The sequence below is a fragment of the Schistosoma mansoni genome (assembly GCF_000237925.1).
Source record: "Schistosoma mansoni, WGS project CABG00000000 data, chromosome 3 unplaced supercontig 0141, strain Puerto Rico, whole genome shotgun sequence".
NCBI lineage: Eukaryota > Metazoa > Platyhelminthes > Trematoda > Strigeidida > Schistosomatidae > Schistosoma > Schistosoma mansoni.
In genome coordinates this window covers 450,305-522,393 of record NW_017386011.1, presented here as the reverse complement: position 1 = coordinate 522,393, position 72,089 = coordinate 450,305, and the positions used below count along the sequence as shown (strand labels likewise).

The window sequence follows — 72,089 nt, the reverse complement described above, 5'->3', positions numbered from 1 at the left end:
AAGCCGCTCGGCCACTCATCCTCAACAGATCACAAGTGGGTACGCCATGCTACACATCTACAACCGCTAGTCAGCTTAGATTCATCACTTCCCTATCAAATATATCTTTGAACTCCTTCAATTCTAACTTCTGATCTGACTGAGTTGGCACGATTCGATTTTAAAGGTGTTGCTGGTTAACGCGTTGTCAAACTCCGAATACACGTGGCATCTCTAAGGCCTTCTAGAAGCCGTCGGGTGTCATCATTGTACGTGATCCTGAAAGAAACCAGGACTTGGGAGGATTATCGAGCTTTTAACAACAAAACGATAACTGATGGATATTCGATACCATACATCCACGACTTTACTAATGGTATGGAAGGTGCCTCTACTTTTTCGGAGACTGACCTGGTTAGAGCTTATTATCATATTTTCATCGCCTCAGAAGACAAACCCAAAACAGCATTAACGACTCCATTAGGTTTGCATAAATTTCTACCCTTCGGATTGGCTAATGCAGCACAAAATTTTCGGTAATTCATGGGCCATATCATCAAAGGTATGCCAGGGGTATATGCGTATATCGGCGATTTTCCAGTATCTAGAGCCACAGGGGTTAACCTCTACAACAACTGAGAGAGTTATTCAGAAAAATTCAAAAACGTAATTTAGCTGTAAATAATTCCCCAAAATCAATAGCTTTTTAAGTGTTCGACATTGGATGCTGACCACGTTGTTTAAGTGGACTTGTTTAACTGAAGGCTTTCGGTCATGCATCCGTACCAGATCACGTTGCAACTCGGCGTGGGACACAGCTCCTACGTTTCAATAGTCAGTTAAGAACGAACGCCTCTCGATATATTGGCAACGTATCAAATACATCTTTCCTACCTCTTCTCGTCTGACTTCTGATTTCCTTTGGCCGGGAACGATCGAATATAGAAGGTGCTACTGGTAGCTAATTGTAAAGTTAGAATACTAGTCGTATCCTCAGTAACATCTCTATCAACATTTAGAAATATGAATTCGGAAGAGAATCCCTCCAATTCCTAGATCAAAAGGTAACTGCTCGAGGTATCGCACCAGTTACGGCAGAATTTACTGCTATCCGCAACTATCTGTTACCCAAATCACGAAAGAAATTATAACGATTGTGGACTACTTAGTGCGAACTGTGCGAAAATGTCGCAACCACCGACGAACGCCTTGCGAAGACATGTACCGGCATTTTATCTGTCAGTGGTGGTTACACCGGCGTTTGAGAATCCCAAGTGAGCTCAAGGCGAGATGATGCTAGTTCAATGAAAGAGAAAAACGCCATTAGTCTGTAGTGACCGACTGGTCTCGATAAGAACACGGTTGGAACGAAAGAAACAATTATTTTTATTGTAACCAATTGTACCAGTGAATGTTTTACTGTATTTGTTTAACTGTATCAGACTCACTTCTTGTTCCGCTATCCGTCTGGTTCGGTTCGAACTTTCTTACGCTCTGCCCATTTTGCCTGTACCCGTTGGCACGTCTCGGTATTCTTTCGATACCACGAGATCGCCAATAAATATACTTGATCTGGACTAATTAAAGCCTTCTGATTTACGAGTTATCAAAGGAACCAAGTCGTTTTTGGGCGCGTAATCGAATAGTAGTGGTGATCATAGTCCGTCCTCGACTCGACACCTACTACAAGCCATCATGGCTGATGCGTCGAACATGGCAGTGCGAGCCGTATTTCAGCTCTTAGTATAAAGCACACCGGAACCACTTTCATTTTCCTCAGAGAATGAATCATACTAGGACAAGGAATAATACATTCGAAGGAGAGTTGCCAGCAATTCACTTGTTAACTAAACATTTCTGACAGGCGGTAGACGGTACGCCAAACAAGATAATTACTCCCCTAGGGAAATTTCATACAGAATTTTCCAATCAGTCTAGTGTACAGTATATTAAAGACAGTGATAATGAAATATAGGATACGTTATCTAGAACAATGATGAACACACTCACCCCATACTTAATCGACTGTCACACGCTGGCGGCACTGCAAAAAGGTGGATGTGGGATTACGAAAGCTAAGAGCCAATAACAAAACTTCTTTGACTTTTGAAGAAGTTCGGTTAGGCAGTGTAAAGGTAATGACATGTGACATGTATGTAGATCAACAACGAAAGATAATCTCGTGGTCATTAAGACAAAAAAATCCCCCAAGTTATGAATAATATATTGCACCCTGAAACAAAATCCACAACCAAACGTTCCAGCAAACATTTCGCATGATTAAACATGAACCAGGACTTTTTTAATCGGACACAGTCATGCATGCAATGTTAAAATGTCAAAGCCGATCGTCCTGCAATAAGTTTTTTTGTCACCTCGACACTAGATTTGAACGTACATACACCGATATCATGGGACGAACGCCCGATTTCGAATGGCTAAAACTATATTTTTGCCTTCATCGATTGATCCAGGAGGTGGCTGTGGCTGTGCCAATAAGGGACACCTAAGCCGAGACTGTAGCTAAAATCTCAGTTGGGAGTCGGGTTTTTCGTTATGTACTGCCGGGGAATACTAAAACAGATAGAGGAGCTGGAATCGAAAGTCTCCTCTTCTATCAGCTCACAGAATTTATCGTAATTAAATGTATTTGCACGATATCTTACCATCCTATGGCGAATGGAATGGTTGAGCGATTGTATCGGTAATTAAAAGCTTCTCTCACGACTGTCTGTGTCAACAATGACTGGGCCAATGAGCTTCCTCTGGTCATATTAGGTTTGAGAACATCAATTAAGCAGGATGTCGGATGCTGTCCCGAAGAGTTGACCTGTGGAACTACTCTTTGTTTACCCATAGAATTTTTCTCCCCAAGCGAAAGTATTTCTACTGATGTGGCTAACTAAGCACAACGTATAAAGGGGCACGTGAACAATTAAAAAATAACACTGCCTAGACTACTGTGACGACGAGTATATGTACGGTAGGATCTGCAAATGGCATTCATGTACAACCTTCTTTCCAGACGAATTATGACGGTCTATTCAAAGTGGTTGGGAACGATGATAAAGTGGTTAGTATAGAAAAAGCTGGAAAAACGGACCCAATTATTGTCGACAGAGTTCAACTAGCCCTCATTGAAAGCGGTGATCAATCAACAAACACAAATCCTTCAAAAACCGTCAAATCACCGAAACATAAGCAGCAGTCGTCAACGACGGAGATTGAGAAGAACGAAGGGACTCCAGTAACGATGAAATGTGGTCGAAGAGTTAAATGGTTACAACGGTGCATAACCACGATTTTGAATCAAAATTTTCACCATATTTTTTTAATAAAAATGACTTTTTTCCCCTCAGTTTTTCACGCGCACATCGTAAAGCTTACATCGTTTGTCATGTAATTGGTCATATTTTGCACACTTCTACGCTTATATGCATCATCTTCTAGAAACTCTACCATATGTTTTTGATACTTTATCAGTATTTAATCAGTCTGATGAACGCACGAGAACTCAGACATACAAGAACAAATATTAGCGTACACGATAATTTTATCCTATACTTTAATTTAAACAAACCAAAATGCTCTGTATGTCAAGATAATTTTGTCCAGTTTAACATTATTTGTAAATACAGACATTTTTAGATCGTGATTTACAGGAAATAGATATTACAGCGTCACACCTACGCTTAGGTCTGTTCACGTTTGATTTTTTCAAGTCCTTAAGGTAACTTGTTCAACAGTGTTGTTCGAACAGTAACGATTAACCTATTTTCATTATGCCTTTATGAACATGCATACCTTATCACGTGTTACAGTATACACACGTATTACTCTTTTTAGCTTAGATGTCACTCGCTTAAATCGTTTGATGGCCCAGTCGCCTTACCATATATTTGCTTGAATGTTATCAATTCATTCCACCCTTAAGTCGCCTTTGTATTCTCTCGCTTTCATTTACTTGCATTTCAATTGTTACTCGTATTCACTTTATGTGCTTGAAGTCCAATGATCTGTGTTGCACAATAACAAAATATTGTCAACGCTTCGAATTGTTCTGTGAAATTCATATGACGTTGAGTTTTACCTAATAACGGTTACCAGGACGAATAATATACGAAGTCTTAGGTATTAAATTGAGGATATTCTGCTACGCATTGATTGTTGGACCGTCTGACACACATCGTCTAAGTTAAGAATAACTAACACGGACAAAACATTCGTATACTATTGACTGGCAGATGTTGTAGGAGCTCCACTCTAATACTTTCTTACCAGTGAACTTCTTCAGCAATATTATGTTTGTTCCATACGATCATCAAAGTGGCCAAAGCACCTGGATATCATGAGAGGTTGATCCTCATTAAATACCAATCACAAGGTGTGACTTTGTGACAACATATTTTGATTGGTTAAGAGTTGACCGCAAATATCCAGGCAAATGTCAGAACATCAAAGCTCAAGTGCTCGTTCACCCCCTTATTTTGCATAGGGACTATATTACCTGTTATTTTATACTGAATGTTGAAAAGCTTTATGTATTTGAATAGGTAATCTCGCGCTCCATCACATCTTCTAGGAACTCAAAATAGAGGCCTATTCACAACTGGTTTGGTTTCTTTCATCGGCAGAACTAGAGGTACTCACTGGTATGAAATTTTTAACTTAAGCTACAAAGACACACTGATCTCGCCCAACTCAAACAGATCCCTGTCATCCACACAGATCATCTACATTGTGAATTTACTAGTGTTAGGCGCCTCCCTACATATCAGCTGTCCGTTACTAGTTGTATGCTTTCGGGTGTGCAGAAATCTCAATGTTCTGCAATATATTGGATTTGAAGGCTCTGCATTTTCAGTAACTTTACAAATACAAAACTATTTCAGAAGGAATGGGTTGATATTCCTTTTGCATACGAATATTGTAACCTGCTACAGAGAGGCTGGAAGCATTTAACTGAATAATTTTTTATGCTGGATTAACTATTCTACTAAGACAACCTATAACATGCTAACTCGGACTTTTACATGAAAACTGTGTGGCAGGCATCGGATGATGAAAAACAAAACGGACTGTAAAGGATATGGTTGTTATTTTACTTAGCACTCTACTCTCTATATGCACTCTCTGTTCTTCCTCATTCCAACCTTGATTTCCCTCCTTCATTCGAACCTACTCCACCTTGGTAAATATCACGACTCATTGTTCTTTATTACTGCATTCTCTCCTCTGGAGCCCCTGATCACATTTCACACTAGCAATATGAGCTAGTATCAATTTAATCCAATAATTTATTTTACCTCTGTTATATCCCCTGGTGAATTATGAATGGTAACTCTAAGACTATTTATCGACCAATGTATTATGCCTATTTCCTATTGTACAATTGTTACGTAACTAAACTATTCATATTCATGTTCTCTTATCATAAGCTTTATTTTGATCTTTGATTTATTATCATACGATTCTTGAGTTATAATCAGTTTATGGATTACTTTGGTTTGTATAAAAACTCAGTATGTTTGTAAATAATGATTCATATTGACGAGGCTGTTATTTGTGTTCTCGACTTAACGGGCTGGGCTAGGCAGATAGGAAGGACCGAATAGCACTCAAGACTGCTCGTACGGTTTCAAGTATCATTTGCGTCCGATCAATAAATTCGCTCCTTCTGTAATTGCACGTTCATATATATTACGAATTCACACGATATAACAACCTCCAACTGTTCCATTAATAAATGTTAAGCATTGGTTATCGTTCATATCCAAATGCCTTGCTGTTCCTCGGTTTCTCTTTTTTTCTCTTCAGAATCTTGCTCTGAGGGTGAATCTATGTAACTTCTGACATCTAGAACAAGCTCGACGAACGCGCTTTCCCAAGGTCATAGTTCGAACCAGGAGCTCCACAAGTCTACATTATAACAACCATAAACTCAAAAAGCTGCATTACATAAATACATAGCACGACCGAAACCCTAATACACTTTTGTCGAGATTGGATCTGGTATATAACGTGGACGCGATGCCCCTTTGGAAACTATTCTGATGAAAACACATTATATCTGAACGAATGAACTGCTATCAACTTTTATAGATTGTAATTACTAAACAACCCTGCTTGGGATGCATATTGTGAACCAGTATACGTTGTAAATTATAGATCATGCCTGTAAAAATGGCGTGTACCTGCTCTTGCAGAAATATATTATTAATAATAATATATTATTAATAACTGCAACATTGAAAATGACCAATTTCACTGTGTTTTGCATGTACTCCTTTGCTCAAGATTTGGGAGCGTTTGTTGCTGCCTTTAATCTTCTGTTAAAAACACTAATGATACTGAATTCACTGACTATGTAGAGACTTCTTTCCTTTCCCTGTAAATATGTCTTCCAAATAGCACGGAATCCCATTTTCTTGGTACATTAGAACAACCTTCATTTCTTATCTGGACTGGACAAGTCATGTGGCGCTACTACTCAGCGTAAGCATGTCTCGGCTCAACGCGTTTCCTGTTCACCGAGCATATACCTAAATAACTGATGACATCGCTTTATATTTTTCTTATTTTTGGAAAACTGATGCAAAATCTAGCTTCAGATTTCTTACAAACAATGCGATATACGTATTGCTTCACCCATGGCTCTTTTGTTTTTCTATATATCACCCTGAAAACATGAAAATCACATTACATGAACCTTGCCCCTTGGTATTTCGATGGAGTTTTGTTCTCTGAGCTGTATGGTTTGATCGTGGAGCTTTCATCGTCCTTCTGAACGACATCACCAGGACAAATTTCTACCCTGAGCTACAAATCTTCTCCACTTTGATATTTGGCCTCGATGGGGGATTTTAAAGATATAACACAATTTATCTAAGAAGGTTTCAGTTCCAATCGCAGATTTCTTCAAATTATCCTAGAATCCAATTATAACCAGTGATCCTCACGACGTATACTACGTACGTTTCCCTCAATTTGTATGAAGATTTCAAGGTCTGTTTTGCATATTCTCGTTGTGTCTGTTGGTACACAATGGATCAATGCTGTATTTAAATCTTATCGTCTGAGATATTTTAACAAGTTCTACCGTTCCTATAGTGGTACATTTAGTTGCGCGCATTGAGCGATTCATAAAGTTTTTTTCAATTTTCCCTCCTATTATTGCTACATTTTATTGTAAATTTTGTCTAACTTTCGTTCAAACATTGTATTGACAACAGCTATCATTTGTGCTATTTCACAAACGTCTATGGGTTTATATCATATCTTGTAACGTTATGGACTCAGTTCTTATTTGTCTATATAGTAATCTGCTTGTGATTCATGTCCCTAGTTCCAAAACCTTCAAATGGATTGAAAGTTAGATGGTTAGTTTTCATTTAGGAATATGAGCGAATAATGGTTTCTGGTCTAAAAATTTCCGTGTTGGAGGTTTGTAGGTAAACCTTTGTGTTGTATTTTTTCCTCAGGCTTCTACACCCAGTTATTCTGAAAAGATTAAGAGATGTGTCACTGTAACTTCTATTTACGATTTAAATGCATTCTCGTATTATGTGCCATATAATTATTTGCATCTTCAGCCATAAATTATTGGAGTCAAACTATCCAGCAAATAAGAGACAAGCTTGCTAAATGCCTCTAACTATCGACCAAACAGACCCGTTCAGCCAATCACACTAACAGTGCTTCTGTAGGTGTAGAGCCAAACACCTATAGGTTAAAATTCCTGTTGTGTCAAAATATCAACCGTTTAGCTTCTCATTGGAGTCAGTCTTTTCAAATAATTCTTCAATATATGACTTCTCGTAAGTTGGCTCCAAAATCGTTATGTATAATATGCAGTGTCAATAGAAACTCACTCTACAGACAAGTGAATTATGCTTATTCGAGAGGCATGACATTTATATCACTTTTTAAAGCACGATGCTTTCGTAGTGTCTATACTACATCTGGAAACAGATTACGACACAAAAACAAACTCTTCAGAATGAATTATATGAGGGGTTTTGTGGAGATTTAGTATTTATCATAGTTGAAAGCGTGAGCCAACTGAAGCTAGACCACCATGGAAAACCTGGAAACACTGGACGGCCGTTTCGTCCTATTATGGGAATCCTCGAATCTTCAGAATGAAGTTTAAATTCTTCGTGGATAATCAGAAAACTAGATAGCCATTGTCGTTGGGATAACTAAAGTAGAAGATCAACACATTTAACTATCTAATATCACCATATTCTCAGTAAATATCTGTGGAACTATGGTTTACTTTGTCATTAGTACTACTGTAATAATAGACCTAATCCTGAAATTGTAGATTTGTCAGGGTGAAACTGCCTGATTTATAAGACATTATGTGGAAGTCACATCCTTGTCTACATTGATTCATCATATCTTAATCATCACCAATATATGATAGAGAACACATTTAGTCTGGAGATAGAACAATGTATTTATTATGAATAGAAAATTACACAAGAATGACCACGCCTGGAAGGCTGATCCGTGCTATCTAATTAAATCCAATCAATTCCTCCCGCCTTCTCCATTGTTGAGTTTTACTCCACGTTAAATGTTGAATATCTAATTTCCCAGTCGTCTCGTGTTCAGCTCTGAGGAGTGTGTAGTTAGGGCCCAGTACCAATACATACCTGCTAATCTTATTTCTTATCTAATCAACATATTTCAGGCCTGGAACTACTTTCCAAACTTCTGGACAAATTCCCAGACGTCTGTCAAACTTGAAACATATTTCTAGACCATTATGGGCTTTGGGTTAAGTTTCAAACATATGTATGTTAACACATACATTTATGCACAAACTAGCCTGGGTATCAATGTGGCTGTCCTGTAGACTTGTCGCAGTAAGTAAATCACCAAAGTAGATACTTCTGTAAGCCTATGACACTGATACTGATATCACTGGTTTTACTGAACACACTATGACTGGCGGTGTGTATGGTTAGCATCTACCATTTGTTTTTCAACCCTTTAGGTACATGTTCAGACAATATGTTAATTAGAAGTGTTCTAAATAATGTGTCAAGAATCCTGAAACGGAGCAATACGGGACAGATAGAACTAGATAAGCACAAACGAACGTATTATATTTGGAACTCGTGATCAGCGAGCAATCGAGTACACAGGAATAATTAGTTCGTACAAATACTACAACTGCAACAATTAGGGTGAACATCCAAATTTCTGTAATCGATTGTACATCTTATGTTCATCATGTGTGTACTGCTGTGTATTGGATATGGAATCTGTATGATTCTGTATGTGCTAACTAGTGTTAGAATTGAAAGCCCAAATTAGCACAGACTCATCGTGTTTCTGGAATTGTATGTAGCCAACATGTCGTTTGTTTGTCCTTAGAACACCGACATTTAAAATTCAAATAATGGAATTTGCAACATTCTTCACCGCAACCTTCGTATCTAGTTGAAAATCATTTCCACTATAATATGTAACTTCTTCAGACTTTATTTAACCTCATATTCGAAAGAAATCCTCTCCTCTCTCTCGTTACACAGCGTTTAGCACATCTATATTGTGGTAGAAATGTATTGACTCCTCTCTCCAGTTCATCAAATGTTGAGATAGAAATGTAATTAATAGCAGTTTTGTGGTGTTTGTATGAACCAATGATTCTTTTGTACCGGTGACTGTTTTGATTTCGAATCCTAACTACAATACATTCATTAGTGTTCACCTAATACTTCTTGAATAAATTGTGCTGTTTCTGGGATCACTAGTTTATACTATAGTTGTAGTGCTCTTAAATATCACAATTTTTCAGCGTTCTAAAGAAATTTACTTCCTGACCACTAGATCAAAAGTGCCAGGAAGCAGTGAACCGATGTCTGCACTCTATACCAATCGACCAGGTAATAACTATGTTCCCAACAAACGATAGCAAATTATCAGTAACTGTGGCATGCTCAGCCTTGCAGGAGCAGACATTCGTGTGTAAATTATCTCTTTTATTCATACCAAATATATTGTTCCATCTCCAGACTAAATATGCTCTTCAGAGACACTAAACATTATATTTCTGATTGTCATGATACGATGAGTCAGAATAGACAATGATATGACTTCGGTGGTAGGTTAGATAGTCACATCACGACAAATCTACAGTTTCATGATTAGGTCTATTATTATAGTAGTAGTAACGAAGTAGACCATAATTTTACAAGAGTACCCTATGCTGAAGAGTGAATTTGCTCAATCATACGTTTCGCACACAAACTATTCAATGTTTCACGTGCTGCATCTCGAGGACTATAGGTAATTATTCGTCTTTTAAGAAGGACTGGGTCATTATGTACGTAACGTTTTATGGGCTGAGTTCTCATCTCTCCACTGCACTTAGCACATGCAACGAACGAAGCGAAGCATCAGAATTGTCTTTAGGAACAAATGACGACAATTACACATATAGCCTTTTTAAATTCTCAAAGCCCAAGATTGACGATACTGTTTTATTAACTTAAAGCTGACAAGGCATGTATGAAGAATTTTAATCTTTAATTAGCAATCCACAGCATCCTCGTATGGGTGGTTTGTGTTCAGTAATCTACAATACTGAAACTTCAGTGGGTCGTAATTCAGCGTTAGGATCTAAAGATTTTAGGTTGTTGGATGAAATAATGGATTACACACCACCTGTTACAGCATTAAGGTTGTGGGATGAACCGAGGTAGGTATGTAATCTCTTCTGAATATGAAGATCAACTTTATAAATTGCGAACAAAGATAAATGATCGTCAGCCACACCCAACCTAATCAGATTCTAACTACGGGGTTTATCATCACTATTAGCTATATGAACGAGCAAGCAAACTCTGATATTAGGGAATGGAAATTCACCAAGCAATCTCTGATGCTCAAAAATATACTGACTCAACACGTGATGAGACTAGCCAACAAGGACGGGGATTTTAGACCTAGGCTGATAAAGATAACTTTCCCATCCTCCTATATGGTGGCTGCAACTCTGGAAGCATTTCGTGCCAACAGACGTCGGTTGCCAACTGGAGTTCATAGGCATCCGGATAGGCCACATGACACTAGGATCAAACATAAAGGCAAGTTGTAGATGAAAATTCCACTTGTGGACTGTCTTGATCATAAAAAAACGTGTAAAGGACAGGGACTACAAACTTGGAAAACCTTGTATGGACAGCCTACCTGTCCATTCACGTAAGGCTCATACAGGCAAACAAAAAGAAGCTCACGCGTTTCAAATTGAAGGCATGAAATGCTTATACATGAACGTCGAGATTTTACCAAATGAAATGGATAAGCTACGTGAACTTAGCAACGCTAACAATGCTCATCTGATAGGAACATCTGAAACTTGGATATCTTCTCAGTTTACGGACCAGGAGCTAGTAATATCTGGAATGTCTTTGTTTCGCGACGACAGAAAGACAGGAATGGGGGGGGTGGAGTAGCCTTATACATACGATGGTGGTACACCAACTTCACAACCAAGGGTTTCTCAATCTTGATGAATCAGTATGTTGCTCAGTAGAATTTTCTACCACCTCAAGGTGTCTAGTTGGGGTCATCTACAGGAAGCTCACTGCTGAAATTGAGTACGACAATTGTACGCTAGAAGGATTATCCCGCTCCACGCGCCTCGGGTTTTCTCATATCCTGATTCTAGGGAACTTCAATCTTCCTAGAGTCAAGTTAACGGAATATACGCATATTGGAGGTGAAAACTCAGCTGAAGCTCGATTCTCCAACCTCATTGAGGATCTGGGATTATTCGAAAATGTGAAGTCGGCAACTCGGAGAAACAGTCAGACACCGTCGCGCTTAGACTGGGTATTTACAAACAAAGAATTCCTGGCCGACAACCTCTCAGTTCTGGCTCCCCTGGGGAAAAGTGATCACGCCGTCCTATCATTCAGTTTAGTCAGCAAAACGGAGCTAAGATATCCCACTAACAACAGGCCCTGGAATTTCAAACGGTTGAATGTGATAGCCTTACACGACTATCTACAACGGGTGGATTGGGATGTTCAGCCTCAACTTGAAGTGGATGCTCATTGGAATTTCTTACTGCACACGCTCTAATGTGCTACTAAGCATTCAGTTCCTCAAACGGTCCCAAAAAGCTACTAACAACCTACAATCATCAAGAACCGCACTCTTCGTTTGCTAAGCCGCAAAAGGTACTGTTAGGTTAAATACAAACGAACTGATAACAACGGCGCGTACAGACAATACAAACATATAAGAAACATATGCATAAAGGCAATAGGAGGAGAAAGGCTTCAGTACCAGACTAAGCCTATCAATAAATTTGTCTCCGATCCGAAAAGCTTATTCCGTTAAGCAGCTTCTCTTCGACAAGGCAAAACTGGAGTTTCCCAACTGCTAGGTCCTAATGGTCCGACTAATAACGACGGTGATACCGCCAAACTTTTGATGAACAATACTCTCAGACATTCCGGCCGACCCATATCAACTATACTGACGAAAGCTTCACCTGCACCTGTACAGGACTTTCCGAAGTGGACCTGAGTGCTGACCTGGTGCTCCGTAAACTGCAGCACCTAAGAAAAGACACTTCTCCTGGTCCGGATATGGTTCATTCCGCTGTATTGAGGGAAGCAGCTTCAATCCTGGCGACACCACTTAGCGTGATGTTTACACACTCGCTAAGCAGAGGCAAACTACCGGAAATATGGAAGCTGGCCCACATCACACCAATTTTCAAAGGAGGTCGACGCAGTGAACCTTCAATCTACCGACAAGTGGCACTTCTCTCCATACATTAAAAATTACAGAATCTCTAATATACGACGGTATACAAGAATACTTATTATCCTTAAAGTTCTCTTCCCGACAGCACGGTTTCAGAAAGGGTCATTCTTGTATGACCAACCTGCTGACTGCGGTGGATAGATGGACAACCATCCTTGATCGCAAGAGGAAGGTTGACGTTATTTACTTGAGTTCTCAAAAACTTTTGATAGGATCAACCACATATGTGTTATCAATAAGCTTAAATGATTGAATATCAAACCACCTCTAATTGACTGGTTCACTTCGTATATCAAAAATCGATATTTTAAGGTTCGGGTTAACTTCACCTCCTCTCAGTTTATGAAATGTCCTAGTGGGGTCCCCCAAGGCTCAATACTAGAACCTCTTCTCTTCTTGATTTATGTAAACGATCTTCCACAACAGTAATCATCAGACTTATTGCTTTTTGCTTGATGATGCAACGGATATTCTAGTTTTACAACTGGATACCAGTAGCACCTTCTATGTTCGATCGTTCCCAGTCAGATAGAAATCAGAAGTCAGACGAGAAGAGGCAAGAAAGATATATTTGATTCGTTACCAATATATCGAGGACCTTTTCTATAAGCTGGCTAATGAAACGTAGGAGCAGTGTCCCACGCTGTGTTGAAACGTGATCTGGTGCGGATGCATGACCGAAAGCCTTCAGCTAAACAAGTCCACTTAAACAACGTGGTCAGCATCCAATGTCGAACACTTAATGAGCTATTGATTTTGGGGAATTATTTACAGCTACATGCTGATGATGTGAAACTTTGGGTAGAGATGAGCAATCAAGAAGATATACTGGCAATTCAGGAAGATCTGACTCGACTTCAAAGTTGGGCAGAGGACAACGAACTTACCTACAACACTTCAAAGTGTAAAGTAGTCCATCTGCAACATGCTGCAGACTACAGTTACAACTTAGGAAACTCCTCTCTAGAAGTATCTCAAGTCGAAAAAGATTTAGAAGTGTTGGTACCCCACGACTTGAAGTCGTACGCTAACTGTGACAAAAAAGCTTTTCAAGCAAACCTTGCACAGGTAACATTGAAGCGCATTTTTGGTCAGTTTGACAATAGAACTTTCCACATAATCTTCGACAGTTTTATTCGTCCCCATTTACAGTACAGTAATATAGTATTTCCTCCCTCTCTCCAAAAGGATAAGGACACTCTGGAGTTTATCCAACGGCGAGCCACGAAATCAGTTTGGGGACTCAAATTCAAACCTTAAGAAAAGCGCCCCCAATCACTTAACCTTTACCTGTTACAGTATGGGCGTCGTAGAGATGACCTTCTTGTGGCTTACAGTATCCTTAACACTTCTGGTCATCCCCTTAAACATCTACTTAAGCTTAGTCGTAAACTAACCTAAGGGGCAACGCCCAGAAACTGAGGACTCAAAATAGCAGAACGGACTGTAGACACAACTTCTACTCCTCAAGAGTTGTCAAATGCTGGAATTCGCCGCCGACTGAGCTAGTCCAAGCGACTTCCCAGGAGTCCTTTAAGAGGAATAAGGATAACATCTTATTATGATTTACAAATTTCTTTTTTTCCTATCATCGTTAATATACCTATGTTTCTGCCTAGAGGTGGTCCACTGCTATTATACACAGAAGCTCATTAAGCGAAAGCTTTTTCTATTCCGTCCACAACCATTTGATTTATGATTGCGCTCAAGGAGTTTGCACATAAGTTGCGTTTTGTGCTTCTATTTCATCTGATCATAACTATTTCACTTTAATTCCTGCCTGAATATTCATCGATTAACCCTTCACACTGTTATGGAGTCAGCAGTTTGTATATTGCTGAAGTCGTTAGAAATCTTAGTACTTTGTTTGTCTGAGTACGCGGCGTACGTAGGCGCATTTAATGTATTTCTATTTTTGGAGTTTCAAAATATCGGACTTTCTGTAACGATTACAGATCAGAGAAACATATAGATTTTCACCATTTCTCATAGTAAATTTTTGGCTCATGTAACTTTTGCTACGGAAGTGATTGCTTTATTACTTCATTGGCAGTCACCTAACAGTAAGGTAATGTGTTTATAGTATCCTTTACTTTTATGTTTTTACTAAGTTAGTTTCGGTCACTGTCTTTCAGATGCAACACATATTTGAGTAAATACTTATGGTTAGTTCATTTATTCACACTACTGTTTCTTAGCGTTTATTATTTAAATGACGATCTATTGCTAAGCTTTATCGATATTGTAGTGATCGTGTTGTAAAAATGAGATCAATTATTTCATTTCAGAAGGTTGTAACCTTAGTCTCTGGGACTGTAAACACATGGCTTGCATGTCGTGTGATGACCAAAGCATAGTGTTTTAAGCAGGCCATTAGTACTTCTCACTAAAGTAATAGTTGGTATTCTTTCCGGATGTTCGTTGTATAAGATAGCGGAGGTTGTGTACAATGACACTTTTCAGCGGGTTTATAGAATTCCACCCCTGACTTGATTTTCGGGGCGAAATAAGCTCAAAGTTACCTAATGCAGATATGGCGTTGCAATAGCTTATTCATTTTCCCAAGTTTGAACACGCCTTTTAAATGCTTCAGACTAGGGGTATTGAGTTTAATTTTGAAAGTTATGTATTCATTATGAGTAAACTTCCGGGGCTTTCACTAATACTTCAAGTTAAACACCGGATAACCGTTAATAATAGTGTACCAGATGTTTAATCATTAATAACTCCAGCAAATTCTCTACTGTATGTACTCTAGTTAGACGACAATCGCACGTTTAAGTATATAGTGACTTAGGCGGTGTAATGTTATGGCTTCACAAAACTTTCGATGATTGAGTTCAGTCGTTCAGCACTATGAATCCAACCTTCCAGTCTACTCTACGGTTTCGATGAAAAGTAGACGTTGATTACGAAATACAAGTCTGATTAGGGCAGCTTAGAATGTCTCTGGAAGACATCCGAGACTAAGTAACCACACACATATATTTTTGCATTGACGAGTTTCGGTCGCTTGAATTTTAAAAAACGTATTAAAATTTATTTATTTAAACACATGAACGTTGGTACAAAGAGGTACCAAATATAAGCTCCGCAAGTCAAATGACTTGTGTGACGGTTGAGATACTGCCCGGGCGCTTAAACCAAGGCAGTTGGTTTTCTTACGGGGTCACTCCACGACCCTTTAACCTAAAGGTCTGATCTACAGGGCAGTGGAGAAACGTCAGGAGATGCATGGTAACCGGTGACCAGCAGTAGGTTCATGCGCCATTCGTTCCCTCAGGATCGTTCAGTCCATGTGCATCACTGGTTTGCAGTCAGGGTTTTCCAACTCTAGGTGAGTCCTACGTATCCACCATCCCAGTTAAAGCACTGGACATTCGCTTTTCGTCCTCTCGATTTCGTAAACAACACTGCCACGAGAAGGCAGTAAGTAGGACTTCCCTGTCAGTGACTGTATACGCGTTGCCATGTGAGAGCATTTGGAGGGGGAGGGCTAGCTCTCCACCCTCGGTCGTACCATGGTATTTGGGGGCACATAGGGACAATAAAGGGGCGGATTTGCATGCATGCAGCATGCAATTTTCTTTGAACCTAGCACACAACAATACTGTCATGCACTGTCCCACCGTCCTTGGCATATCAGGCTACCCGAAAGTCACGAAAACACCATCAGGGCATACGGCAGGCTAGTTACTATAATATAAACTTTGGAAGTCTTCACTGTCGAATAACTAACCACTGTATCTTCGCTTTGAACTTAAGGTTGAGACTTTGCAATTAACCTCAGGACAATTACACCACTAGCTTACACTCAGTTTGATCTCTACTAGCTTTCACTGCAAATTAAACTTGAAAAGTCACCAGGTGTTATAATTGTATTTTGCTACTAATAAACGACCCAGCTACTCCTATTGCTTAGTATTCTTATACGATGACACTCAACAAGACCCCAAAATCAGTACACGTTGAACAGGAATGAAATTGTATTCAAAATAACAATTGTAAGTGAACAGCAATCACTAGTTTGAATAACGTTCATATATTTATAGTATATACACAAGAAGCTTCTAGATTTTTCTCCAGTAATTTACCTGGGCTGATTGGTTTGGAATTAGCCAATCAGCGCGCAGCAACACTATCGTGAATGAAACATGCTTTAATCCAATCTATGTCCCGCTAACACCAGGCTGCATCGTTATTCTATTATTAGACCTAAAACCGCCTGAGTTTGTTCGCATTTATCAGTGCGGAATGTGTGTTAATAGTGCGGTCTAATTTCAGTGGTCGAGAGTTGTACTCCATATAATGTTTTACGTTGCTGGAATAAAAGTGAAATAAGTAGATACATGCAATAATTGAGTTTCCCTGTTTTGTGTAAGCAAACAGGTAAGCTATCTACAGTGGCTACTATCTTAAAAGATGTGACTGATCTCTGAGTAAGTGCTGTCCTTGGATCTTCCTATATTGTAGTCTGCTGTTTTCTAACACAAGGGTGTTTAGTTTACTTGTGTTTTGCATCTTAGCCCCCGTTGTGCATATAAAAATGAGTAAAATTAGTTTCAACGCAACAATGAGGTGGCACTGACATTGCGTAACTAATGTTTACTTGTACCTCAAGTGATTAGGTCATATCACTGCAAACATGTTTTCCTAACAACTGAGTCGCGCTTGATAAAAAAATCACCTAGAGTTCCATTTATGCTATATTGCCAGTAAATTCCTTTTTTATTGTCCTTGTAAACGCACTCAATAGAAGTTATTCGAAATGTTAGGGATCATTTAACAAATATAAAGTCAACTTATCGACATTTGTTTTCAATAGATTGACGTCGAGGGATCTGTCTCTCTTGAGTCTTCAAAAAAGTAAGATAAACTCTCAGACACCACTTATTCTGTTCCGTTCTTTATAACATGATGTTTGGTACCTAGTTTCGTCCTTCGGCACTAAGTTTCGCTTCAGGACTGATCTATATCGTTGCTTCATTGTACAATGGGGATCACAGCAGTTGTGTGGTTGGCTTCAGGAGTTTTTTCAGGTGCCCCACTAATCCAAGTGAGTGGATGGCTATTTAAATGTCTACAAGAGTCCAAAAATCTTATTTGTGTTTTGGAATTTTCTTTACCTATGGCTCAGATGGGACATGCATCTAGTTTTCAAAAAGCAGGTAGATTAGAACAGTTAGTTGTTTGTTGTACACGGCTGAAAATAAGGAAAGTGCATAAATTCCGAGTACATAATCACAATTGTTTGTCAGGCATTTCCGAGATATGGTAAGACCAATAGACTCTGTACTGGCTGGTATATTATTAAGATGAGAAAGAATCAATGTTCAAACTAAAACTTGAAGTTACTGGTTATTAGCTCGCGGCATGTATTAGGGTGGAAGTTTGTTTCTTGTGGTTCTCGAAAAGTTCGTGATCTAACTTCGGCGATCTTAGATGGTGTGTTTCAAAGTTTGCGGCGGACTTATGTACTCTTATTTTTTTGTTTTCTAGCCCCTGAGATTTTCAGTTATCTACCCCTCCAGATGTCAACTACTGTTGATATAACTTTGGACTATTTTTCTGCTTTGTAATTGACATTGTGATTCGAGGCTTAGTAACTTAAATATGAACACGTTTATATCAGCTGCCACGTTCCTGATTGTTTACATTCCATTACATGAAGATTTTAAAGATCAAATCGGTCGATTAGTTGACCGTGTGGGGATACAGGAGTTTTCATAGTCGTCAGGCTAACACATGCTAGTTGGTATTTTTTTGAGAGGTAACATGCATGTAACTCTGTTGTGTCTCATATATTTCCCATCTTTTGATACCCTTCGTAAATTCTTTAGTACTCCTTTGCCTGTAACCTTATTCTACTCAGTCTTAGGTGGTATTTTGTTACAGTTTTGGTTTTTCTTCACCATAAGTGTTTTGATTTTGTGTGTATTTAAGTGTTTATTATTTATTTATTTTGCAGGCGTCAAATTTTTCATGAAACCGCTACAACTGTCCAATGAAAATTTATCTGAATTTGTGCAGTCAAATACGTTGGAGTCTGATTCAGGAGATTGTTTTGGTGTAAATGTTTACGAGTTCCAAGAAGGAGAAGATCTTTATGGTCCCCGTGCACGTGGTTATCAGAAACCTAAACATATGTGGATGGCCAAAGATCAAGCCCTAACGAATATTAAGTCAAACAGTCCAACTCCAGCGACAACAACTCTAGATTTTGGTGGTGATTGTTGCACCACTCAGAATGGTCTCACTTCTGTTCCTCCTGGTAATTTGAGATGTCCATCACCAAATAATATGACGTACAATATGGGTTCCCCATCGACATCTGGTAGTATCCAGGGTCTCTCAACAGCCCTATCGTCTTGTACCACAAGCAATAGTTTATGTAGCCATACCTCTCCAGCTATTGGTTTAAATATGGCTGAAGTCACTAGCACATTTGAAAGCCCTACTTTCACTGAAGTAAAAAATGAAAAAGGCACACTGCTCACTTGTGAGATAAACTCTGTGGTTAAAAAATCTAAATCCAGTGTCAAACTGACTACCAAAAAGCGAACTACGGGAAAATATTCCCTAAAAAAATTTGAATCTAGCAGTGATACTAATTCATCTGTACCTGATACCAGTAAAGTTCAATCGTCAAATAATAAACAGTCTTATTCTCGCAAGCATCGACAACCTCGTTCCCGCACCAATCGGAAGTCTAAACGAAGTCCTGTAAGTGAATCATCGTTGACTTCGTTTTATCCAGCCCAAACTCCTAATTTGTCAACAGGTAACCATCTGTCTTTATCACCCAGTTTGACTATGACGGAACAGATAAGCCAAGAGTCTCCTGTCCAAACACCTATGTATTCCAAAGGTTTGACTTCATCGGCTTTCGTTTCTGGCGGACTAAAAATTCGGCTTCGCCGGGACGCAGCTATGGATTTCAATATTGGGAAAGGTAAACGAGCTAAAAGTAAAACGGCTCCTGCAACATTTCGTATTGTAGAGTCATGGTGTGATGCAGATGCTCCAGGAGGAGATTTTACCAGAAGGGCCAGAGCAGCTACTAGTAATTCTACTTCCCCTACATTTAGTCTGGTCTCGGGGGGATTACGTGTTGGTGATATAGTCTGGGCTAAACTTGCTGGCTATCCGTATTGGCCATCCCAGGTTAACGCTATCTGGGCTCGCACTGCCCATCAGCTTTCTCAAGCCACTCTACTTCCAACTTCACAGTCATTGGACAGCAATGCGTCATCTTTGGCTGTTCTTGCGACTCCTTCAGATCCAAGTTTAGCGGCTGGATATACTGCTCGCGTTGACTGGCTTGCTTGGGATCAGTGTTCTTATTTAAGCTGTGCTAAGTTGTACCCCTTTAAAGAGTCTTTTGATAAACTTTATAATCCACGTACCCGGGTAAAAGGATACGCAGAAGCTGTGCGCCTTGCGAAGCAAATTGTGAATGGGACCTATATTCCCAATGAAAATTTGGATTCTCAGTTGTGTATGTCTCCACAAAATAAATCTCACTCATCATTGTCTGGTCAGATTTCGGCGCCACCTAGTACTGATAGCCAGTGGTCATCTATGACAACCCTTTCATCCTCCCTAGAAATTCCGACTACAGGTACTAGTAATCAAACTTCTCGTGAATTAATGGACAAACACACCATACTATTGCCATCTGAACTACCACCAGATCCCTATGTATCATCACAATTAAGTCCGTCTCCCCATTCAGTCACGAACCTCTATTCTGGTGAAGGATTAGTGAGAACTTCAGACGCATTTTCATCTACATCTAATAACTCATGCCTTCTAATTGGTGATAAAAGCCTGGAATTGCCTGAATTAGACAATATGGCAATGTGGGCTCCTCTTCCCCAATTAGATGTTTCAGGTCTTGGTGTTTTCCATGTTCCGACCTTTTCAGAAGATGAAGAAGAATTGGATCAGTCTATTGTGAATCAGCTGCACTTAGATTTCGGTTCATGTCTGCAATAATGATACAATAGCTATAATCGTGATATTAACAAAAAAGGTAATGCTTTCTTTTTATCTCCAATCTTTCAAAACAAAGTGTATCATTTTTTTGTTTATTCTTGTTTTGTTTTTTTTCTTTCAATATCTCTCCTTAATTGTGATAGATGTACACTCTAATCTATGAACATGTTCTGGTGCCTATTTTATGATATTACCCCCACTCCTTGAGTTTGTTTTTGTCATCCTCCATTACATTTACTAAACTCCTATTGACCAAATATCATTGTTGATTTTACAAATTGTTGACTTGTAGTTCATGCCCAGTTTGCAGCAGTCAAATTTTGGATATGTGTATATTAAATAAGAACCATTGATGTTTTACTGTTGTTATTGTCACTTTCTATGTAAGCTGCAAATCATGTATCTCACAGATCATCTTTATAAAACTCATATATATATATATTCAGGTATTTATATGATGTAGTAATTATGTATGAAGAAATTCAATTTTTAACTTCTAATCGCAAACCCTTTTATGCATATAAACAAAATATATTTGCATGTGTTGTTTCTATTTTTTTCGTTACATTTTTGTACACATGCTCCAGCTTGTTGTTACTACTTCTTTTCTTTCTTTCTTTTTAAATACCTATTCGTATCCATCCATATATAAGAGTAACCTTTATGATCTGAATTGTTTGTTCAGTAAAGTGTATTTGTTGTTACTATGCCCAGTCATCATCTTTTTTATGGGATTGGAAAAGTAATCTCAAGCTTTGTCTTCTTTTTTTATTTATGGGATTTTGCTATTTAGACATAACTGGTGTTGCCCCCCCCCTTATCTTTTTAAAGAAAACAACAACAACAAAAAAAGACAAACAAACGATGCTCATTTCTTGTATAAATATATTATTATTTTCAAAGTTTACAAAAAAAGAAAAAAACTTTCCTTTCTCTTTATCCTTATACAGTGATCCTACTTTTTTTCATGTTTGAGATCATGAATGAAAAATAATTCGTCTTTGTAACAGTTTTTTTTCTTCTTTTTCTTTTCTTTTTCTTTTTAAAAATGCTCACTTGTTTACTGGTCTCAAATGATAGTAATTCACAAAGTATAAATCAGCTTAGTGAATTTTCATGTTAGTTATTTGATTAATTTATCCCATAATGTATATTTGCTCATCATTTCTGAAGTAACCTATTTTTTTTTCTTTTAGATATAAGGAATCTTACATAAAATTGTGTTTCATTTTAGTCAGTCAGTCAGTCAGATACAATGTAGAACCAGGCACATATATGCATCGGTCCAAGTTGCCATACCTCGTTAGCACAACAAGATCAACACCGGATTCATAGAAGTAGTTAATTCAGTGGTGGTAGTATATAAAAGATAGGTTGTATATAAGGATCATAAGTGTCTCGATCATAAGTGTCTTCGACTCATTGCTCGTATATCCTGGGACCACCGGGTAAGTAATGCAGATGTTAGGAAACGGGTACTAGGTAAGGATGGCAAATCGATTGATGAAGTGGTGAAACTTCATCAGTTGAGATGGCTGGGACATGTGTTACGTATGCCCAACCACCGACTGCCCCGACGTGCAATGCTTTATGGTGTAGGAGCAGGTTGGAAGAAAGCTAGGGGCGGCCAGACCAAAACATGGCATAAATCCATGAAGTCGCTGACAAGTGGACTGGGCCGTGTTGGTAGGTGTAGACTACCTGGTTGGGATTCGCGAGATGATAGCAACCGATGGTTAGAGACCTTGAATGACATGGCTCAAAATCGTTTGCAATGGCGCAGGTGCATTCACTCTTTGTGTTCTACCAAATTCTAATCTTCTGAATCCTTCATGTCTCTATCTTTTTCTCTTTCCAAATTTATTTCACCGTATTATACTCCTTCAATAACATCTTCAAACCCTTATCTTTCACATAATACTTATACTCTTACTACTTCTACCACTATGGGATTTGAATCGACAACTTCATCTCTGTGCCAATGTGGTATGGCAACTCGAACTGATGTACGTACGTACGAAGTTCTACGTTGTAACTGACTGACTGACTGATATAAGGATATAGTATAGGAAGAAAGAAATTTATGCAGCAATTTTAATCTCGAGGTTTAAGGGAAGATAAAGAGTGTATACACGTACGCCATTGTGATCAATTCTGAGCCATATCACCTAGAGTCTCCAACCATTGATTACGATAGTCACGCGGACACCAACCTAATAGTCTGCATCTACTAACATGGCTCAGACTAGAAGTTAGTGACTTCAAGCTCTGATGCTACGTTTTGGTTTGTCCGCCCCTAACTCTCTTCCAATCACCCCCAATACAAGTCGGCATTGCGCGTCGTGGTAATCGGTGATTAGGCATACGTAACACGTGGCCCAACCATCTCAGTCGATGAAGATTTACAACCTCATCAACTGATATACCATCATTCCCTGATACCTTGCGTCTAACCTCACTATTACTTACCCGGTGATCCCTGCAGGTGTGAGCAATATTTCTAAGACATCTGTGGTCAACTACTAGTAACTTACGAGTATCTTCTACTCTTAATGGCCATGTTTCACAGCCGTAAAGTAAAACAGAGCGAACTGCTGTGCAGTATACTCGTCCCTTAATTGATAGACGGATATCTCGTCTTCGCCATAGGTGACGTAAGTTGGCAAAAGCCAAACGAGCTTTTTGAATCCGTGCTGAGTTTTCGTCAGACACTGACCTATTAGGGTTGATCAGACTTCCAAGATAAGTGAAGTTGTCGAGGCGTTCGACTACTTCACTCCCTATCCTTAGTTCAGGTGTTGACGCAGGCCAGTCCCGGAGTAACAATTTACATTTAGATGAGGAGAAACGCGTCCCAAACATCCTGGCATTATTACTCAGTTCTAACAGAAGACTGCATTTTGTCAGCGTCTTCACCAAAGAGGACTATGTCATCTGCGTATTCTAGGTCGATAAGTGGACCTCCTGGTAGGAGATCAATTCCTGAAAATTCAGTTGAAGAGAGTGTTATTTCCAACAGTAGGTCTGTAATGAAGTTAAACAAACTTGGGGATAGTGGACAACCTTGTCGGAGCACGATTTAGCCGTTTATATAAATTTACCTGATTTCGTTAGTTATGGATGCTTTTTGACTTCAGTTGAACTAGATGTCATTGAAATTATCAGGAGGATCACTATTGACTTGTGAAATAAATAGTATGTTTGATCGGTCTATCTTCAATGGTGAAAGCTTATGTTTTATACTAACTATCGATAACGTTTTGTAGACAATGCTTACCAGTAATGTAATGGAATAACTAGTAAGGATTTTGTAAGTACTGCTTTTTTTGATTAATACATACATGTATGCGATAACATAAATTGTCTTTCCAGCACAAATATGCTGGGAATGTTGTGTAACAGTTATTTTTCAGAAATCCAGGCCAGGGTCTTAAAGTTTGTTGAAGAAGCAGGAGAACTTAGTATGATATTTCCTCACGGTGACAAAGTGGGAAACTGATCAGATAAATTTGTCAACTAATAAATTGACGATAGACCTATATGACGCGCTTGCACAAAATTGTTCTGTCTGACAATGCATAACGCACCGAACAGACTAATCCTGATAATTCATCTAGAAAACAGCATAAAATGAAGTCAGTCAGGATCACCAAATGTATTCTAATATGTAATTAGATACTTGTATGTCCTAAGCCCTATCGAATGTCACGTGACAAGATCGCCAACCAGTACACCGACTCATACGACCTTGGCACTGTGCCAAACCAATGACACTAAGCAGTACGAGCAGCCTAGAATCAACTCTGAGTCCTTAATGGTTCTTCTTGCCCGTCTAGTTCAGAATACAATCTCAGCTTCCACTGCATGAATCATGCATTTCAGACATACGCAGTTTATATACAAGCAAATCATACCATAAAATAGAGAATAACAGTTCTACATGATCAAGCCAAAAGTGGCTGAGAGACTGTAACTAATAAGTTGGTAATAATATTGAGTCGTAGAATAGTAGTCAGTAGTCAAATGGAAGCTTATAACAAAAGAAACATGAATGTACATATAACATAGTTTCTTAATAGTTATCCAATAAGAATAATAGTACACTCATTTATTCATCATTAGGAGATAACAGATACAATCCAACTACGAGTGTTTCGTTATAATTGTCCGGAAACTATGATATTCAAAAACGTAATGTTGTCCACCGGTAATATATGTGTTAAGTATGTGTTTGGGGCTACTGCATGAAATATCAATCAATCTTTAAGGACGACTCATCTTCTAGTTGTTTATCTGTAGTAAATCAAACGGAAATTAGACCTACGCAGTTTTACTTGATCCATTACTTTGAACACTTAACATTGAATATTAATGAATTACCTACGCAACTTCAGCGTTGGTGGTTGAATATCCCGTTAATTTTTCAAATACATGAGGTTGCTGATAGTTTTAAACATGTATACCACAATCGACAACGTTAAAAGCTGGGAATTTATGAGTAGTTATCTCGTGACGGGCGGTGTCTAAAATCTGATACTGACATATGATGTGTTACGCACTAACCTAACAACTAACTATATGAGCGAGAAAGTGTATCGGGCTACTGAAAAAATACGCATATATATATATATATATATATATATATATATACCAGCCTATCCTTAGGAAATTGACCCATTTCTTAGCCATGAAGTGCACTTGTCCTTTAGGTCACTTCTGATTGCCATCGGTTGACCTCATTACGCTACTTCTGACTGGCTCACCATATCGTCTTTCCCTCTTGAGAAATAAGTCTCGCACCTTGGGTCTAACTGAAGTCGTTGAGCGAAATATCATGATTATTTCTTCGCGGTCTGGCAACCATTTCTTCCGCGCTAATCCTGATGCTCCAAACTGACTGTATCAACTAAATAATCTAGTTGCAAGTTCGGGCTAGGACGTTCCTTATCTGAATTTAATCGTCTGTTACGGATAAGGTCCACATATCGCGTCAGCTGTTTACCTCGTACACCAATTTTGTACATCATGTCACTGAATCTTCTTACGATGACACCTGTCACCCAATGTCGGTAGTTTCTTACGTACACTGGCAGCCCATTGGGGAACTCATGACCAGTTCTCTTCGCCTTGAGTTTATAATCTCAAATGAAGTTCAAACCTTGCTTCCGAACATTGACGGAGCATGGCGGACACCATTGGGTGAAGCTAGATTCGGGATTATTCTGTATGCTCACGAAGTTCTGGATGACCTCCGTTGTGACTTGATGAGAGCTCGATTGAAGTTATCGACACCATATAAGTTCTAACAAAATTGACACTAGTTTTGGATATCAAGAAATTTACCTGCATTTTAGAAGAATGAATTCGAAGTTTATCCTTGATAAGTCTTGTTAATTGAACGATATACTCGGTTCCTAAGCTATTCTCGTAACCCCCAATCAAAATCTACACAGCAACTTGAACACGAGAGAAAAGGCGCAAATTATGCGAGAAGCACTTTACTCCAAATGTTCATTCATGTACAGAAAATCTAGGGTTTTTATAATATTTTAAGACCCTTGGGTTTTCCCGAAAATCCTGGAATGCTATTAAACACATTAGCAGCATAGTAATTAGCCAATTAGAAGCTCTACGTGTGACTTTTCACTTTCGTGATGTTTCTGGCAAAACTTCTGGTGAAAGCTGATTGGATAAAATGTTTACTGAAGCTTTCTTGACTTTTGCGAAGTTTTCTGGATCACCCCAACGGTCCTGATCTACTTTAATGTGATTCTATATCTTAATGCGACTACAATTATCGACCTTGTATGAATTTCTCTTGTAGTGATATCAGCGTGACAACAGCCGTTCATTAGAAAAAGAAATGACGATCGGCTATTGTTTACCTTCAAAAAACGTGTTTAATTTAAATATACTATTCGAAGTACAGTACTTTAAACTAAATGTACCTAACGTGAAGTGGTTCGTTTCGGAAAGTTATGTGATTTAATGGTTAAAGCAATCAGGTTCCAGGCCTGAATTTCGCACATACTGTTTTTAGGTAGGCGAGTAAACAGATTCGCACTTTGTAAATAAGTTCTATTATTATACTAGGAATTCTAAACTTCATCCTGACATTTACTTATTACTTCCGTTTATTTTTCCGATACTTTCCTAAATCGTTGTACAATCATAGTGTATATCCCCAGTAACGAAAGCCGGTTACTGATGAAGTTAGAGTAAGGTTAAACTGATATAATACTGACAGTATCTGAGGTGACCAAACCGCTTTCACTGTCTTCCCTACTCTCTCAAAATAGTAGAAAGTATCTCTTAACTTCACCAACTTAATGTGGAGAGTTTCATGCAATAAATTTAGAATAAAACCACCATATACACAACTACTCTTAACGGCGCAAGAAAACAAACAGAATACTACAAAAGACGTGTATAAAAGAAAACAATAAGTGGTTGTGTACAAGGGTTTATATGTATGAACAAAATAATTAACACTTATGTTTGCTTTCGTTAGTCATTATGACCTCGTCCACCTGTTCCTCCTCCTCCTCCTTCACGTACTTCAATCTGAAATTTATACTCTTGATCACAACCCATATACGCATCTGACATAAAGAACAACGTGAATTCATGACGACCTGAATGGGTTGGTGCACTCAAATCTAAACGAACTTTCATTGACTGTGAAACAAATAGGCGCTTGATTGCAACTAATGAATTCGTTTTTACTTCTCCAACTACCAACCACCAACCTTCTTCACGAGGCTACAGAATAACAAAAAAATTAAAATCACAGGTTTGTATAGTTAAATCTGGGAATTAATTTGATTTACGGATTGACAAAATAAAAAAATAGTTGAAAGCGTGAGTCAATTGAAGCTAGACCACCATGGAAAACCTGGAGGCACTGAACGGCTGTTTCGTCCTATTGTGAGACTCCTCAGCAGTGCGTATCTACAACCTCGCCAGGCGAGATTCGAATCCAGGATCTACCAGTCTCGCGCCGGAGCACTTAAACGATAGACCACTGAGCCGACATCCGATGGTGTTTATGTCTAACTCCAACCACTCCACGAAGTTGAGCAACCGTTCACCAATTGTCCCACAATAGGACGAAACGGCCGTCCAGTGTTTCCAGGTTTTCCATGTTGTGGTCTAGCTTCAACTGACTCACGCTTTCAACTATGAAAATACTAAATCTCCACAAAACCCTTTCTGAAGATAAAAAAAATCATATTCAGTAGCCAAAAGTTATTACTGTCATCTCTATGTTGTAAATTGTTAATTAGCTATGATTATAGGTGTCTCGTAAGTGTTAGCGAGAAGATATGCTCAATATACAAATAAATGTAACAGCATTTTATTATGAATTTAAGTTTGGATAAAAGTATGGTAAGACTTGACTAGACGATCGAGAAACTAGGGCTATTCTGACACTGGCTAAGTCCTAGCTTATGGTCATTAATTAAGGAGATAGCGCTTAGTATTGAATCCGAAAAAGATCTTCACAAATTCACACCTTATAAGTTTGTTCTCGAGCATCAAAGAAAACGATTTGACTGTCGTTAATATCCTCAGGTTTTGAGCAAGCTAGAAGTGGAAACACTGGAATCCAAACTAACGCAGTTGTTGTTTTATTGAGTGTTGCTAGGAGGCGTAAAACATGTATAAATCTTAAATAGTCAAAAGAAGATATACACCATAACTATTTTTCAAAACAATAAGTATGTTTGAGATTAGTAATACTTTGATAATGAATGTTAAAAACGTGTCTTCCAATCAGTGGGAAAAAGAAAGCGCTATTAGACACGAAATGGTATCACATTTAATAATGAAGTTAGAATGGGCGGATGTGAAACAACTATTTTACAATCAAACTGTCCACACTTTCAACAATTCTACAAATTAAAGTGAATTGTATATTACTTGAAGTTGCATTTATCATTATATTGATTATAAAAACAAAGAGCAATCTACTATCGACCACAAAAGCCTCAGTACGACCATGAATGAGGAGAGTTCACTGACCCTCTCAAAATGCACTCAAATAGTCGCTAACGAATAAGTCCTATTCATTGTCTTCTGACGGAAGGGATGCTGTTTACGAAGTTGAGAGGATGAAAAGCGAATGTTGTAGCGCTAAAACTGCGTCAGTAGATACGAATGATCCACATACGGGTGTTGGAAAACTATGATTCTACACCAATAGTGCATATAGGCTCCCGAATCGGAGCGATCAAATGGGTTACCGGCTACCACGGAACTGCATCTCCTAACATTGCTCCACAGCTTTGTGGATTAGACCTTTAGGTCAAAGCCTCAAGGACTGCTCGTCTGAGAAAACCAACTTTGCACCCGGACAATATCCTTGCCAACACAAAACTAACAAATGACTAAAATGATTTTATTCATACTCGCTATTTACATAAACAACTGTTGCAAGTATTTAGTTACACATATACTTAATTTGAACTTCCTTTTCATTACCATTCTGCTTATTTTTATTTTTCATCCCACAAAGTAGATCGTCTATGGTGGAAACCTTGTTCTATCCAAACCATCTCAAGTCACAGGCTGGTCGGAATTCGAGTTCTGCCACTGAATACGGATTCTGAGATAACCCTTCTGAAACCACTTAAGCCATTCAAAATGGCCTCATTCGACGTTCGCATACTAATCCAGATCGGACAGCAGAGAGTCGGCTGTCTTCAGAAAGCCTTAATATCGATGTCTGTTGTCCATCCGAAACCCGTATTCCGAACTCTAGAGAAGTACTACACATTAGCTTTCTGGTCGTCGCTTCAAAAGGCTTGTTTAGCTTGCGTTTATCCGGGGACGCTGTGGCGTGTTCGCCTGGTTTCTTTGGCGTTCATGTCTCACAGAGTGCCAGATCTGGGGCAGCACTAACCAACTGGATCCTCATTAACAGTCATTATGTACTGTTAGATTACAAAGCTCCATGAGTGGGAAGAAAACGGTATGAGAAACGATATCTTTTCATCATCTCGGAACGGCTGAACTAATTCTCTCATTTACTAATTTTGATTATATTCACCCTTTTCTATCAATTTAGAAACTCATTTTCTTATTGTTGGACGTATATTTGTTTTAATCATCACTTGTACTAATACTGATATATTTAAATAAATAATGATACACCATGAAAATGGTAGATAAATAATCTTACCTGAGAGAAAAACGGCGCTATAACAGGACCCACATTATCTTCTTCACGTTCTAACGAAACTTGTACAGTTAATGTTTCACCACTTAGCATCAAAAAAAAAGAACGATAAAAGTATTTGCATTTAAAAAATACTCAACAAATAGGAGAACATAAAAAATGGAATGAAATATAATTGCATGATGAAGATGTAATCCATATTCCACTTACTAAGTCAAAGCATCCGACTCGGTAAACAAACGAACTTACAGTCAGTGGAAAATTATTTCTATTCTAGATACTGCAGTTAATTACATAAGAAACAATGTGTACGATGCTATGCAGTTACCTATAACTTAGCAGATATAACACTGTTTGAACATAAGGCTTACATTACTTAAGAATCATTGAAAACTGGAAAGCATATTGGGTAACTATTATTAAGTCTGGCTTAAGGCTCTTCTTAGCAGTGTGTACTCACTGATGCCATAATACCAAAGCATTCAATTTTATTGTCGATTGTGGAATTAATATTTCCAATTGTCAACATTAAAATTTCAATCAATCAATTTTGTAACACAGCCAATTATTCACTGTCAAAAGATTTAGAACTGGAAACTTGTTAGGGATGATTGATCCTCAGAACTCACTTGGTAAATGTCTGATTCTTGTAATTTTAGTTTGGAAATTTGAATTTTATTGTTTTCGCGCTAAAAGCGCCCATTTTTTTTTACCTTCGTATCGTATTTCCCACTTGGAAGGACCCTAAATGTCATTGTCTCTCTTAATATGCTGTTTTATAACGTTCCCAAGGACATTTTTATGATGTATGTATAAGCCTGAGTTATGCTTGTTGTTGGTGGCTCTTTTGGCTGCTTGTGGAATACATTTTCCCTATTCTGAACCTAGATTCCTTTCTCTAACTAGTGGGGCTGGGACGCATCGGAATAGTTAGCTTATTTGGTCATTGTGTCGCTGAGTCTTCGTTCCGTTCGCAGATTTAGGTGAACTCGTAATCTCTTCAAATATAGCAAACATGGCATTCCAGAATACTTTAGCTGATGACAGTCAGTGATGAAACCTTTTATGAATTTGAAGAAGTCTATTAATAATAATTTAAATATATAGTGGTTTGTAAAATAATTAACACTGACTATAAGTAGATCATGATGAGTCTATTAAACTGAGGAAGAAATGAACATTTTGTAAATGATAAAGTACATTATAAGCAAAGATGGATAGTGGCTAGCAGTGGAATCTAGGACGTGCGTTTCGTCCTATTTGAGACGCACCAGCTAGATGTACCTGCATCTCTGAATTGATGTTCACTCTGGGACTCAAACCCAGTACCGTTCGCTTCAAATGCCACTGCGTTGTATATCTTTGCTTATAATGTTTGTGAATTAAGGCTACATTGGGGCAATACGCACAGTATGCATATATGGCCAATAAGAGACTGATCAATTGCAGTCCTAAACGTCAATGGGAATATTCAACCAAACAATACCAAGTGAAGATAAAGTCAGTCTTGAATACAGTGATCTTGAGTGCTGTTAGACGTATGAGGGCAGTTATCACTTCCCGGTTGCCCACACCGTGGAAGGGTTCTTCTAGAGGGACCTGAAAAGGAAATTGGGTTAGAAGTGGTCTTAATGACCTGAGAGCGTGACCGCAGTGCCCAACGGACAACTGCTTGAGGTCGGTCACACACGACCTTTTTGTGTTAGCTCCGTACTTGTTGGGACCTTACCGCCGGAGACGGATATCCGTGGGATAAGACGAGGTGTGCATCTTTAGGGTCGACCTTTTCTAACCCCACCCCTCCTCGTGGGAACGCAGCATCGCTGTTATGCTGGTTGTCTGAAGGAAACACCTTACTGCTGTCACACCTCTGTACAGTCAGCAGTACGACTTCACCTTCAGAGCCTTGGTTTGCTGCTTTTAGTCTCACCGCTCTTCAAACGACCTGTCTGGTATGGTAGAACCTACAAGAACAGATTTTCCAGCCAGTATAGCTCGATTGAATCATCACGATAGGCTAACCCGACCACCACGTCAAGGTGAAGATAAAGTACATTGTTATGGAATAACAGTAACTAAACGATTTTAGAGCAATAAACGAAGTATTACAGTTTATGATAAGCAATAAAAACTTACGTTCGTATAGGTGTTTTTAATGCATTATTTCCATTATTTGTAGTAATTTCATAAGTAATTTCAATATTTGGATAACGATTACAAAATCTAGCTACATCAGCCATTTGAACTTGTGTTAATCCATCTAATAATTGATTACGTTCTTCATCTTCTAATTCAATTAAATCAAATACAGTTTCAACTTTATTTTCTTTACATTGATTAATACGTTCAGCTGTAAAATGTGGTATTTGACGTAAATAAGAATCTTTATGCCATACAGCTTGTGTACACATTTGTGATAGTTCCATAGCTGCTAAAGCAGGACCTAACCAACTATTACTAGATAATACATCTACACAAGCCTAAAATACAAAAAAAAGTATTTACCCATGATTATATTATTATGAAATAGCATGCGAATTAATTTAAGAAATTATTTCCCAATATTATGACATAAGAAATCAAGACTGAGTAGTTTAAAAATTACCTTGGTCTTCATCGGAACTGACAGTATGCAGTTAGCAGTGAAATTCGGGGCACACCCGTCACGTTCTATCTAGTTAATGGATAACCTGGTCTTTGAAGCGACTGAGTTCAAGTCACAACAATAGTGGGATCTAGGGATATCCAGCTGACCAGTCCCAAATGAAGTAAAACAAGAGTACTGGATTTCACTGTTGGCTATATGTCAAATATTAAAGATAGTTGCGACTAAAGGTTCTGTCGGACCAATCTACTTAGGATGTGCATTCCGTGTTTTTTTCTTTTTATACACTCAATTTGTTTTTCTAAAACTACAACAACAACTACTACCGGATTTATCTTCAAAATCTTAGCTCGCTGTGCTAATGAGGTATGGCAACTTGAACCGACCCACATGTATATCAGGTTCTATGTTGCACATGATTGGTTGACACTTGGTAACCGAGACAGATCAACTGGAGTTCTTAATATAGAAGATTTACTCGTGTTACCCCTCGTGCAGTATAGGCTGCCAATCAGGACTCTCCGGACAACTCCGTCCTTGGCTCTCGCTTTTAGTTGCTCCCGATTACTATTCATTCTTTTGATGCCTGTCTTCGATTCACGACAAAATACGTTCCTTGGTCTTCCTCTTTTCGTATAACCTTTAGGATTCCAACTAACGACTTGCCTCGTGATTCAGTTTGATGATTTCCGCGATGTATGTCATATACATCTCTAAAGGTTTTTCGCTAATGTTCTGTTCAGCTCGAAGGTGGTTTGTTCTCTCCCACAGTAGGCTGTTGCTGATAGTATCCGGCCAGCGGACATTGAATATCTTGCATAGACAATTAATTATAAAAACTTTTACCCTTTTGATGATGGTCGTGGTAGTTCTTTAAGTTTTATCTCCATTAAGTAGAAATGTCCTGATGTTCGTATTGGAGATTCTGAATTTGATGTTGGTTGATAGTTGTTTTGAGTTCCATATATTATTTAGTTGTAGGAATGCGGCTCTTGCTTTGCCTATCCTTGCTTTACATCTGTGTCATCCATGTTAATTGTTCGTCAGGTTATCACAAGGGGCATCAACCTCGTTACTTCCGAAGAATCTCGATTTTCACTGTGAGGCGTCATAACTCTCCTACATGAAGATCATTCAAATCTCAGAGCAAAATTTAAATGGTTTAACTGATTTTTCCTAGTTAACATATTTTTAGCAGGGATCTTCTTTACAGAATGATGTAGCTAAACCCCATGCCCAAACCCTCCTCTTTTATCCGGACTTGGGATATTTTTAACAACGTCAAAGTAATAATGACACATCATTCTTATTGGCGTTTAAATTAGAAACCTTTGGCATTTAATCATTTAAATGATAATGATGATTAGTAATTCAAACTGATCACAACAACAACTTAGTGATAAAACAAAAAAATGACCACGTGATTACTAATTGCGCCTAGCCGAGGGAATAACTAAAACTATCATGGAAATAACTCATATTGTAGTGTGGTCTACTTATATCCATATAAGTAGTATATGGTGATGGTCAGACATTGAATGTATTTTGGCAGAAGATCGATAAGGAGAGAACTGAAATGAAGCGCAATAGGTATGGAAATGCATGAACAATGAAATCAGAGAAGATGGATTGATATTTGCAGAAGAAACAGTCAAGATTGAGACAATTGATTGTTATTTTGCAAATTAACTGTTCATTGTATGGTTATCAGATTTTAGTGAGATAGTCTGTAATTTGTGCTTAAATACATTCGGCTGTCCCCTGTCGTGTTCTTGTTCACTACAAAATGATATGAACACGAAAACCAATCGAGATATAATTTTATGGAATGGACAACAGTCATATTATAATACATTCATTAAGAAAATAATTAGCTAACAATTAAGAAATATTATTTCTACAGTTATAGAAATTCGGCTTGACAATTAACCACTGGTATGAAATCCGTAAACAATAATGAATTAATAATAAGAGTTAAGATGGGTACGATTTCAAACATTCAACAAATAAAGAAATATAGTAAGAACTATTTCCAATTATCATGTTTTGCTTTTGTTAACGGAACTGCACTGCATCTCCTCATGATACTCCACTGCCTTATGGATCAGATCTTTAGGTCAAAGGCTCCGGGGTGTGCCCCCCTAAGAAAACCACCTACTTCAGTTTGGGGCACCTGGGCAGTAACATAGCCCTCACACAAAAACCAAATGAGATTTGTGCAGCGTATATACATCTGGTGCCCCGCCCCTTTGTACCAATATTTATGTGTTTAAATAACAAAAAAAGCAGAACAACGAGTTTGATTTGATCAGAAAGTTAAAATTAGAAAAGAAACTGTAAAATGCCCTGGTACGGCCGAGAATGGTGAGAGTCCGTTCTCCCTCTCCAAATGCTCTCATATGGCGACGCGTATATAGCCTCTGCCAGGGAAGTCCTACTCACTGTCTTCTCACAGTGACGGGGGTGTTGTTTACGAAAGTGAGAGGACGAAAAGCGAATGTCCGGCGCTTTAACCGGGTTGATGGACACGAATAGTCCACCTAGGGTAGTTGGGATACCCTGATTCCAAACCAATGATGCACATGGACTCCAGCATCCTGAGGGAACAAATGGCGTGTGAATCAATCGCTGGTCACCGGCTTCCATGGGAATGCATCTCCTTACGATGCTCCATTGCCTTGTGGATTAGACCTTTAGGTCAAAGGCTCCGGGTGTGATCCCTTAAGAAAATCACCTGCTTCGTGTTAGGCACTTGGGCAGTATCTGAGCACTCACACAAATCAAATGAGATTTGTGTGGCGCATATGTATCTGGTGCCACTTTTTACCAGTATTTATGTGTTTTAATAATAATAATAATAATAATAATAATAATAATAATAATACATATTTACTCATAAGGAAAAGAAAAAGGGGAGTCATATTCATTATTTAATGTAGTTATAAGATAAACTTACTTGAATTAAACGTATAGTACAACCTAATAAACGATCTGTATCTGTTTGCATTTCAATTGGTAATTGTAAACGTGATAAATGGGCTTGTAATAATAAATTTGCTTTAACATGTGGACTAGAAAATTTAGCTTTTGGTGCTAATTTCTGTGGTACTTTTACACTTAATTGACGTAATAAAATATCTTCATGATGTCGTACAGGTAATAATATATCAAATTCAGCTGCATTACTAATGACATCTAATAATCCACGAATTTTCATTTTAGCTGTTAATGATAAACTGAATAATTCTGTAAAAAAAGGAAATAAAAAGAGTTGAGAAAGTACAGTTTTATACACATGTAAGATTGTCTGTGAAAAGGTTTGTATTGTTCAGTGGTCTATCGGTTAAGTGCTCTAGCGCGAGACTGGTAGGTCCTGAGTTCGAATTTCGCAGGCGAGTCGGGAACGTGGATGCGCACTGCCGAGGAGTCCCACAGTAGGGCGAAACGGGCAACCAGTGCTTCCAGGTTTTTCATGGTGGTGTAGCTTTAATTGACTCATGATTTCAACTATGTTTAGAAATAATTTATTATTACAAAGTTTAAATTTAACTAGTGAATAAATAAAAACTATGGAGATGAGCATAATTTGTTCAAGTTGTCTAAAATTATAGCATTTCTATTACATAATTAGACGACTGACTTTAAGAGGTATTTCCAGGAGTTCTAATGAGAAGCAGTGACCAGTGTACTTTAACCAGGTTTGTTGTGAGATAGTAACTCACTGAAGACCATGGTGGACAATTGCTCAATTCCGTGTATTGGTTGAAGGTAGACATTAACATTGTTGAATGCCGGCTCAGTGGTCTAGAGGTTAGGCGCCCGAGCGCGTGACTAATAGGTCCTGGGTTCGAATCTCGAGGGGCGGGATCGTTGATGCGCACTGCTGAGGAGACCCACAATAGCACGAAACGACCGTCCAGTGCTTCCAGGTTTTTCATGGTGGTTTAACTTCAATTGACTCGAAATTACTATAATATCCACAAAAACCCCTCCTGATATTAATTAGACGAGACTAAAATTTATGAACGAACTAATCAGATATTAGATGAACAAGTTTTGGATTTGGATGCAAAATTAATTCACTTATTTATCTACATAGAGTTTTGGCGTTTTAGCTGATGTCAATTCGTGATGAAAACGAAAAATCTAATTTCTAACGTAACCATCAACTGTAAATCATAATTATTTATTTATTCATTTAAACACATACATATTAAAACAAAAGGACACCAGATACATATGCGCCACACAAAACAATGAAAATAGGAAGAGAAAGGATGAAAAGATAAGGGGGACTGAAATGTACAACCAGAAGACACTTTCAGTTAAAAAAGTTAGAACCACCCTTTATGAAGAAAGTAAAAGAAGGTTACAGCAGGCTCGCCACTGGCTTCTATTCTGAGCCATATCTGATGACGTCTCTAGCCACTGTGTTGCACCATCTCTCGGACCCCAGCCAGGGAGTCGTGAAGGACCAACAGAAGCTAGCCCTTTGCAGCTTTCTTTCATGCCACGACACTATGTCATGCACTGACCACCTCTCCGCTTTTTCCAACCAGTCCCAGAGTCGGAAAATAATGCACGACGTGGAAGTCTCTGGGACGACATTCGTAGAACATGTTCAAGCCACCGAAGTCGGTGTTTCAAGATGGTGACACCAATTGAATTATCGTCTCTGCGACCGAACACACGATGCCGAACCTCTGCATTACTAACATGATGTTGCTACTGGATGTCAGCAATCCTTCGGGGACAACGATGATCGAACACAGAGAGACGTCTCACATCCTCAACTCGGAGAGGCCAGGTTTCGCAAGCATAGAGCAAAACTGCGATAGTTCATAACCCTTATTTAACACGAGTAAGTAGGTGGACACCATCAAGGTCACTTTAGCGTTGCTCAAAGTCGTCCATAAATTATAGTCTCACCAAAAAAACTTTCCATGTATAAGTTTTTGTGACAAAAACTCTTTATCTTACACTTAAATATAAAGTTATAAAGTTCGAAATTTTTTAGCTGTATGTTCTGTTGACTTTTTGGTTCTAGATAGGAATGTAATTGCTGATTTTAATTACACTTCTGGTTTTTCTAACATTTCACCAAATTATGTAAGTTTCTACTGATAGGGTTCATTTCAATTTAATTTGATCTCTCTAATCTTGGAAACTGTTATCTTAAGTCTCCCTGATTTGATTGTTACTTGTTGAACTGATCCATTTGATACACCCAAAAAGGATAGAATAGTATTGTCTAATTCATTGGAGCACGCCTATTTTGTTTTGAATGGTAATAATTTTGTATCCTTTGTCAATTTATCTACGCAATATATTGTAGATTGGATTGTTCAATCTTAATAGAAAACTCTGGAGGCTGTGTAGTTTAGTAGTGATATTTGTTTTGATTGATCGGTACAATTCTCATTTAAAACGTTTGTGTTATGAGCTATATACAAGCTATCCACTGTGTCTCGAATTTACCTATGGGAAAGGACGAGTACTGAACATTTTTTGGAAGCTATACAGAATCCAAACCTCATGAGTTCAAAAGTAATAAGGTTGTGGCCAAAAACTCCACGTCTCATGGAAATTTGTGATTTAATAATAAATACTCTTATCATCGGCTAATTTCATTGGCGCTATGGGAAAATATGTCGATCATGACCATGAATTCGAAGAATCCACTAATCATTTAACATAAAAATTGATCCTCTATTTAAATGCAGCTTTAATTCCGTTTCAATACTATACAGCACTTAACAATTTGATCAGGTTAAGCATTTGAACATATTCGAGACATGAAATTTATGCATAAGTTACAAGTTGCTTCAACATCTTGTACATGATTAATATTTAGCTTTATAAAAGAGAATTTTTACAAAGGAATTTTACAAAATGGTGACTAGTCAAACTAGCCTCCAAATACCCTGGTACGGCCGAGATTGGGGAGAGTCCACTTTCCCTCTCGAAATGCTCTCACATGGTCATGCGTATATAGCTTCTACCAGGGAAGTCCTACTCACTGCCTTCTCGTGGCAGGGGTCAGACTGACTAAATAATGTTCTAAAAGCTTTTCAAATTTACAACACGATAGACTGTTAACCGTTTAAATTCATTAGAACGATGTAAAAAAGAAGCTAGCTAACCTTCTGTACCTTAGATATTCAAGTTTTAATCATAAAATTTATGTAAAGTACTAAGTGTGTTACAATATTGAGCCTAAGAATTTAAAGGAGTATGAAGAAAAAGAAATGGATACGTTGGGATCATTGTAACTGACCTTGAGCACCGTTACTTAAATTCGCTCACATTTGATTCTGTGATTGTACGGACATTAACCAGATGGTTAACACCTACTTGGTAGTAACACTTCTCAGGTCAACAATTTAACATAAATCATACACTTACCAGGAATTAGTTTTATTTAGAAGACAGAAGACGGTTATTAACGAACAAAAATAGGATATAAGAATTTAACATACCTATTGTGTTGTATTGAATATAATAGTACGCCGATATCATGCCCAGATTTAATGGAGCCAAATCAATACCATCTTCTATAGAAATACATTTAGATGTCTCCAGATCATTCAATGTAGTCTCGACTAATTCACTTAGGTGATCACTTAAATGTCGATGTGTCACACCCTAATAATAATAATAATAATAATAATAATAATAATAATAATAAAAGTATTGAGATTAAAGATGAGACGACAAAGTGAAGTTATCTGAAGGTCGTTTGTTATGTGTGGAGATAATCTGTAGATTTTTATACATCTCGGCATCCACATCATACCAAAATTCAATCGTTAAATAGTACAAAATCACAAAAATCGACGTGATGTAGTAAAAAGTTAGATTTGATTCCAATAGCCTGAATGTAACAGATTTACACACTCTATTTTCTTGTTTAAACCAAAATAAACAAAATATGATTCGAAACTGGAAATTTTTAGTTGAAAACTGAATGCTTCAACTACCAAATTACAGTTTCCAAGTAGCCCGGATAACAACTGAACGATATCGTTAAAATTTCATTTTTCGAGTAAAATATAAGCATTACAGCATGGATGCAACTGTTAAAAAGCAGCTGGTAACACTGATAAACTTACCAAGGTTAAAACAGATGAGCAGTACCGTTTGCTTTAGGACAGTATGCAAAACTTACAAACCTAATGCTTAGATTTGAACGTAATCAGTAAGTCGAATAAACAAGAATTTTTGTAAAAGTTGACTACACTACAATGGGATGTCAAATCAAGAAAAAAAGTCAATACTTATTGAATAATAACCCCTTTATATGTGGTTCATCATAAGATGCCTACTATCAATCACGTTGTCGTTCCGTAACATTGATATTATCATAAAAGATGGGATTAACTAAATGAACTGGGTGGTAAATTATCAGTTGTAGATTAAGGGTTTTAAATAATAGTACTAATCTAATCATAAAGCTTTCTTTTTCGATTACATCGGTACTGACTTTCTAATAAACAATTGTTTTCCCTACGAGTTGGTTGTTTTAACTTTTTTCTCACAGTCTAGTGTTTTGAAAGCAATCTAACGGTAAGAGGAGAAATTCGCAGATAATAATAACACTCAATAATCAGTCAGTCAGCTACAACGTAGGACCAGGCACATTTATGCATCGGTCCAACTTGCCATACCTCACTACCACAACAAGATGAACACCAAATTCATAGAAGTAGTTAATTCAGTGGTGTTAATATATAAAAGAAAGGTTGTATATAAGGATATAGTACAGGAAGGAAGACAGATATGAAGCAATTTTAATCTCAAGGTTTAAGGAAAGATAAAGAGTGTATACACCTGCGCCATTGTGATTGATTTTGAGTCATGTCACACAGAGTCTCCAACCATTGGACCCCAACTAAGTAGTCTGCATCTACCAACATGACTCGAAACAGAAGTTAGTGACTTCAAGTTCTGATGCCACGTTTTGGTTTGGCCGCCCACTAACATTCTTCCAACCATCCCCTACACTAGTCAGCATAGCGCGTCGTGGTAATCGGTGTTCAGGCATATGTAACACGTGGCCTAACCATCTCAATAATCAAATACAGGTTTATATACTCGACTTCAAGCCGCTGCTAAGCTACAGAAGAAAATCAACTATTATACATACCAACTTTTAGAATAACTAACGATTATACACCACATTGTGAAACATAGAAAACATATTTTTCTGATATTTGGCATCGGGGATGTTGGACTAGCACACATAGCAGTGCGACGAGACTAAGCTCATATGACTTACGATCGACTGAAAAAAAAGTATGTCATCAAGTAATTACCATTTAGTTGACTAGCAATAATGAACTTTTTAATAAAAGAAATTTAAATTTACCTGTAAATTATAGTAATTTGGATTTTGTGTCATACGTTGATAGAGAAAAGTCCATGTTAAATAGTCTACAGCATCTTGTTTATTTTCAATAGTTTTGGTGACTATTTCAGCGTTGAAATGATCATGCAAAGCATGATCTAAATGTGATTCCACTGGTAATGGATCATGAAGGAATTTTTTCAGGAATTCTTTTTTTCCAGTTTGACATAATACAACAGCTTTAGCTTCACTATCGATATTTGGACGATTAGCATGTCCTAACATCTCAATCAAATCAACTATTGGATAATCTTCATAAGCATGAATCTTTCCATTATAATCTTGTGTATCCATTACAATTACAAGGTAAGCTGTCAATGGATTTGGTGAGGCTGCAGCCCAAACAAGAGCACGTGATACAACCAAGGTATGCAATGCACCGGCAGCGAATAACACTTCAATTAATCGACGATCTGGTTTTGAGATTGCTTCATGTAAATAAGCTACACCGCCACCATGACGAATAACTTCAGCTAATGCTCTATCAGCTAACTGGTCAGCAGCTCGAGACAAAGCCTCTTCCAAGTGACTTGAGATAGTTTGAAATTTAGATGTTGCATTGCTGACAGCGAACATTGTTATCAAATCAAGAGCAGCTCTTTGTGCTTGACGTCTAGTGGGCACATAAACTAAAGTTGGTTTACGCTGAGAATGCTGTGAGCTACCCGCAGGACTTGGGGTAAATGCTAGTCGTGTTATTAGTTGGTAAACAGGTTTAGTCATCGCTAACAAACGAGACGCTTGGTGTGGAATATTGAACGGCATAATAGTCAATTCTAAAGGAATAGGTCTAGTGGCAGGTGGGAAATTGTAAGTTGCTCCAGAAGTACAACCGAGCCAACTAGCAATATCACGACCATTGGTAAGACTATGAGACAAGCCAATTATACGGATTGGATTATCCACTTGACTACTAATGTAACGCATTCTTGAACATACCACTTCTAACACTGACCCGCCTTCAGAACCAACTAAATGTAAATTGTCCGCAATAAATAAATTGACATTTTGTACATTTTTACGTTGTTTCCATCTTCTGGATAGCACATCCCAGTGTTCTGGTGTAGTAACTATGATCTAAATAGAAATAGATAAGGGAAAAAGTTATTAAAGTAAGCTGCATATACAAACTCAGAGGAACTAATTTAAAACAGTGTAAATTTAATTAAGAGAAGAAATGAAATAGAACATAATTAAGAAATCAGTCAACATTATCATCGGTGACAGTATACAATCAACTGGATGAATGTCAAATAGTAGGAAATACATGTCATTGATTCCAGTGTTAACCAATACTCAAAATGTCATCATCGAGACGTCAATATACACAGTATACGTTATAAGTACATTTAGAATAGTGGAATTGTTGTTTATTATGATTTAATACAAAATATAATAAAAACTTACATTCCCGCGAGCTAATAATTTTAAGTCTACAGAGGTTTCTCCAGTTAATCGAACGACACGTTTACCCAACTTCTCGCCAAATCGACTTGCCCAATCAATATAACGCTGTTCCACTTGTTCTTCATGTGGTGGTAAGACGTAAATACACCGAAAATTGGCAGTTGTACCTGAAGAGTCCGACTGATTTGTTGAACTATTATGTGTAGTTATTAAACGAAATATTGTTAATTCAGCACAAACTGTTTTGCCACTTCCAGTTGGAGCTGCTATTAAGACATTTTCATCTGAATTATATAGGGAATTGAAAACCTAAGGTGGGGAAGGGAAACAGTGAATCAAAAGAAGAGTGTATAAATTATAACATGGATAAAATACTATGAAAAATTGTATACGTATAGATCTACTTCATCGAATGAAATAACCAAAGAATTTGTCTAAAATCATGTCATTATTGAATCGAATATACTCCTTTATATGAGGATTTTACACAAACACACTTGATTGGCTAATAAACATTATATGGATAAAAAGTAACAAACAATTACTGTGAAACACATACACAGTTCATACACAATATGATGAGGAATGTATTTGTCACATTGAACGAAATTTACACCTAATGTTAGTGAGACATAGACTGGATTAAAGCATGTTCCATGCACGATTGCGTTGGTGCACGCTGACTGGCTAATCCTTATCCAATCGGCACTAGTCGATACTTGGAGAAGGCTTTAGAATTTTCTCATGTCAAACTATAGATATACTAACTCAATAGCAGTTACTACTTTGACGTGGAGGTCGGGCTTACCTATCGTAATGAACCAACCGAAATATATTGGCTGGAACATATGTTCCTGTAGGTTCTACTATCCCAGGCAGGTCGATTGGAGAACGGTAAGACTAAAAGCAGCAAATCAAGGTCTGAGGGCGAAGTCGTACTGCTGACTGTACAGAGATGTGACAGCAGTAAGGTGTTTCCCTAAGACAACCAGCATCTGCAGCGATGCTGCCTTCTCACAAGGAGGGGTGGGGTTAGAAAAGGTCGACCCTAAAAATGCACACCACCTTACCTCACGGATTTCCGTCTCCGGTGGTAAAGCTCTTTGAAGAACGAAGCTAACACGTCAAACACCCCCACAAGAAGGCCGTGCGTGACCGGCCTCAAATAGTTGTCCCTTGCACTCTGCGGTCACGCCCCCAGGTCGTTAAGACCAACAATAATCCAACTTCCTTTTCAGGTCCCTCAAGAAATACCCTTCCACGGTGTGGGCAGACGGGAAGTGATGTCAGCCCTGATACCCGTAACAACCAACAAGACCAAGTTGGTCACATTCAAATCCTTCTTACACCTCCTTATAACTCTCTTATCTCCACGACTAACCCTTTTCACATTCCATTATCACCTCGCACTGCTAGGGCAAACGATTCAAGTACGCGGAAAGTTATTCCTGGTCTCCTGAAACCATGCTCTCAACTACATGTAGGAGCATTTAACGTCCGAACTCTGTGCCAAATAGGACAACAGGCTTCCTTAGCTAGGACTTTACAATCACCATCGATGTGTGCTGCGTCTCCAAAACGCGCATACAAGATTCGAGTAGTGTCATTCATTTGACCTCACCTAATCAAAATAAAGAACCATCTCGATACACGCTTCGTGTATCTGGAAGCCCGGATGCTGCTTCCCGTGGCCTCGCTGGAGTAGGTATAGCATTAAGTCCTAAGGCAGAACTAGCTCTTTTAGACTGGATCCCAGTAGACAGTCGTCTATGCGCTGTCCGACTAAACGGATCAGTAAGGACTCGGAAAGATAGGGAAACTCGTCGTCGTCTCTGCCTACTCTCTCACTGACTGAAGCTTAGATGATGTAAAAGATGAGTTTTACAGAAAGCTTTCCGACCTTCTCTGAAAAGCTAGGCGTTCTGATGTAGTAATGGTGACTGGTGACTTTAATGCTCAAGTAGGTAAACTAAGCGAAAGGGAAAGACACCTGTGTGGATCCTATGGTGATGTGGCTCAAAGAACAAATAACGGCGACCATCTGTTGTACCTATGCTCAGATAACCTCCTGTTTCTTGCAAATACTAACTTTAAGCACAAGGAAAAACATCTTTTGACATGGAGACCCCCGAGTTGGTCCCAACTTTGGACCCAAATAGATCACATCACGCACTTCGATTTCGCACGATCCCCAGTCAACCTGAATGGCAAGTCAAACCTTTAGGTTAAAGGCTCGGGGTGTGGTCTCCTAAGAAAACCACCTGCCTCGGTCTGGGCACCCGGGCAGTATCATAGCCCCCACACAATTAAATGAAATGACACTTTTGTGTGGCGCATATATATCTGGTGCCCCCTTGTACCAATATTTATGTGTTCAAATAAATGATAAAAAATAAATAAACAACATGTTATTGCCACTTCAATTGATGCGAATTCACTGATTTGGCATTTCCGCTTAGTACCTTACGTTCAACGTCAACATTATTTACCCAGTTGTTCCATAAAATGAGAAAATACCTTCAGACACATGTAAACAAATAACGGTATACTACATATGTTCACCATTTACAAAGACATTTCCCAGACACATGATAAGAGAGAGAGGATTTGTTGTGCAGTGTGAACTTTTGGCAAACAGATAGACAGTTATCTAGTCTATGCTGGAGATGGTTCTTGTTGGAAAAAGCAGGATGCGCTCTCTGAATCTGTGCTGGGATTTTCTCAGAGATCAACCGACCAGGATTAGTGAAACTTCCATGACAGGTGATCAGAACACTCAATTCCTTCAGTTCTTATCACCAGACCAGTCCTGGGGGGAAGTTTCATATATAGATGGAAACACACTATAAATATTCTTGAATTGTTACTCAATGGTTTCAAGACTCCGTTTTTTTATCAGTGCATTTAATAAACAGACCTACGTCATCTGCATATATCCGTCGCAAGTAAAATCTTATAAACTGTATTATTTATTCTCCTAATGATTCACCTTGGTTTAGTTTTGATAATCAATTACACATTGTCTGAGCCAGTTGGCTTAATTTATGAGAAGAAATTGGCCTTATTTTTAAGTCAATAGCATTAAATAAGAATTAATACGTACCTGTGTTTGTATAGGATTGAATACTTTAATACGATCTGTATATAATGCTTCAAAATCTTTATTTCTTAATGCAGTCACTGGAAGTGGTTGTAAATCCAATAATTCAGTAGGCGGTATTGTTTTTTCTGGTAATATTAAATGTCTAAATGATACTGGTAAAGTTACTTCACCACCAATCCAACGATCAGATACAGCAGTTATATAATAGTGTGGTGGCAATGGATCGAATATTGGTAAAACAAATCGTAAAACATGTTCTTCTGTTCCATAACGTTGTTTTAATACAAAAAATTCATGATGTAATACACTGTTTCCATCAACATCTTCTACAAATATCCAAAACGCTTGATTTGTTGAATGTACTTTTTCATCCCAAATAAAATCAGGTGTTAAAGTTAACTCAACACGTAAAGCAGATCTTGTAATTGGTTGAACATGTACACTCATTTCTAGACGAGGTAATTGATGTAGGTATTTATGTAGAGGTCTACCTAATTTAGGTAACCGTACCAACTCACCTAATTCATGATGATTCATATCATATAAACGATCAAATGGTATTGATTTCTTCTCTAATTTACGAATCACTTCATCTGGTAACTTTTTAAACTGACGTAAAGGACACATTGATTCCCACATACGACGTTCAATCATTTTAGCTAATGTGAGTGCATTATCTGCTAATTCAGCCCAACCTCGATGAAGAACAATTTCAAAGATCGCTCGTACAAGTCGACCAGCTGATTGAGTGATATAAACCATGTCAGACATTAAAGAGAATCCCTCTAATTTCAATCCAGAAATATATGCTTGTAATAAACAGTTGATTTTAGCTGATGGCTCTTCAGGAGATTCTTTAATTGGAATTGGAACACGTTCAAGAAGTTTTGCTAATTCGAATCGCTCTTCTTGTCGAACAGTCATATGTTTGAATTCAGAACTGGCAGCAAACACACGGAATAATTCGATCTCACCCAAACCCGGTCGAAGCAATTTATTGTATGAAAGTACAGTTGTATGAGTTAAGTAGTAATGTGAGGCAATTCGACCAAGTTCAGTTGACTGCAAACATCCTGAACGTCTATCATAACGAATTAACTGTGAACGTTCTAATTCTATAGCTGCTGTATGCACTAGATCTCGACGATACTGTTCAAGCCAAGGGTCATCCTTTTCACTACCTTGTGGTACACCATATAAAGTGGGATTTCGAAGCATACGAATGTATAGATAAGTGTAACCCAACCAAGTTACTGCTTCACGAATAGTTGTTACAGTACCTAAAACTATTTCTGCATTAAGTAAATCAGCCAAACGTGAGACTAGCTGACTTTCAATTGGAAGTTGTTGATTCATTAAACTTAAGTAGTATTGTAACTCTGTATGATTTGTAATCAGTATACCTTCACCTTTCGTATCATATTGAGGGCGGCCAGCGCGACCAAGCATTTGCATAACATCCAAAGCACCTAATTCCGTCCAACGTCCTTTCTCTGGACTGTAAATCTACAGAGTATGTTTATTTATAAAACAAAAACATGCAATCAGTTTACTGATAAAGTATTCATCTTTCAAAATAATTAGGAAAATTGTTTTCGTCTCAAAACCATTTTTAAATTTCAACTTAAACTGGTTAGATAAAAACTAGGAGAATTATAGGATACCGAGAAGTCCATCACTAGTTTCCAAACTAAGCATCGGCAACATATGTCAGAAATGATACAGACTGCGAATTTTTTTGTAGTATTGTGTTCCCTAAGCAAGATAGTTTAATTAAGGAGCTTCTATTGTTATTGTAGATGATAAAATCAACGACTATTTCATTGAGCCATTCCGTTTAAATCCGGTAATAAACTTCTTCGAAAGTATTTGAAACAGCCTGATGATGATAAACACCATGTCGTTTATTCTCTTTACGAAGTTAGTTTGCCATAAAGACTTCATTCGATATTTACTCACAGCTAGTTGGGAACCACAGTTGAGGGGTGATAAAATAGTTAACTTCCAACTAACCGATAACGGATTCGACTTTTAGACGACTTACTCATGTCTGGATAGGTGAGTCGTGTGACTAACATTCAAACAGGAACTGTGAATGCATATCGAGTTGTTCATTACTTTTATCAATGTGTAGTCTTACCATGTTAGTATACTGGGAATGACTAAATTAGGCTAAGAATTTAGACCCGATTTGTCAATTAATAAATTGACCGAACAGACTAATCCTGATAATTCATCTAGAAAACAGAAGCAAATGAAGTCAGTCAGTTAGGATCATCAAGTGTATTCTAATATGTAACTAGATACAGCACAACTACGATGGTGTTTCGTTATAATTGTCCGGAAACTATGATATTCAAAAACGTAATGTTATCCACCGGTAATATATGTGTTAAGTACGTGTTTGGGGTCACTGCATGGAATACCAATCAATCTTTAAAGACGACTCATCTTTTAATTGTTTATCTGTAGTAAATCAAACGGAAATTAGACCTACGCAGTTTTACTTGATCCATTGTTTTGAACACTCTGAACATTGAATACTAATGGATTAGTCATTCAATTTCAGTGTTTTCTGAGTCTTTCAAAACTGTCAGTCAGTCAGCTACAACGTAGGACCAGGCACATTTATGCATCGGTCCAACTTGCCATACCTCACTACCACAACAAGATGAACACCGGATTCACAGAAGTAGTTAATTTAGTGGTGGTAGTATCAGTCAGTCACAACGTAGAACTTCGTACGTACGTACATCAGTTCGAGTTGCCATACCACATTAGCACAGAGATGCAGTTGTCGATTCAAATCCCATAGTGGTAGAAGTAGTAGGAGTATAATCAGAAATCCAAAAGATTAGGGGTTTCAAGAAATTATTGAAGGAGTATAGTACAGTGAAATAAATTTGGAAAGAGAAAAAGATAAAGACATGAGGAATTCAGAAGATTAGAATTTGGTAGAACACAAAGAGTGGAAGATAGGTTGTATATAAGGATATAGTACAGGAAGAAAGACAGATATGAAGCAATTTTAATGTCAAGGTTTAAGGGAAGATAAAGAGTGTATACACCTACGCCATTGTGATCGATTCTGAGCCATTTCATCTAGAGTCTGCATCTGCCAACATGGCTCAGAGTAGAAGTTAGTGACTTCCGCGTTTTGGTTTGGCCGCCTCTAACTCTTTTCCAACCATCCCCTACACTGAAGAAACAGTGACTTGTAGCTGGTAGTTTTAATGAAATTAGGACATAGAAAACTACCTAGGTGTAAAATACAACACTGATTATCCAAGTTGCACAAAATACAGCCCCGTTTGTTAAAGCACTCGACTTGCACAACTGATATATTATGGATTTAAAAGCTTTTTGTTTGCCAGGATATCACTGAACTAGAGTAATTTGTATTTAGTTAGTTAGGATATACAATTAACACAGATACCTAATAGGGTAAATCATAACCATGTAAGAATACTTAAAAAACGAGTTAAATATTAAAATACCTGAGTTCCTTTAATCAATACCGTGTGAGCTGGTAGATTAACACCCCAAGCTAATGTAGCAGTAGAGACTAAAACTTGAATATGTCGATCAGCGAATAAATCTTCAACTAAAGTACGATCAACACGGCTCATACCAGCATGATGTATGCCAAATCCATAGGGAAGTAAATCTTTAAGTTCAGAATTTTTAACCTAAATGGAAAACAAAATATTATTTTATGAATATGAATACAAAGAAACGAATATAGTTTTTTAAAATACATACATCAACAGTAGTTATGAATTCATTTGTCGGGAATGAAAACGAATGATGAATAATTAAACGTCTATTACAAAGGGGAATGACCAATAGTTAAAATAAATTATTTACTTATACAAAATGTTGGAAGTAGGTGGATAGATTAAATATTGAATAAATTCTAGAACACAATAAATAATAGACGTTAGTGACTAGAGATTTCGGAATTTTGTATTTATTTATTTCTTTGAACACAGAAATATTGGTACAAAGGGGCACCAGATACATATACGCCACACAAATCTCATTTGATTTGTGTGAGGGCTGTGATACTATTTAGGTGCCCAAACTGAAACAGGTGGTTTTCTTAGGGGGCCACACCCGAAGCCTTTGACCTAAAGATCTGATCCACAAGGCAGTGGAGCATCGTGAGCAGATGCATTTCCACGGTAGCCGGTAACCAACGATTGATTTATATACCATTTGTTCCCTCAGGATACTGGAACCTATGTGCACCATTGGTTTGGAATCAGGGTTTTCCAAATCCCCTAGGTGAATTTTTCGTGTCCACCAACCCGGTTAAAGCGCCGGACATTCGCCTTTCGTCCTCCCAATTTCGTGAACAATACCCCCGCCACTGTGAGAAGGCAGTGAGTAGAACTTCCCTGGCAGAGTCTATATAAGCGTGAGAGCATTTCGAGAGGGAGATCGGACTCTCCCCACTCTCCAATAGATTTTTGAGATATGGCTTTAAATTGTGATATACTTTAACACAGTAGACTTTAATGGATTAAATAGTAATAATAATAATCTTACTTGTTCAGCTTCTTGACGTAGAACAACAGCTGATGCATTTTTTTCTTTCATAAATATACCTAAAGTATCTTTTTCCAGGCATGCATCTCTTAATGTACGTGCTGTTTTACCAGTTTCTTTACGACTATGAACAAATATTAAAATTTGATTACGTCCAGCATGTTCCATTACTTTATCATAAACAATATCATTCATTATTTGATAACGTTTTACAGCTTTTTTCTCAGTTATTCCAATATATTGTTGTTCTAATGGTACAGGACGATAACTATACCGAAAATATAAAGATAAAAAAAAACAAATGAGTCCATCACTTATGAATAATAAAATGAGAATATTCTGAAAGTTAAATATGAGTCAAAACAATACAATTTATCAATTTAAGGTATCACCATGCCAGGCAGGTTGGTTGGAGAACGGTAATACTAAAAGTAGCAACTAAGGACTGGAGTGAGAAGTCATAGTGCCAAGTGTATAGGGTTGTATTGGTATTGAGATATTCCCTTCAAATAAATGGTATCTACAACAATTTTGTCTTTTTACATAGCAAGGGAAGGATTAGAAAAGACTAATCTAAGAGATATCACATTTCACCTAAACGGAGACAAAAAACGTGTGTTACTGGCCTTAAGCAGTTGTCGTTTGGGCTCTGTGGTCAGTCTCCCACGTCCATTATTGATCCAGTCATTTGTGCGCTATCCGACTGGACGCGCCAGTAAAAAAGGAAAGACGAAGACACACGTCGCTGTCACTTCGTCGCCTCTGAATAAACTTACACTAACTGGAGCCAAAGTGAAAAAGAGAAGTTCTATACAAAGATTTCTGACCTCCTTCAAAAACTAGGCTGTCAGGTGAAGTAATCGTAGCACGTAATTTTAATGCTTAAGTGATTAACTTAAACGAAAGTAAAGTGTGATTAGATGAGTCTAATAACGTCCCAGCTTAAGGAACAAACAACGGCGACCGACTGCTGCAAATATGCTTAGGTAACTGTTTCTAACAAGCAACAACTTTAGGTATAAAGAAAGGTATCGTCTGAAATAAAGACCGCCAAAACCGACTCAATGATGGATACAAATAAACTATATCCCCATTAACAACCATCGCTAAAAAGGCTCGATAGAAGATTACTTATCATTTCAGAACACATGTCTAAATTCTGATGGCACTTCCTTGATGATCTCCCTAATTAACAAGGAAGGACAGATATTTTCTTGTAATAACTACAGAGGAGTCAGTTCGAATAGTTTCAGATACTAAGCTCCATAGTCACCCAACCCTTAAGTAGGACTTAGAAGATCAGACCAGGCAAAACCAGGTTAGTTCCAGAAGTCGGTGTAGTTATATTTCCCAAAACATTGTTTGTGTATGTTGGGACCACTGAGTGAACGGTGCTGTTTGAAGTAATCTACTAGGTAAAAATAGAAAATTGGTCGAGGAGGTAGTGAAATTTCATCGACTGAGGAGGTTGGAACACGTATTACATATGCCTGAAAACCGCCTACCTCGAAGCACTATGTTGGCTAGTGTAGGAGCCATTTAGTTAGTCATGTGCAACGTAGAACCTGACATATGTGCATTGATTTGAGATGTTACAACACAGCACAACTGGACAAGACAAATCCCAGAATAGTAAATTAGTGAGTGCTAGTAGTAGTAAAAAAGACTGGCTATGGAGGGAAAAAAGGTATAAGATCTCAGTACTTAGGTTCTAAGGGAAGACAAAAAGTGAATACGCAGAGGTGACTGAGAACGATTTTGAGCCATATCACCCGAAAAATCTTCTGTCACTGTATGACATGAAGTAGGAGTGGGTTGAAAAAAGAGCTACAGATGGCTGAAAAACACTTGGTACCAGTCCCTGAAGTCATCGACAGTTGGACTAAGCCATGCCAGTAGGTGCGGGCTGCTGGTTTGGGTTCGCGTGATTATTGTAACCAATGGTGGGATGTATTGAGCAACACGGCTGAGAATGATCCACAATGTCACAGACTTATTTACTCTTTGTCTCCTCTTAGATCTTAAGTTTTGAGATTACCTTACGTCTTTCTATTCCAAAAAGTCATACTTTCTTGAGTCATATCGTCTATCCCAAACGTTTTCTACAACCATTAATACTGTTACTACTATCATGAATCTGGCATCTCATAGTAAAGATATAGTTTATTTATTATTTGAACACATAAACATTGGTACAAGGGGGCACCGAATACATATGCGCCACACAATAACAATGAGGCCAGTATTAGTTATTATTGATTTGTGCGAGAGCTATGATATTGACCGGGTGCCCCCGCAACAAGAAGGCAGTGCGTAGGACTTTCTTGGCAGTGGTTGTATACGCGTGGTCATGTGGAAAGATTTCAAGAAGTAGAGCTGACTCTCCCCACCTTCGGCCGTACCAGGGGACATATGGTGTTGCTTTTTGAATCGATGCACAAATTTGTAAGGTTGCTTATAACTGCAGGATAGAACCCAAAAACTATATAGTAACGTTCTCGACTGTAAACACGTGATACGTTTCAAGTAGGAGCAAGCAACTGTTCAATGACTTTAGATTTGGATATTTTTCAGTTATTTTTAAAGTTTGAAATGAAAATTATCATTACTGGAAAATGTTCCAACGTTTTCAATATACGAAGACAAAATAACACAAATTTGAATAAAAGATAATACTAGAAATAACTGTGCCTAAACACTAGTAGACCTAAATTGCTGGATTTGAAAAGATGAAGATAAGTATATCCAAAGAATATCATCGTGGAATGAATTTACTTATCATACTGAAGTATTTGTCGATTTTCTGGTATATATGGTGAATACAATCTTCAAAGAGTATTAACACGGGTGTTATTGTAATGAACAGTATGATTACAAGATATTTCGTACAAATTGGTGCAGGTTACTCATCTACAACAACATACATATAACATTTACAATATATGACAAGGTGAATAAATTTAATATACATGTTTAAGGTAGATGACAAAGAGTTGTTTTGGTCGTCAACATACTTAATTTGTTCAATAACTATGATCTAGTCAGTAAAATAATCAAAATTATGGGTCTATTTCTGGTCAGTGATCCAACCAAAAAAAGAAAGTGTAAACGCATTCAAACTCTACTAAAACGTCCTAAAAAAACGTTACTAACCTGTTATCAAAATGAAATAGTCCTTTCGAACAATCAACTCGTAGAAACGTCGCTACATCTTCATAATTTGGTAACGTAGCACTCAAACCGACAAGACGAACACCACCACCACCGCCAATATCATTAGAAACAGCTAGACCGGATGTACTCTCTACAGCACGTAAAGTTCGTGCAACAATAGCTTCCAGTATTGGACCACGATCATCGTGTAGTAGATGAATTTCGTCAAAAATAATTAATCTAACCAACTGTATATAAGCTCGCTCATCTCCACCACGACGTGTAATTACATCCCATTTTTCTGGTGTGCATACGATAACTTGCGTTTCATAAATTTGTTCACGACTAAGTTGGTGATCACCAGTAAGTTCATCAACTTTAATACCATAACTGCTTAACAGCTTAAAATAAAACAAGACAACAGAAATGTAAACAGTAATTATCGAAATAAAGACAAAACTTATTTCTGATACATGAAAGTGGAGGGGATGTTAAATCCATAGTAAAGCACTCACTGATTACTTTATTTTTCAAGCTTTAATTTTCACGTTTTTGCACCAAAAACGTTTCCTTACGGGTCATTAGCTCTTTTATTAGGCCATATTTGTGCTCGATTTTCATGGTGATTGTGGATATATGGATATAACATGCACGTGTTACTTAGGTAAAACTTTGTCGCTCTCTACAAAATAAATTTTCCTGGTGAGTTTTGTCTTTTGATGTACACTGGGCTAGGGGGGAAATGTAGTCATAGTAATCAGGTATCGGAACCTTAGCTTAGAATTACTACCGTTCGTTAACAACAGATCAGAAAGAATAAGAATAGTAACTTGTTAATCAACTGGACTGGAAGCAATTTAAAATAGGACGATAAAACCAAGTTCGATAGCTGCTTTTAATGAAATATGAGTCGAATTATGAAAACATGAGGGAAAGTGAACGAAGTCAGTCAACTAAATTTTGAAAAATAACTGTTCTGGTATGATTTGAAATTTTTTACAATGAACCCGATTGTATACTACCTTTCCCTTAATTTCTAGTCCAAGATAACAATATTAACACTAGTGACTATGATTATTTAGATATATTTGGAGAATATAAGAACAATGAGAAACTTATGGTGAAGTGTGCAGAATTTAAAGCAAGACAAAAAGTGAGTAAATTCGAAGTAGTGAAATCAATTTTTCACTAACCCCAAATGCCCTGGTACGACCGAGGGTGCAGAGAGTCAGCTCTCCCTATTCAAATTATCTCACATGGCCACGCGTATACAGTCACTGACACGGAAGTCCTATTCACTACCTTCTCGTGGCAGCGGTGTTGTTTAAGAAATTGAGAAGACGAAAAGCGAATGTCCGTTGCTTTAAATGAGTTGGTGGATACGGAGGATTCATCTAGGGGAGTTAGAAAACCCTAATTTCAAACCAATGGTGTACACGGACTCTAGGATCCTGAAGGAACAGTTGGAGGATGGACTTATTGTCGGTCACCGGCTACTATGGAACTGCATCTCCTGACGTTGCTCCACTGCCTTGTGGGTCAGACCTTTAGGTTAAAGGGTCGGGGTGTGGTCCCCTAAGAAAACCACTTGCTTTGATCTGAGCACCCGGACAGTATCACAGCTCACACACAAATAAAGGACAACTACTACTGACCTCATTGTTGTTGTGTGGTGCATATGTATGTGGTGCCCGTTTGTACCAATATTTATGCGTTCAAATAAATTAAATATAAACAAATAACCACAATGAGGAAAGCCTGAATCTTTGTACGTTACTTTAAATTAAAAGATCGATAACCTTGAAGTTTCGAGTCATGCTGAATACAATTTTATGTACGTACATTCAATTAGTCAATGTATTTTAAAAAAAGACCAAGAGAAATTGAGTACCTAGTTACCAACTTTTAATAATGAATCCACTTTACGAAAAGATGAATTTACAACACTCAAAAATTGACAGAACTAACCTTATTAAAATTACCGACAACTTCTTGTACCAAAGATCGCATAGGTGCAATATAAATAAGTTTGAATTCATCTTTATTTATGGTACCATCAGGATTAATAAATTTGCCAAGTTCGTGCATAATACATAATAAAGCTACGTTTGTTTTACCAGCACCCTGAAAAAAACCCAAATGTGACAATTATATGTTTGGTTATTTTTATTCGTTAAGATATAAAGCTGTTTGTGGTGGTATTCTATGAGGCAGTTGGTTTAACTGTGAGGCTTTTATTACTGTTCTAGACAATATCATCAGCAGCTACTTCGTGTAGAAGAGATTTGTTCAGTTATTCTACAAATGTTAAATTAGTTTATTCTGATGGCGTTGTTTGTGATACTTTGTCTTTGTAGATTTTGTTGCCTTAATTTATTCTTACATACTTGTTGATTTCCTTTTTCAGTTGACCTCTGATCATATGATTGATTGACCTCTTCTGTATGGATTGACTGATGGGATCTACATTTACGTCTATCAATTGCTAGCTAATCCGTATACCGATACCATACTCTTGGAAATTCCTTGGGAACCTAAGTCTTATAAATATAGGAAGATTTGTGGAGATTATAGGACTTCCATATTTTATAATGTTGTCTAACACGACTATTGAAGCTTTGCAGTTAAACGATTTAGCTCAGAGAACATGACAACACTAAAAGCATTTACCTGATTTGCAAATATTTTTAATCGTCTCAAAACTGTTAATGTTCATCATATCACAAGTGAGTTTAATCCACGGAAATTAATTAGGAACCACGAAGAAAGCATACATGATTATTTTGGATGTACAAAAAGGTGATCACTACTCGTATCAATTTGCACTTACTTTCGCTGGTTATAGAAGTTACGGAAAAAAACACTGATTAGTTATAGTGTTAGAAGCTCCATTTTGTTTCAACCTACCTAGGTGATATGCTAACTTCGGAGAAACTATTGTTTGGGTAAAATGATGAAAAGACACCACTGTTAGTCAACTATAAACGACGTAGAATCTGGCACGAATGCGCATTGATCCAAATAATGGAGAAGACTTAGTAGCCATTTCTTACAAAAGAACAGTTATTTACGCAGCTGCATCAGAAAATACCAAGCCAACTCATAGGTAAAACGAAGTCAAACGTGAAAACTAACAAACAGATTATCCTATCATAAGACATACAAATTACAAGATTATTGAGGCCGTTTGGAATAAGTGTAGTACATAAACCAGTAAAATCACTCCAATCAATCAGTTAGTTAAACACGACGTAAAACCTGAGATATGTGTACATCGGTTCAAGTTGCCATAAAAAATTAGCATAGAGAGATGACATAATCAGAGTAAATCTTAGGGTAGTAGAGGTAGTAATTTCAATCAATCATATCCAAACCAAAGGATGAAAAAGTAAAAGAACCAAACATCATCTACAAAATAAACTATTCCAACTGCGAGAGGCACATCGGACAAAGTAGGAGCCTTTTACATATTTTTCTGCATAAACACCAACTAGTTGTCAGACGTTATGATGTCTTCGCTTATATGGATGCACGTGAGCAATTGTGGATACACGTTTGACTGGGAAAGTGGAATACTAAAACAGGAGAATTTTTAGAAGCTTTGCACTTGGATCAATCAGCAATCAACAAACATAAAAATCGACTTAATTTACTAGTCAGTCAGGAAGATCATGGACAAATATGGGATTCAGAACCAGGCCGAAGAGAGAAACAATTAGAATTAACACAATTAAAGGTCAACAATAACCAATCGAGATCAATAGGACAAGCTGCCAGACATACGTGGAGAAATTCAAACACTTCACTTTACCTGAAACTTGTACTAACGATCTTCTTCAGAAAAACAATGGAAGCTCCACGATTAACCCATCCAGCTCAGGGAACGAAACTCCACTAAAATCATCCACCTGAGCTGCAAATCACCATTTTGGAGTGATGATATAGTTTAGAATTTCAACAAGAAAAGCAACTTAGTAAGCATACAAATAACTTCCGTCTGACCATTAGTAATGCTACCTGGCTGAAGAGACTAAAGTGGGTGAAGATGAGTTTTAACTTGAAACCTGTTATAATTGTTTTGCTAATAAACGACCCAGCTACTCCTATTGCTTAGTATTTTTATACAATGATACTCGACAAGACCCCCAAAATCAGAACTCGTTGAACAGGAACGAAATTGTATTCAAAATAACAAGGGTAGGTGAATAGCAATCAATGGTTAGAAAAACGTTCATAAAACCCAATAACTGAAAGTCGTACTAAAACCATTAAAACGTCATAGAATTCAGAGGTGGATTAAAAAGGAATATTTCCCGGTACAACTGGCTCTGAACATTACGATAACCTTAAGAACCTGAGAATCAGACACTTATTTTCGCAGCTCAGACTACGAGTTAGTGACCATAGAGATATATCAAGTGACTACATTAGCTACGTTTAGCCATTTCATAACTACTAAATTCACTTGGTGTTGTTTACTTGTATCTTCCCGTTGTTATTTAGGACTGCAATTGATCAGTCACCAAGTAAATTTAAACTTCATCCCGTTGCACAAGCAGGTGACTATCAGAACTCAGTGGATAAGTAGATAACGCGATGGCGTTTGGAGCGAATGGTAATGGGTTCGAGTCCCGAAGTGAACATCAACTCCGAGATGCAGGTACGTCCAGCTGACGAGTCCCAAATAGGACAAAAGGTGCGTCTTGGGTTCCACTGCTAGCCATCATCCATTCAGACTGACTGACTGACGAATAGTAGTTATTCAATAAAAACAATTGTGCACACAATCATCCTAAAATTGTATTTCATTATCTCAGTTAGTTGGCTTGATAGCCTGAAAATTTAACTGGACAGTGAATAACTCTGACTGATAACATATAACAGGCACCATAGGCTGACATTTTTTGTGTACGTAACTTACTGTATTTTCAAGTGCGAAAAGGCTTACAACCTTAAGTACCGATTTACATAAATAAATATTTAAATTAAATTCATCAACTAATAAAAACATACAGTAGGAGCACATAGCAGCAGATTTTCATCCGTTTCCATTGCAGCATGGTATAAACGACTTTGGATTAAGTTGAGAGTTTTGCAACCTTCAAAGGCAGCTTGTGCATATGCAGGTAGTTTTTCAATTTTTATTAGAGTTTCGCCTGGTTCTAATGGTTTTTGGCGTAAAGGTGGTACATGTACTTCTTCGTAACCTTTTTTCTGCTTTCGAAATGAACCATCGGGTAACTGACATCTCTTGTTTGCCATTAAATGTCCTCCTTGCGAAAACGCTAGACCCTCTAAGTCAACGATATTCGCAACACCGATAGCACCGTCTTCAGACAAGTGAAAACCTTCATCGTTCATATTTTCATGCTCCATATCAGCCTGAATCAGTAATGAGAGTAACAATAAATTAATAAGTTAAGTGTGCTTTGAAAGATTTGAATACTAATGTTCATTTCATTAGTGTCACATGTATAGTGCTATAAAAAGCCTAATCCTAACAAAAAGAGAAATTTAAAAATTAGTTGTCTAGTTCACCAACTAATATTCAGAACATCAATAGTAACTTCAGTTTCATTCATAAGAAACTTTAATCTCGGCAAATTATATGTACAATCTGTAAACAGTTTAATGTATATAGAACCAGTTGTTCTCACCTGAACACGGACGACACGCTGAACATTTTTCCTTTGACGTTCTTCAGCGACTAAATCGGCAGAATTTTCTGTTTCTCTTAATTCATGCAATACTTTGGCTAACGTAGGATCGCTACGCATTTTTGCCTCCATTTGGCTACGTTCCTGAACTGTTTGCGCTTGTGCTAATAAGATACAGTGCAAAACCATAAGTCTATGTTTGCGTAAAATTTTGACAAAATCGAACTGTTCATAACCGAGGGCACGAACTAAACGGTTTTCTAAATCCCTATCATCAGAAGCTGACTGGAGAATTTCTAGACATTCGCGAGCTTTCGCCTGAGCAAGTATCGGATCCTACATTGGGATTAAAAACAGTAAAGATGAAAGAGAAATAAATCCGCTTAGAACAATTTATTGATTATTTAACACTTGATTCTATCAACTATTGGGCATAAAATAGCTAGAACAAAAAAACTGAGAAAAATCAACTATAAAACAATGATAAGCAACTGCAAGGGAACAGCTGAAAGATAAATAAGACTAGAGTAATGAGATACACATAGGCAAATGGGTTGAGCAGACGTCAGTCTGCACCCAAATCAACAGTTTTTTCCATGAACTGTTAACATATATCGATAGAATTATCCTAAAATTGTCTCATAAAACTTTCATTTTCATTTGTGCTGCATCTATTTTCTAAAATAGAAGGGATCACAAGTGTTTTGAAAGCACTTTTGATGAGGCACCTGTGGTCTTGTGCCACTTAACTTCAAAGAATGCTTCACAATTGTGCATTGTAACAAGATCGACTGTTAGAACCCGTATCCACAGCTTGATAGGTAAGGTGATAAGTTGCATGTACTACACGACGTGTTTTCATAAACCAAGTGAACACTGACAATATCCAGTATTCTAACTAGAAATAACAGTGATTAGGTAATAGGAATGGAGATGGTTATAATTAAAACACATGTAGCGTGTTGAAGTCCCGCTAATGATTGAAAACTTTATGGTTGGGGTTATTGAGTAAATGGTAGTGAATGAACGAAAACTTCAAGTAACAGTGAGTCGGTTAAAATAGAGGCTATACTAAGTATGTGATTTTTGTTGAAATCTTAAAAATGCTTAAGATTGACATTATTTCCCGCTTACTTGACTACAGTGCAGTCACACCATAAAATGAAGGTTTGTGTGTCCTGATTTGAGTCGCAATGAGCCATGGTTAACAATACTATTCAGTAGTTCGAAATTGTAATAAATGGTTAAAATTCAAGTGAGTTAACCCCTATGCAAGCATTGGTTTTAAGTGTGAAAACCTGGATCTACAATCATTTGGACTGAACTCTGAAGTATTTATGTTTGTGTATCGACCTAGGTACGAGTAGATAGGGATGAAAATTCAAAGTAAAAAAGTTTGACTTGATGAGTAGTTGGAAACGAATGTCTGTATGAAGGAACTCTCATATGACTCCACATTCTTTTGAGAAGCGGACTAACTTATGTAAATGGGCATACAAACACGTTTGTGTATTAAATAAATTAAAAACTGTAAAATATAAAAGTACAAAGCAAAACCAACTTTACAATGTTTGGCAAGGTTACGTTGCAACCAAAATGCATCAATATCTCGAGGATGTAAATTTTCAGCATTTTGGTGAGCGGTAATAACCGACTCATTTTTACGAGACTGTAAAGTCATTTCTACAACAGCCTCCTCCCCATCTGGTTCATCTTCATCATCTTCTTCTTTGACCTCCCCAAAGGCATTTTCCTCATCCTATACAAAAAACAGACACATCGGAAATACAGTTTATGATCTGAAGTAGCGTTTCTCATCATAATTTGATGCTTGAGTTGCGCCGAGTCTTTTTTTAAATAAATGCTAGTAACACTTATGACAAGAAGTTCGAAGTCACTGACAATCGTGAATTTGGAATCTTTTTACTCGGCGTACCTTAAGTAACTATAGTTTAGAAACTATTGATATCCAACATACTTATTTATTGATCCACACTTGCAAATTTTACCGGGGTTACCCGAGTTCTAAATCTACTCACAAACTAGGAACTTGGGTATGGGACACTAAGTATGAAGGCTAATGACACCAACTAGTTGCCCAAACCGAAGTAGACGGAGAGGGCCTCGAACTTGGGAATTAGTGACCGAAAGACGAACACTTTATGCACTAAACTACTGTATAGAGACCGTAAATCAAGCTTTCAGTGTGAACGTAAAGGTTTATTCATCTAATAATCAAACGGGACAACTGCCTTGAGTGATAAAGGAACTGGTTAGCACGCGTGATTTATTCACTGCAATGAATGATGGACTCTAGGCCATAGGTCTAAACATGGCTGCATCGGCCCCGTTCAAGTAGCTAAACAGTAATGCTAGATCTTATACTAAGCATTGCTGAGAACCAAGTGCATGAGTTTCCTTAATTGATTTGTTGTAAGACGAAACGTAAGTAAGAATTAGTCCTAGGATTTTAAATTATATTTCACAAGTAAAACATTCTAACCTCTTTGCTTAAAACTATCAACAAACTGCACCTCTTAGATTTTTCATATATACTGTTTGATGACGTAAATCGTTAAAAGGAATTTCCCAAAAGTTTACTTCATAACGATTCGGACCAGTTGATGTTTATTTATTAAGTATATGTTTATGTAGTAGGATTTGAGCTAAAGATTAATAATATTAATTAACTACTAAAACAGAAGAGAAACTAGCAACCTTTTGATTAAAGATCGAGTGCCTTAACCACAAAATCAGAACCCCATATGGAGTCAAGAAAATGCTACTCCAGGTCTCTTAGAACCTCACTTCAAACTACATGTTGAAGCTTCCAATGTTCGAATCCTATGTCATATCGGAAAACAGACAATAGGAGCTAAAATATTAGAACCTCATCCCGTCAACATATGCTAACTCAGAAACTCTCGAACAGGGTTTTAGTACGATCGTTTGATTTCGTCTAACCAGTTTGGAACCAATGCAATATACTCTCTGTGAATCTGAAAACGTGACTAACTTTTAGTGAAATTCCTGGCATTGGTATAGCACTATCTGAAAGAAAACCATGAACTTGACTGCATTTCTATAGATAGTGTAACGTGATTAATACCGATCGACTGTTTAAATTGAAAAATGAAATTACTGTTTGTTATTTCAACGACCTAGCTAGAAAAAAACATACACTGACATACCTCTTGGTCTGATTCTTCAAACTGAACATTTACCCCATACGTTTGGTCAATACTGTCATTGGAGTTAGCGACCGCAGTAGACACAGGTTCTTCTTCTTCTTTCCAGTCTGTGATTTTCTTGCAAAGGTTGACAATAATATTATACCTTTCATCAACGAGAGGACCTACGAATACTCAATGTACGGTTAAAAATATATTTTACCTAACAAGGACTCCGTTTCCTTTCTTTTCTCCTTATCTTTCAAATGAACGTTTTTAGAAGTGGCTATAACTTCATCTGCTGCTCCACACAGGATTTCACGTGACTGATCACCTAATGCCTCTTGAATACAGTGAAGAATGTATTCGTAAGTTTTGCGAGTGTCTGGTGTCTTAGGGTGGTACATGATCCCTGCTATATCATTGAAATCATCGTTTAGTAAGCTAGTTCCTTTCAATTTTAAAGCGTCTTGTTGAGACTCGTCACGTTTTTGACGTCTGAAGCTATAAGATGGAATTAAATAACTTACTTTGCTCGTTTCTCTTGCAACATAGGTGGTTTCGTCCTTTGCGACTTGTGTCCCATTTCTTGAGCACGAATTTTGCCAGCTAAGCTTAACACCTCTCCGGTGGATTCATCTCTTGGACGCCTGTCGATGAGTGACCGATCTGTTGAGAGCACAAGGTTGGAGTTGATTTTGTACTCAAACTGCAGCTTTCTGGCTGCATCGTCAGCCATTATTTAGCAAGATAAAGTGCGGAACAAAGAATCCTGTCTAAATTTCAGTTATAGGTGGGTTTGCGACTATCCTGAAGATAATAAGTGTGTCAGGAGATATGTGAAGGGTTGTTTGAGGAAATCTGAAGAGAAAAGAAGAGGAAAATGTACCAATAGCTTCGCAAGCACTCACAATTTACTTAAATTGACTAAAGAAAGCACTCGACAACAACTAACAATAATACAAACGTACGAATAATATAATACAGCAAGCGAAACCAGAAGTCGGTAGCCTACAATTTCGAATGCGTTACACTGAATGGCGTTATAGTGTGAAGTCTTTCGTGAGTACATCTCAGCAGTGTACGTGGAGATAGGTAATATAAACTTATTCTGTTGGTAGTTTCCGTTCTCACTCACATTTTTATACTTTCACACGATTTGTACAATTACTTTTATAGATCGTAAAAGTGTTGTTTAGGATTTGACCTTGATCCTCCGTCACTGATTTTATCTTCTGCTCTAATGATACACTATAATGGTTCAAATGGTTGTGGACGGAATATAAGAAGCTTTCGCCTGACGGGCTTCCGTGTCTAGTAGCACTGGACCATCAATACCTCCAGGCAGGAACATAGGTACATTAACGATAATAGGAAAAAAAGACATTGGTAAATCATAATAAGATGTTATCCTTAGTCCTTAAGAATAGATCAAGTTTCCTCTTAAAGGACTCCTACGAAGCCACTTGGACCAGCTCAGTCGGCAGTTAATTCCGGCATTTGACAACTCTTATGGAATAGAAGTTGTGTCTACAGTCCGTTCTGCCATTTTGAGTCCTCAGTTTCTGGTCGTTACCACTTAGGTTAGTATTGTGACTAAGCTTAAGTAGATGTTTAAATGGATGACCAGAAGTGTTAAGGATACTGTAAGCCATAAGAAGGTAATCTCTAAGACGCCCATACTGTAACGGGTAAAGTTTAAGTGATTGGGGGCGCTCTTCATAATTTTTGAATTTGAGTCCCCAAACTGATTTCGTGGCTCGCCGTTGGATACACTCCAGAGTGTCCTTATCCTTTTGGAGAAAGGGAGGAAATACTTTGTCTCCGTAGTCCAAATGGGGACGAATAAAACTGTTGAAGATTATGTGGAAATTTCTATCGTCAAACTGACCAAAAATGCACTTCAGTGTTACCAGTGTAAGGTTTGCTTGAAAGGCATTTTTGTCACAGTTAGCGTACGACTTCAAGTCGTAAGGTCAGAGTGGTCATAATGCACTGATGAACGCACACACTATACGTTTTCCCTTATCAGCTGCCGCGATAACAGACAACTAATATATTTTCTACCTACGTTAACTGATCATATATTCCCAATAGTTCTATATACACATTATCTTAGATTATATCTGTTATATTCCAGATTATCGACCATACTCGAGCGCGCCCTCAAGTGTCAACCTAAGTGACGAACTATATCTTTCATTGTATTTACTTTCATATGTGTATTGTAAATAGTCATTATACTCTCTTTTGGTATTGATATATTTACTTCACCATATGGATCTCCACCTGCAGCCACACATTGCATTAACAGAAAAACGATTCATTTCGAATGTTGTTCACTGGAAAAAATATGCGCTGAAATCTCATGGAACTGCATCCAATTCCATTATATAGTAACATGTATATTCAACGAATTTTGTGACAAAATAAAGACCACAACTTATTTTACCACACAAACTACTTTTTATTCGTAAATATATGTGTTTTTGATGGCATTTATTTATGTATTCTTCCCTTCTTCGTGTGTTGTGTAATTCTTTTTCTTCACAAAACTCATAATTTATGTCGGGCAATACTTTAATGACATATATCCTACGGGGGAGTTATAAAGTGACATGTATACTCAATGACTTTTGTAATAACAAGATAGAAATCACTTTTTTTATTCATAACACTTTATGTTTGATCCCATTTATATTTAATATCTATTGTTTCTCTGTGTCAATTGACAGAGTGGGTAGGAGAACATTATGGAACCTTCTTCGATACTATGGAGTACTGGAAAAATCATCAACATCATCCGGAATTTATACGACGGACTACACTACTAAGTGATGCATAGAGGACAGCTGAAAGATGCATTCCAAGTGAGAACCAGAGTCAGACAGAACCGCCTACTCTCTCCCTTTCTCTTTCTTCTGGTGATTGAGTGGATTATGAGGACCTCGACATCTGACAGGGAGGCGCGGAATACAATGGACAGTTCGGGATCAACTAGACGATTTGAACTTTGCAGATGATCAGGCTCTTCTATCCCATACACACGAACAAATGCAAATGAAGACGACTAGTGCAGCAGCAGTCTCTGCATCAGTAGGCTTCAACATACACATGCGAAAAAGCAAGATCTTCAAATACAACACGGAAAACACCAGCCAAATCACACTTGATGGAAAAGCTCTGGAAGATGTAGGATCTTTCACGTACCTGGGAAGTATCACCATCGATTAATAAGGACCTGGTGCAGAAGTAAAGACAAGAATTAGAAGAGTAAAGACAGCATTCTCACAGTTGAAGAACATATGTAACCCAAAACATTTGTCAACCACCACCAACCTCAGAATCTTCAGTACGATTATCAAGACAGTTCTACTGTATGGAGCTGAAACTTGGAGAACTACAACAATCATCATCAAAAAGTCTCAAGTATTCGCAACACAACTGCTTAATCAAAATACTCAATATCTGTTGGCCGAATACTATGAGCAACAGCCCACTGTGAGAGAGAACAAACCAGCTTCCAGTTGGGGAGGAAATTAGGAAAGGCCGATGAAGGCGGATAGAACATACATTACAGAAACCATCCAAATGAATCGCCAAGCATGAGCTAACCTGGAATCATGATAATGTGGAGGAAAAAGGGGAGACCGAGGAACACAGTGCGTCGGGAATTGGAAACAGACATGAAAACAATGAAGAGTCACTGAAGCCAACTATAAGTGATTGCCCAGGACACAGTTGAATGGAGAGTGCTGGTGGGCAGCCTATGCGCCTCCATGAGGGATAACATGTGTAAATAAGTAAGTATCGGTTTTTAAAATTGGACATAATGGTTCGGTTGTAATAATACCCGTGCTACCGCCGTTATTCAAATAAATGCTATCTCTATCGTCTGCTCTGCTACTTTATAAGCCACGGCCCGTCATTAGAGGCTATATTAGTACCATAGCATTCTTTTAGTCCATCCCACGTTACGTTAGGTTTTTGGCCCGGGTTGTTATTGAATAAAACTATCGGATTCTATCCTCCTTATGCCATTAATAGCCATAATGGTGTATGAAAGAAACAAACTTAGATATGTTGTTGCGATATCTAGATGACAGAAACAGGTAGCCTAGATGTTCAGGCGGGCAGCCATAACCGTTCCAGATTGGTAGTTTAGGAGCTGTATCATCATGACGAAGAAGAAGAAAGGGGTAAAACGAGAATCAAAGTGTTGTAGGACTTTCTAAGTAGAAAATCCCAAGAACGTAAACAGAGCAAGTTTATAAAAATTACCATTATGTAGTGATGTGAATAGACAAGGAGTATGAAGATAGGCAAATGACCATTTCAGTAACATATATTGTTTCAGGAGAACTGACGATTGAAACTATTTTATTGAGCATTAATAATTTCACTGTTTTTGGGCGTATTTGTTTTACTCAACTTCTGAACGTGGTCGTTTGTATCTTTTACCTTGGATATTTTGGTTTCACATTGGTTTGGTATTTGGAAGTTTTTGTCTGGGAGCCTAAAAGTTGAAGTTTTGTTTTGTAATTGTTATAATTATTATTATATCGATTTTTAAGTTGGTTGCTTGATATTTGTTAATGAACTTTAGTGCCTGAATCACAGTTTTGCCCTATTGTTATTTGGGTTCGTAAATTACAAGTAGATCGATCGATCGTGCTTCAGTAACGGAAGAGAGCAAAAGCTTGGACGTTACACATGATTATTTAAGATTTTTAAATTAGGTTTTTAAAATCGTATATGAATCCAGTGGTGCGAGTGAGAGAGTCTGACTTTCTTGATTTGAAATCATTATGTGAACATATTACATTGGAGGAGTTCGATTTAGAAATATAATAAGGAATTTGAACAGATTCAGAAGAAGGCTAATGAGAACATACCCCATTTGATAAGCTGTTCAAAGCTGAAATCTCAACCCAGTCTAAGCTCATGGATCCAAATCATGCTGATCCATCAAATAAAAAACGTCATAGAACTTATGTTCTTTGAATTGAACACCACATATGACTTCTCCTGTTGATCGCACTGTATCTTCCCAGGCATTTTGTGAAACATGTTCGGTTAGTTGAATGTGTCGACATCCTAGTTTGCTCCACTTGCTTCTGAAAATTAATGTAATATCGGAAGCCGTATCCAACTGAAGACAAATAGGTTTTCCATTCACTAGTAAGTTTACATAATTCCTTCTAGTTTGAAAGTCGTGAATGTGCTCTTGATTTGACCCTGTGAATGTCGCTTCACAGTACTTTTACGACATTTCCACTGGAGTTTATTTGATGTTCAGTGACCTTCTCTATAACCAATGTAGTCATGATGAAGCACTTGTGGCTCTTGAACGGGCATGATTTCACAAACTGCCATGCCCCACGAGACTAACATGGTGATGGTGGTTTGCCGGAAGGCTGTTGTGTGCTTGCAGTTCTTCGTTTGGAAGATTTAGAGAATCTGAATGAATCTATTGGACCGAAATCGGAAGGTTTCTCCTTCTGCTGTATTATTACGGTATCATGTTTGAGATTTAACAACCATTGACATTCGGTTGTGACCATTTGTGGTCACATTTGGTTCCTGCTCAATGGGCGATAACACTCAGGTGAGGGTGCCAACGTCTGGATTCTTTAATTCGCAGATCGAATCAAATATCCAAATCGATCCACTGTAATTCCATTTGTTTTAAATCGTTCACATTATTGGTTCACTTTACCATTATCGGTGAGATAATACTTATATGGATATTTGGATACTTGAGAACACTGATGGCAAATGTTGAATAATGAAGACTGTTCACCAGGAATTTTAGATAATACTTATACTGCATCATTAAAAGATAAATCCCGGGGATTTGTTGCGTGATCAAATTCTCATATTAAATTCATGTGTTCAAAGTCTTTTCAGAAGTAAGCTACGTTTAACTGTATTATTGAGATTTGAGTATTCGACACGGAATATATTTTCGAAACGATGAAAACAGGGATCGAAAATAATACAAGATTCAGGATCATAGTTGAGTTCACAAAAAGAATTTGCGATGTTTTCATATTTATCTGATTGAGAAGTTGAAGTTGAATGTAATGAGAGCTTCTGAATCAGTGCATCCAAAAGCTTCATTTGATTTGCATCATTCTGAACTTGCTGAACTTGTAGAACACTTTTAAGGTCGCTGGAAGATATGAAGATTTTACTCTGGATTAATCAATATGTAAGAGAACTCCGTCGCCACTTTTGTCACTCTTTGATCTTTCTACCCAGTAATGTTCAGGACAGAACTTCCCTCGTTTCATGTTAATTCCTTGATATGACAGGCTAACTGGTTTAGCTTTGAGGCTTAGAATATGTCAGTCCGAATTGAGACTAACGACGCTCAGCAGAGACGTAAACCATCCTGTCACCTAATTCGTTGACATGCGAGAGTGAGGGAACACGAATCAATTAGAACAATACTCGACTTGCCCTTGATTCCGATTTGTATCCAAACAGTTGTAAAAAGATGCGTGAACAAGTGGATGACAAACACGACCACAACACACGAACAGTTAGAAAAATGAAATTGTTTCCAAACTGTCTTTTAGAGTAGAAAAAAATAGTGCCTTTAAATTGTGATAACTTTGGAACAGAAAAGAGTATAGAAATGAGTCATACATCAAACAAAAGCTTATGGTTTGTAGAATAAACCAGATGCAGAACTAAATGTCAATATTTTACAAACTTTGAATTAAGTGAAATAACATCTCCAAAAATAGAATCCCTTGTTTTCCATGGTTTCTTTGTCTCCATGTTCACATTAATATCCGTCTATGTCAATAAAATTTGCAGAAGCAGTCAATGATCGAAAATATTTGAATATGTCCCGCATAGCACTGCAAACGATTTTATCTTTGTTTATTGTTATATTATAAATCAGTCGTCTTTGTAAAATATTTTTATCGAGTTATTGGGTCTATCAGATATTCATAAACTAATGGTCCAAGTCAGGTGTTTTGGTTCTCCAGATAACTTGTGTAGATGTGTAAGACCAACCATTTAGGAAGTGATTAGCAGCCTTCCATCGAAAGATAGCGGTTTGTCGAGCCACTTTACACATGAATTGGGGCAGGAATATTTATGGAAGAGCTGAGGTTCGAGTACACCTTAAGCCTATCCGATCCTCTAGACTCGTCTAGAAGTTCGATTATCTGACGAATGAGGTGATGTATAGTGTCCTTATCCCAAACTTCTGTTGATACTCAAGATAACAAACGGTCCATAGAGGAGGACGTTTTGACGTATGTGAGACCTTAAATTTTGTATTTTGACTTGTATGGTGTGTTTTATGAACTATAATAGGTTGAATCGGTGTAACTCTCCATCAGATTTGATAAAATTAGTGATTAGCATAAACATTTAAAGCAAAACGTAAGAATTATCCGAAATCCCATTTTCCAACAGGGTTCCAGCATTAATGTGCCATTTCACGCGAAGTAACTTCGATCCATAGTCAGTTTTATGGAATATCACTTCATTCCTTGAATTCACAGTTTTTTTCCTGCACACAGGCTTTGGAGTATCGACAGACAAGATTAAAGCATCGGGCTAACGCAGGATTTTTGAATATTAACACAGACTCATCTATGTGAATGTTACAATACATACAGCCCATAAGTCTATGCTTTTTCATGTTGATTGTGGTTGTGAAGATAGGCATAACAAGGCCATTTGCTTTGAAAATTTTGGGCACTTTGTGTATCTTGATCCAGGATCCAAGCCAGTATTTTCATGAAGACGTTGGTTTTTCATTCACTTTAAAGTACCGTCCCCGATTATTGCATCAATTCCTAATCCGATGTCAAATGAGTTGATACGTTCCACACTATAGTGTCACTCTGGTTAATTTCTTTCGAGCGAATATTTCACTATTACTGTCATTTTTATCTTGATACTCGATAACCGAGGATGAATGAATCAAGCAAGAACTGGAATAGAGATGTTCGTGAATACATGTTTAAATAATCTAATTGACTAGCATGTACAACAGTAGAAAATAACAAAAGTATAATAAGACTGAATGGAAAGAACTAGACTGTAGTATTAGTAGTGCTTGATTTGTGCCACACCTCTTTGTATCTAAAAATGGATTTTTAATGATACTGGCACTTAGCATATAAATATTCAGCAATTGTGTGATGCCGATTGTGTTATATTAAAGGACTGCATTATGCTTTGTGTTGAAATGAATCCAAGCTGTACGGAGTGACAATTAGTCATTGTATCTGACTTATAGAGCAATATAATGATGTAATATGATTAACAGATAGACGGATATATGGAGGTAGAAATAAAGGTAAGTCGGTAAGAAATCAAGCGAAAATGTACCAGTAGGATTCACATTTAAGGCGTTCCAACTATTCGGACTATTGAGCATAGGTTAATCAATAAAACTAAATTAGGGTACTTGACAGTCTCGCGTTTAATCATATATCGTATTTCGAAGTGAGTAAATCGCTCCATAGAATAAACACGTATGTAATAATCAGTATAGTTATTTACTTCATTATTGTGGCAGGAGTAGAATACTCTCAGTTCATCATCATGTCATCATGTCTTTTCTGCTTCAAGGCAGGCACAAATGATGTTGATGCATATTATGAATAAAAGAGACCCCAGGATACGCCGCTGAAGGACCCTACCAGTTACCCTCTTGGATAATGGTGTCTTTAAGTCAACTTCGATACCTAGATTCCGGTCTCTTAAGAAACCACTAAACCCATCTTGGTAATTACGGATTCCAATGGAATGTAGTTTAATATATGATTTACTGTAGAACGCTTAACCAAATTTTTTGGACATGTCAAAGTAAAGAATTTTAGCTATTTATCATGATTCACGAAATCGTGTCATATGGCGAAAAACTCAGTGTGACAATCCACGCACAGCCTGTATGTTGGAAAACCATGTTGGGAATTGTAGCTAAGATTTTGAGCCAGAAAGTAAACTGAAATATCGTTTCATACATCTTCCTTCAGGATTTTAGAGACGACTGGGATAACGTTTATGAGCCTGTAGAGAAGAACATTTCACTCTGTTTCCAGTCGCCGTTTGCGGGGTGACATGTCATTCCGAATAAGAAGTAGAATATCTTCAAATTTATGTGTGGGTTTACTAGGATTGAATGATAGATTATTAGTTTCAACGCTACTTTCAATCTTGACAATAGCTTTAATGTCATTCTAAGCACGTAGTAGCCTGACAGATTCATAAGTTACATATTTCGAGTGAAAGGATGAAAATACTTTGAAAATGTAGAGTTGTAACGATAGTTTTCCGACGTGTTCACCATATTTGCGCGGGAAAAGGGAAGGTTTACTGATGCTGATCTTTTTAGTTTTCTCAGGGGCTATGGTAGTGAAGCTCTGCAGCATAGCCGCGTACAGTGAACCATGGTGAATTTGATGTCATACTTAGTACACTCTCTTTTAGTCCAGTAAAGTCGAGAACGTAGGTCATGCATCCTCCACTCCTTTAGTAATGTAAACTGAAACAGTACAGTACTTGATCATTTAACTTTAGTCCTACATTTTGCCCTAAAGATTGAGATCACATTTCCGTTTGTACGATGATTTCCAGTTTAGTAATTAACGTAGTCATTCTAAATGCTGTCATTTTGTCGCTTGAACAGGCTCATTCGTACGGATTAACTTGAACATTTCATGACTACTTACAAAAAACAGTCCACTATAATACCTAAATGTATGTGAATACATGTGTTTTGGGTCTCTGAATAAGGTGACAGTCCATTCATCCTGATAAATCTGCAGTGCGAGTATTTGCTTTTTTCCTGTGGTAATGACGGGACTAGCTCGTCTTGGATTTCGTCAGTGTTACAGGTGCTATGGATTCCTAAATTTCCTAAAACACTTGTGATGTAGTCCAATTCAAGTCATCAGGTTTGGAAGGGCGGGCTGTCTCAGGCTATTCGGGTCTGTTATAAGACTATGACTTTGGCATAAAGGTCCAGACATTCCGAACTATTCCCAACAAAAAGGATGGTGCTCAGGCATCAGAAGGCAGATGGTCGGAATACTGGCATTTCTA

At 37.6% G+C, this 72,089-nt stretch overlaps 2 protein-coding genes across 2 annotated transcripts; one reads left to right on the top strand and one right to left on the bottom strand.

The window, feature by feature from the left end:
* Positions 1-14,587: 14,587 nt before the first annotated feature.
* Positions 14,588-20,772, top strand: Smp_105690 (hypothetical protein; the record flags this gene model as incomplete). Its single annotated transcript, XM_018791237.1, has 3 exons — positions 14,588-14,658; positions 14,767-14,837; positions 18,743-20,772. The coding sequence occupies 3 exons, from the start codon at positions 14,588-14,590 to the stop codon at positions 20,770-20,772; spliced, it is 2,172 nt and encodes a 723-aa protein (XP_018645573.1).
* Positions 20,773-27,185: 6,413 nt separating this feature from the next.
* On the bottom strand, positions 27,186-62,859 carry Smp_105700 (U520, putative). The gene is made up of 18 exons (XM_018791236.1): positions 62,537-62,859; positions 62,230-62,504; positions 62,028-62,191; positions 60,398-60,595; positions 58,837-59,172; positions 58,193-58,561; positions 55,148-55,303; positions 53,180-53,580; positions 50,027-50,294; positions 48,973-49,164; positions 45,476-46,981; positions 42,373-42,681; positions 40,927-42,042; positions 39,038-39,203; positions 35,515-35,804; positions 32,090-32,433; positions 29,957-30,038; positions 27,186-27,534 (listed from the first exon to the last, which is right to left on the bottom strand). Exons 1-18 carry the CDS (start codon positions 62,743-62,745, stop codon positions 27,280-27,282), a joined length of 6,636 nt encoding a protein of 2,211 aa, XP_018645572.1. The 5' UTR covers positions 62,746-62,859; the 3' UTR covers positions 27,186-27,279.
* Positions 62,860-72,089: the final 9,230 nt, after the last annotated feature.

Excerpts from the sequence above, each read along its gene's own strand:
- Smp_105700 (XM_018791236.1), bottom strand. The coding sequence starts at position 62,745 with ATGGCTGACGATGCAGCCAGAAAGCTGCAGTTTGAGTACAAAATCAAC. Across the intron at positions 62,192-62,229 it reads GGAAACGGAGTCCTTGTTAG|GTCCTCTCGTTGATGAAAGG; the intron begins GTAAAATATATT and ends GAGTATTCGTAG. Across the intron at positions 59,173-60,397 it reads ACCTTGCCAAACATTGTAAA|GATCCGATACTTGCTCAGGC; the intron begins GTTGGTTTTGCT and ends ATCCCAATGTAG.